The 71899-nt window shown below is 33.3% G+C and overlaps 6 protein-coding genes across 10 annotated transcripts in view; 3 read left to right on the top strand and 3 right to left on the bottom strand.

Annotated features, from left to right (window-relative positions):
- The window catches only part of LOC130980220 (eukaryotic translation initiation factor 5A-like), a 2126-nt gene extending 1790 nt beyond the window's left edge, over positions 1 to 336 (top strand). The window contains exon 5 of one of the 2 annotated variants that reach the window (XM_057903875.1): positions 76 to 336. In XM_057903875.1, the coding sequence (XP_057759858.1) occupies positions 76 to 177 (102 nt within the window). In that variant the 3' untranslated portion in view covers positions 178 to 336. Of the gene's footprint in view, positions 1 to 61 lie in introns of both variants that reach the window. The other variant, XM_057903876.1, reaches the window with a different exon arrangement.
- A 221-nt stretch (positions 337 to 557) lies between these two features.
- Positions 558 to 5574, bottom strand: LOC130980219 (isopentenyl phosphate kinase). Of its 2 annotated transcripts, XM_057903873.1 has the most exons (11): positions 5126 to 5573; positions 4662 to 4759; positions 3807 to 3849; positions 2825 to 2886; positions 2680 to 2736; positions 2144 to 2179; positions 1987 to 2064; positions 1561 to 1627; positions 1419 to 1472; positions 1028 to 1131; positions 558 to 932 (listed from the first exon to the last, which is right to left on the bottom strand). In XM_057903873.1, exons 1-11 carry the CDS (start codon positions 5421 to 5423, stop codon positions 837 to 839), a joined length of 993 nt encoding a protein of 330 aa, XP_057759856.1. In that variant the 5' UTR covers positions 5424 to 5573; the 3' UTR covers positions 558 to 836. The 2 variants fall into 2 exon arrangements, with proteins under 2 accessions (XP_057759856.1, XP_057759857.1); XM_057903874.1 differs by lacking the exons at positions 3807 to 3849; positions 4662 to 4759 and having other exon boundaries at positions 5126 to 5574.
- A 22627-nt stretch (positions 5575 to 28201) lies between these two features.
- On the top strand, positions 28202 to 36301 carry LOC130980282 (probable WRKY transcription factor 4). The gene is made up of 5 exons (XM_057903971.1): positions 28202 to 28892; positions 34254 to 34508; positions 34775 to 35139; positions 35419 to 35577; positions 35764 to 36301. The coding sequence occupies exons 1-5, from the start codon at positions 28569 to 28571 to the stop codon at positions 36050 to 36052; spliced, it is 1392 nt and encodes a 463-aa protein (XP_057759954.1). The 5' UTR covers positions 28202 to 28568; the 3' UTR covers positions 36053 to 36301.
- A 529-nt stretch (positions 36302 to 36830) lies between these two features.
- LOC130980281 (protein ENHANCED DISEASE RESISTANCE 2) lies at positions 36831 to 48123 on the bottom strand. 3 transcript variants are annotated; one of them, XM_057903968.1, is made up of 11 exons: positions 47794 to 48123; positions 47159 to 47270; positions 46551 to 46916; positions 45717 to 45806; positions 42233 to 42427; positions 39564 to 39699; positions 39295 to 39457; positions 39068 to 39196; positions 38469 to 38663; positions 37956 to 38078; positions 36831 to 37427 (listed from the first exon to the last, which is right to left on the bottom strand). In XM_057903968.1, exons 3-11 carry the CDS (start codon positions 46858 to 46860, stop codon positions 37317 to 37319), a joined length of 1452 nt encoding a protein of 483 aa, XP_057759951.1. In that variant the 5' UTR covers positions 46861 to 46916; positions 47159 to 47270; positions 47794 to 48123; the 3' UTR covers positions 36831 to 37316. The 3 variants fall into 3 exon arrangements, with proteins under 3 accessions (XP_057759951.1, XP_057759952.1, XP_057759953.1); XM_057903969.1 differs by having other exon boundaries at positions 47978 to 48112; XM_057903970.1 differs by lacking the exon at positions 42233 to 42427.
- Positions 48124 to 55826: 7703 nt separating this feature from the next.
- On the top strand, positions 55827 to 58835 carry LOC130982044 (peroxisomal adenine nucleotide carrier 1). The gene is made up of 5 exons (XM_057905887.1): positions 55827 to 56077; positions 57086 to 57317; positions 57660 to 57806; positions 57914 to 58059; positions 58146 to 58835. Exons 1-5 carry the CDS (start codon positions 55935 to 55937, stop codon positions 58423 to 58425), a joined length of 948 nt encoding a protein of 315 aa, XP_057761870.1. The 5' UTR covers positions 55827 to 55934; the 3' UTR covers positions 58426 to 58835.
- Positions 58836 to 65330: 6495 nt separating this feature from the next.
- LOC130980798 (uncharacterized) lies at positions 65331 to 66453 on the bottom strand. Its single transcript, XM_057904440.1, has 2 exons — positions 66261 to 66453; positions 65331 to 66160 (listed from the first exon to the last, which is right to left on the bottom strand). The coding sequence occupies exons 1-2, from the start codon at positions 66451 to 66453 to the stop codon at positions 65331 to 65333; spliced, it is 1023 nt and encodes a 340-aa protein (XP_057760423.1).
- Between the last annotated feature and the right edge of the window lie 5446 nt (positions 66454 to 71899).

Below are 71899 nucleotides of genomic sequence, written 5' to 3'. Positions count from 1 at the left end.
TCACCAGTTATTAGTCACATTATTGAAGATGAGAATATTAGATATTTGTCTTTATTAGAATTAACTTGTATGCAGATCAAGGATGGATTTGCTGAGGGTAAGGATTTGGTCGTGTCAGTTATGTCTTCCATGGGCGAGGAGCAGATTTGTGGCCTTAAGGACATTGGCCCCAAGTAGTAGGCCATGTTCCATACTTCCATGTCACTTTAATGCTGGAACTGGAAAGCATAAGTTGCAAAGAAGATTATAAATAGCAATCTTTCTTTTCCCTTTTAATTATACTTATATGGTTTTATGTGCTAATTTATGCCAAAATGTGCACCATTCTTGAAATGTCTAGTTGTCTACTTTGTGACTTTATATGTACAGGAGTTCTTAACACACACATTAGTGTTCTCAATATTAGTATTGTTCTAACAAAAAATAAAGATAGAAACCAGACAACTTTAAGCTACGTTCTAAATCAAGAACCAAAAATGAAAGTTGCTCGATCAAACAATTGCAAAACATCCATAAATTCTCCTGAAGTAATCTCAGAAGATCCAAAGGGTAAAAAATGTCAGAACAATACTTCTAGTTTAAACTGTTTGAGTGATGCGCAAGATGCACAATATAACGTCAATACATGGAAAATATAAAACATCATCGGTGACTCAGTTCACAGCTTGTATAATATACTGAACATCACTGAAATATAGGCAGTGAATTGAGTAGTTTCTGTAAGACATATGTTAGAATATAACTTATTCAGAATCATGAGGAGCCCTAGAAATCACTAAATCACGTTTGATGATTTGGAGTGAAGCAAAAGTTCGTGTTATGGCAGATTTATTGACTTATCTTGAAGATCGAACTACTGTCCCAAGCCAGTCATTGGGAATGCCGCTTCTCAGAACTCCACTTAAAGCCCTTAATGAGTGGCTGGTTGCTGCCTGAAAATATTGCAGTTTCAACATTACGAGCTCTAAGATATAAACGATGATAAGAATAACAAAGTTTTATTTATATATTTTGAAAAGGAGTTTACTTTTACAATGTAGACATCAATTCCAAGCTTTGCTATCATTGCAGCTTCGGATATCTTTGTTTCCATTCCACCAGTTGTATCATGAGCGGCAACAGTCAACTCAACTGCAGCGGGAAACAAGCCAATAAAATTTTCATATAATCAACGCCAAACATACATGTAAAATTAGTGGTCTAAAGAGAAGTAAACATAAGAACTTCGTAAATTCTTAGAATTGATCATTGGTCATAAGTGGTAACCAGGGACATATCCATTTTCCACAACTAGGGCATTTGCCTCTACCAACCTTTTTTTTTAATATAACATTATGAGTATATAATTGTAAATTGTGCATGCATTTTGTCACCATCGCTTAAGGTTTTTCAGTAATGATTTACAAAAATCTGCTTACCCGAGTTCTGCAACTTTGGATTTATGACTGACCAGCTTCCATCTTCAGCGACAGCTGTCATAGTTGAAAAAATCGGCAATGAGACAATCAACCACCAAGGTATCCGCCCATATGGAATATCAAGTTTGTAACAAGTGCTCACCGATTTCCTTTAACAGCATTGCATCAGGTTCTGTTGGTGGGCGATCATATACGCCATATACATCTGTCTTTTACTTGAATGAAAACATTTATGAATGTTTCATAAAATTTCAGATATATAATAATATTGTGATGGGCTGCTCCAAGACTCCAATGCAATATTGATTCATGCAATCTATCTTACATATGCATACATGCTAGTAGTTAAGTGCATTTTGCTTCGGATTTCACCCAACACAGTCATTATCAATTTATCATGCTTTTGAACTAACACACTTTTGTTAGACAAACAGTTTAGCCATTACCCTCATGATATTTGTCACTGCAAATACTCTAATCACAATTTTTTGCTTATTATGCTCGGAAGAATTTTGTATTTGCAGCTATTCAAGGATACATATGGTTATATATAACATATAATGGATACCATGAAAACAACATATTTAGGCTTTGAGTATGCTGCCAGATGACTAATGATAACATCTCCACTCAAAATACTGCATCCCTGAAAGCATGTTAGTATTAAAAATTTCGTATCCATAATTGATAAATGAACAATGAAGCAAAATGAATTGAGTCACTACTTGAATATCATCAAACACAGCATCTCCATGTAGAACCTACACAACCAACAATCCCCACGTTACTTAAAGCGAGAAGAAAAAAGAATAAAAGTACAATTACAGAAATCAGAACCTTCAAAGTAAAACCGAAAGTGAACATACATACTGATTCTGTGCAAAAAATGTAAGAGTTCAATTTAAGACTGTAAGGATGAAAATTAAGACGATGCCAATTTAAATTATGACTTTATTAAGAAAGAATGAACAAGTCTTTTTGTATTCCATTAAAAAAGAAAAATATAGTGTTCAAGAAAGAGTGTATAGTTCGGAACTACATTAGTTTGGAAGTCTCCTTATATTTCTATACATAAATCATTCATGATTGTCATTGATAAACCATGATTTCAGGATTTCTCACCTAGTTTATCATCTTCCATACCTACTAAAATGAATAGAAGTAACAATATTAAAAACATTCACACACAAAGAAAAGTTGAAGAATGGTAGAAACATTTTTGAAAGCTTCAAACGATATGGATTAAGGAATTCAATCTTACAGGAGTAAATCCTGACTCGATTGCCTTAGCTACTGAAGATAAATCACCTGAAGATATCTGCACATGTTGAATATGAACATAGACGAATAACTTCATATGAAAAGGAAGAGAAAAGAAATCTATAATCATTAATAAGTTCACTAACATGTTTCTCCTTGGTAAACCATCCACAAGAGAAAGGTGACATTCCAATTGAAGGAATGCCCTCTGCATAAAAGAAACAAATATAATTTTATAATGACATTTCTACTTTTGAAGCGAACATGTAGCGAAAAAATTGATGAAAAACCGCTGCAACATGTACTCACTTACAGTGCAGGCTGTGCAGCACATAGCTCATAAATTTGTTTACAAATAAAGTTGAGTTTCAAATATGTTTTACATGTTTCTTTCTTTTTCACTAACAAAAACAGAAGATAAGTAGAGAAAGATAATTACCAAGTGACCAAATCTCAATATTACTGACTAAGTTGTAGGTATATCATGCTTCTATCATGAACATAATAGGATAAAAGCCTAAAACAAAAGTTAGATACTGTTCATACCATGACCCAAATAAAGCCATGACCAAAAGGTAGCTGGACCCAATGGAAGCTACCAGATCCAAAGAGATCATTCCAAGAGCTACACTGGTTGACCTATCCAACCTACTTGGGGCACGGATACCATGACCCGTGCCCGGCCCTTCTTGCGTGGCAAGTAATAGCTTGTCATTCCACTACTTCTGATATATCCACATATCAGTAACCACCTTTACGTGAGGGTAACTTCCCAAATATTGAGTAAGAAACCATCCACTACTACAAAAGGGAAGATTCAAAAGTAACCTCTATAAATACCCCATCAAACTCAAATATTTCTCAATCCCAATTTATACAAACTTGCTTAAAACTTTTGCTAACTTAAGTATCGGAGTCCTTTGCATATATCCCCCACCACCATTTCAGAGCCAACGTGAAGGAGACCATTCAAGACCTTCACCACCACCTCCAACCTCTTACTCTTAAGCCCAAAATACCTTACAGCCCGTTTCCGATACGCCTCGGAACATTGGCGCCGTTGTCGGGGGAAAAAAAAAACTTGTACACGCACAAACAACAAGAAGCATAAGATAGTTATCACACTACCTCGGGCCAGTGCTCTAACTATTGCAAGATTGAGAGTAGTTACCTGAAATTGGAAATAAATGACATGATAAGAATGGAGGAGATCCACATTCTGTGAGCAATTTGTACTACAGCAATTGTCTTCAAACAACAAAATAGAAGGCAGTGCATATTTGTTTTTAGGATTTTTAAAATATCAGCAAAACTGACCTAAGTGGAAACAACAATAACTAATATATCAAAAAAACTCTAGAGCTATCACTTGGCCAACTTTTGCTATATAAATTTGGTGCAACAAAACACCCTAATCATCAGGTCTGTCACATTTTCAGTCAATTTTTTTATTAATCTCAAGTGGGAAAATATACTTGATATGTATAGGCTACACTTTGAGACTATGAAAATGATAGGCCATATTCCAAATTGCACCAGTCAATGTCATTTCTAAGGCAATCCAGTGATATTCTCCTCTACTTCAAAGTTAGTAACTATGACTTTTATGCATAAACTAGACTTAGAAGGCATCTTTTTGGGGACTAGAGGAGTGCTTTAATTTTGTATAAATATTAGTAGACTCAGATAAGAAAATGCAGTGCTAAACTTTTGATGTTTGATATTGATTAGGAAGCATTTAACAAATCCAAAACGGTTACAAATTTGATAAGAAAATTTCTCCAAAAAATGGATACAATATCAGCATATAAACTGGATTCAGAAATAAAGGTATGTGAGTTTCATATTGAAATTCGAGGACAAAGATTGATTAGCACTAATTTGAGTTTGGAGAAGTGGTTAACATCCTGCTGCACTAGTATACAAGTTTTTTAATTACAACAGCAGAGAGATCTTATAAAAAGTTTTCCAATGATTACTTACAGAAATTCTGGTAGCAACGAAACCACCCTTGACAATAGGTTTATTCAGCTGTCCTTTGTGGACACCAGATTTGCTAGCTTGGAAATGCCCAAAAGAACCTGACAGAACCATCGACCCTATTATGAACTAGCTCTATATCATGAAGAACTAAGATCTAGTTTTTAAACACCAAATATAATGTACCACAGGTTAAATACAAAAAGATTACTAACTCAATCCATTGAAGCAATGGAGAAGGAAGAATATTATACCTATAGAAGTTTCTGTTTAAATTTCTTATTCGTATAACAGTTAACTGAGTACAAAGTTTTGGACATGGCTAGAATAGGTGAGTTCCATTTGTTCAATGTGATAAAATTCCCATCAAATTGATTATTGAAAAGTTAAACTGACCTAATTTAATGTCAAGAGAGCAAAATGGATATTTAATAACCAGGAAAAGAATAAAGCCAGAATAGAGGAACCTGCTCCATGAACAACAATGAAAGGACTACAATCAATGACGGAATGATCTTTGAATTCATCGGGGTTGCAACAGATTTCTGAGGCACCATGTCTCTTGCTCCAATCCATCCCAGGAGGCTTCTGAGAAGATGAAATCATTGCCTGCCTCAGCTGTTCAGACACCTTGTGAAGAATCTCGTCATTTATCATCTCTAACTCATTTTTACAAGTAATTGCAGCACCTCCGAGTTTAACTATACAGCGAATTGGTTGAGCGAAGGGAGAATGGGGCAAGATCTGTTGCTCCTCCAAATCCATCAAGGTGACAGGTGACTGTGGCTAGGCCTACCCAAAGTTGACCAATGTTATCATGTAAATGTGAACTTCACACACTGCGCTATTATTACTTATGAGTGGAATCTCTTTTCCTGTGAGACATCCTTCAGACATGACATGGTTAGAGCTATTGAGCCATTTGCCCATTTCCTTTATTTTTTAAAAAATAAATAAATAAAAAAAAGGAAAAGAAGTTTGGAGAAATGTAAAAAAAAAAAAAAAAAAAAAAAAAAAAAAAAATCAATCTATGCTTCGCTCGGATTGATAGAGGAGGTGACTCGATTCATGAGCTTCCTGCGACAACTGTGGCAGCAACGGCAGCAGAACCGGTGACTGCAACGACAGCTACACCGACAGTAGAGAATTTAGGATTTTGTCGATTGCCATTCTCTTCTTTCTTCTCTCTCCCTCGGTGAGTTTTGAAAATTCAATAATGCTACGTAGGGTTTTTTTTTTTGGGAGTAAACTACCATTTGTACCCACAAAAATTGAAAAACCCATAGAAAAAAAAAATTACCATTTATACCCATAAAAAATTGTTTTTACAGGAAAAATTATCTAAACCCTAAAAAACTATCTAAAATCCCTAAATTATCCTTATCTTCACCACCACACCACCTCCTTCACTCAATCACCTTTCTAACCCTAACCCTCTTCACCCAGCCACCACCCCTCTTTCCCTTTCTAATCTCAAATCCCACCACCACCCTCTTCACCTAGTCACCACCCCTCTTTCCCTTTTTAACACACTCTCACCATTACTTCCCACTCAGTCTCCACCGCTACTCCAATGGCTCCTTGCCACACCCTCCTCTCTTTCATCCTCACAGTCACAGCAACACTTGTTGCCGCTTCCCCGAAGAAGAAGAGCACCTTCACGGTGCAAGTCCACCATGAAATGAAGCCAAGCCTTCCATCTTCCCAACCCACAAGCACTGTACAAATCCTCTTTCGCTTCTATTATCAACCATGCCACTGCAGCTGAAACCACCGCCGCCGCCGCCTCCGCCGCCGTCCTTCACACTTACGATACTGTCTTTCACGGCTTCTCAGCAAAACTCTCACCTTTAGAGGCCTAGAAGCTAGAATCCCTGTCCCATGTCGTTGCAGTGATCCCGGAGCAGGTCCGCCAACTCCACACTATCCGCTCGCCGCAGTTCTTGGGCCTCAAAACTGTCGACAGGGTCGGCCTCCTCAAGGAGATGGATTTCGGTTCAAATCGCATCATTGGAGTCATTGACACCTATCCTGACAGAAAGAGTTTCATCGACCGCGACCTCGGCGTTGTTCCTCCCAACTAGAAGGGCAGCGGCGGTGGTGGTTCTACGACGCAGAAAGAGGTGAATAGAGTTGGCTATGGCGGTGATAAGGTAGTGTGAAGAGGAGGGTCTCTGACGCGGTAGGCTTTAGTTTGAGGCCGATGGTGATGGTGGCGAGGAGAAGCTGGCGCGGTGTTCCTGGGCTGGCAGAGGTCCGCGACGTTGCTAGCGGAGAAGGGTAAACGATGATGAGGAGGGTGAGACGGTGGTTTGTGGTTGATGCTGGGATTGGGTGGCTGAGAACATTGAGAGAGAGAGAGAGAGAGAGAGAGAGAGAGAGAGAGAGAGAGAGAGAGAGAGAGAGAGGAGGGAGGAAGTAGATGATAGTGTGGAGAGAAGGGTAATTTAGGAATTTTATTTAATTTTTTAGGGTTTAGATAATTTTGCCTGTAAAAATATTTTTTTATGGGTACAAATGGTAATTTCTTTTTTCTATGGGTAGATATGTCAACGTTTTCAACTTTCGTGGATACAAATGGTAGTTTACTCTTCTTTTGGGGTTAAGTTTAAATTTTATAAATTAATTATTAACTATTAGGGGGAGTTTTATAAATTGCCATAAATAAAGTATATTTTGGAAGTTTTTAAAAACTTTCACTCAAAAATTTTCTTAATTAAATATAAATCTTGTAGTGTTCTTTTTCATCACTCTTTCGTTTTATTCTTCTTTTTTTTCTTTTTTGTTATTTTTCTCTTTCGTTATCGTCGTCACCAACAACATCTCCTCATCCTCCTCCTCCTCTTCCTCCTTCTTTTCTTATTGAACTTTTTTCTCCTCCTTCGTTTTCCTCTTTCTCCTCCATCATCTTCATCATCATAATTATTATCGTTATAGTCATCGTCGTCTTCTTCTTATACATATCATCATTATTGTTATCGTTATCGTAGAATTTTCGTCATATTGATGAGTTGCTTGATCCAAAATTTTTGCCATAGAATTTTCTCAAGTTTCTTCTTATTTTACTCTCTTAATAAGAATAAAAACAAAAAAAATCAAACGAAGAAGAAGAAACACATAATGCTATAAAATAACTTGGAAAAAGATGAACCTACATTCATTCAACTAAAAAAAAAAAGAAATAAGTAAAAAAAGAAGAAAAAATGCAGCATTAAAGAAAATATTTTTGTACATTTACAACAAATTTCGGCGTAAAACTAAGACATTTATATGTATTGTTTAGAAATTTCGGTGTATTTATACTGATAAGTTCTGCATATTTCAAAACTATTCCTCTTTCTTCTTCTCATCTTTTGTTGTTGCTTCTTCTTTTTTTTTTCATCATCATTAACATCATCATCTTCTTCTTCTTCTTCTTTTTATTCATCTTTTTTTTGTTTTACCTTCTCAAGTTTCTTCTTGTTTTACTCTATTAACAAGAATAAAAACAAAAAACAATCAAGCAAAGAAGAAGAAAAAACACATAATGCTATAAAATTATTTGAAAGAAGATGAACCTACATTCATTCAACTAAAAGAAAGAAAGAATTAAGGGAAAAAAGAAGAAAAAGAATACAGCATTAAAGAAAATATTTTTGTGTATTTGTAACAAATTTCGGTGTAAAACTAAAATATTTATGTGTATTATTAAGAATTTTCGGTGTATTTATACCGATAAGTTTTGCATAATTCAAAACTCTCCATCTTCTCCTTCCTCATCTTCTGCTACTTCTTTTTTTTCATCATCTTCTTTTTTTCTTATTCATCTTTTTCTTCTTGTTTTACCTTCTCAAAGTTCTTCTTGTGTTACTCTCTTAACAAGAATAAAAATAAAAAAATCAAACAAATAAGAAAAAGAAATGCATAATACTGCAAAATTATTTAGAAGATGATGAATCTACATTCACTCAACTAAAAGAAAGAAAGAATTAAAGAATAAAAGAAGAAGAAAATAATGCAGTATTAAAGAAAATATTTTTGTGTATTTGTAACAAATTTCGGTGTAAAACTACACATTTATGTGTATTGTTAAGAATTCTTGGTGTATTTGTACTAATAAATTCTGCATAATTCAAAACTCTTCCTCTTCCTTCTCCTCATCTTTTGCTGCTGCTTCTTCTTTTTCAAGAGGTTAGGGGAGAGAAATACATAATATGCTCTAATGCAAGGTGGTATTCTGAGGAATATTAATTGGGACAATGCAAAACACTTTATGAAATTCTTGAAAATTTTTCATGATGTTACAAAGAGTGTGTCTAGTAGTTTGTTTGTGACTTCTTCTCAATATTTTTATGAGTTTTGTAAGATCTTACGAGTGTTCAAGGCTTCTTGTGGTAGTCGAGATCCATTACTTGGGAGTATGGCTGAGAGGATGAAGTTTAAGTATGACAAGTACAAGGATAACATAAAAAATATCAATATGATAATTTTTGTTGCTGTGGTTCTTGATCCTAGGTACAAGTTGAAGTTTGTGAACTTTAGCTTTGAAAAGTTATATGATAAGGATGATGTTGATTTTTTGGGTACAAAAGTGAAGAGACCTTCTCCAAGATGTTTGAATGTTATGTGAATGCAAATAATGTAGGTAGATCTTTTACTTCAGCAACAATGGATGGTGCATCATATGTGGGAGTACTTGATGGCGACATGGCTGGTGATTTTTTCAAGGAGGTGCATGAGATCATCAACAAGAATGAGATGGATTTGTATTTGATGGATGGTTTAGAGAAGTCTCGTGATCAAAATACTTTTGACATATTGAATTGGTGGAAGGTAAATTCTAGCAAGTATCCTATCTTATCCCAAATAGTTAGAGATGTCTTAGCAATGCCGGTCTCGACTATTGCTTCAGAATCAGCTTTTAACACTGGTAGAAGACTGCTTAACAACTATAGGAGTTCTTTAACTCCAAAGACAGTTGAGGCATTGATATGCACACAAAATTGGCTTCGTGCTTCTCCAATGACAACTGATTTTGAGGAGATTATTGAAGAGTTTGAGAAACTTGAATTAGGTATGCAAAAAAGAAATTTGTAGTTCCTTTCATGGTTTATGTTTATAATTTATAATCTATATTATGTTTATAATCTATATTGATTTTTTTGTTTTATTTTTGTAGAAATTGCACCAACTGGAGAAGATGATGATGAGTCTAGTGTGGGTTCAGATTAAGCATGGTGGCTGTTTGGTTTTTATTTGTTATAAAGTGATTGTTTTGGTTTAAAGTGTATTTATTTTTGTTATTTTGCTAGACATTTTTAATTGTCTTTGTTTTATGTTTAATTAACTTGAATTTGTATTGAATTTGGATGTGATATACTCTTGTTATTCTAGTTTATTGAAGGTTTAAACTACATTTTATGTTAATTTAGATTCTGATTATTAGGTGTAAAAAAATCGAAAAACTGACCGAACCAAATCGCTGTTGGTTCGGTTCGGTTCGGTTGTTCAAACAGCAGCCAACCGAATAGTTGGTATCATTGTAGAACGGATCAGGTCGGTTCGATTAGTTTTCGGTCCAAAATCGAACCAAACTGAGCCGATTACACCTTTAATTCATTCAACTAAAAAAAAGAAAAAAATAAGAAGAACAAGACAAAAATGCAGCATTAAAGAAAATATTTTTGTATATCTATAGCGAAATTTCGGTATAAAACTAAAACATTTATATGTATTGTTAAGAATTTTTGGTATATTTGTACTGATAAGTTCTGCATAATTTAAAATTCTTCCTCTTCTTCCTTCTCATCTTCCATTGCTTCTTCTTCATCTTCTTATTTCATTTTTTCATAATGATTTTTGAAAGAAAAAAATTAAACAAAAAATACATAATATTGCAAAATTAATAGAAAGAAAATGAGAAAAAAAAAAGCAGTAACAATAGCAGCAATAAAAACAACGACGAAGAAAATAAAACACGCGAGAATAAAAGGAAGGAACGCGAAGAAAAATAAAAAAAAAACCAACAAAGAAGAAAAAAAAAGAAGAAGAAGGAAGGAGGATACAAACATTAAAAAAAGAATGTCGTGATTTTATGTGCAGGTTATGTAAATAGATTTTGTTTAAATTTATTTGCAAAAAAGACTTGTATAAATGAGCCCAATACCTTAAGACTAATCTTAAACCTTTTAAAATTATTTCAACTTACAACTCTATAAAGGAAAAGTCTAGGGGTCAGCAATTTTATTGCATTTTGGCCAGCATGTAACTAGCAGAAAAAGGTGAGTCATTGGATGAAATCTCACACAAATCTCACACCATCAAATTATCATTGATGGCTAGTTGATGACTACCAATCACAAATGTTGCTGTCCCTAGCATTGCTCCTCCATAAATTATAAAAATATATTTTATAAACTGTGATCCTAATTAAACCCTACAAAAGAAATTTAAAATAGGCGGACTCTGCAAACCCTAAAAGCCTTAGAATTGGTCTCTTCCTACCTGAGACCTGCGCTGAAACCTAACGCGGTGAACACGAATTCGTGCGCTGTACGCGAATGTAGTGCTCCTCCTCCTCCCTGATGCCGTGCTCCTCTTCCTCCCTGGCCCCCGTGACGCGATGTTCCTCCTCCTTCCTGCAATGAAGTTCTAAAATAGTGCTTTGGATCAATGATGAGGAGGGTCACCAAGTTGTGAGGTGCTCGAGCAATGAGGCACTTCATTGTGCGATTCGCTCGTCAACATTGAGTTCAGTTGGTTCATCATCTTGGTCACTGTGTTTGCGGTCTCTATGTACTTGGGTTTGGTGAAGCTTTATGGTGAAAAGGTGCAGTATTTTTCTCTGGGGTTTGATTTGGAGGATCAAGAGTCAAACGACGTTGAGTCTAAGAAAAAAAGCTTTAATTTGTTCATGCGGCAAAAGCGTTTTCTTCAGGTGCTCAGGACAGGGGAAGATAAAGTCATGAAATTTAATTAAATTAATTAAACAAAAGTGAGTTGATTATATTTAATTCACAAGGTTGATTTCATATTTTCATTCGATTGCAGAATTGTGTGTATTTGGCTTATATTACCAGTTGTAAATTATTTTATTTAATATGAACAATGTATATTATTGATATTTATTTTTTAATTTGTTTATTTTTTTCACATAAAAAATACAAAGAAATAGAATAAATTAACGACTTTTAATAAGTTTTATATGTGTTGTTGAGATAGAGAATAATATAAAAAAAGAAAAGAAAAATAGGTGGTCCGTGAATTAACGACTTTCAATAAGGTTTTAATAATTTCTTTTTAATTTTATTTAATTGTAGTTTTGGTTTATAATTTCTTGTTTTATTAGAATTTTTTGTTACTTCCTCTAGTTTATCATTTTTGTTTATGAAATCTTATTGGATTCTTAATTTTTTTTAACAAATTTGATGTTTTATAATTTATTTTTGCTTTCTTAAGATGCTATAAAAGGGGATATATAAAGTTGCGGAAACTATAGAGGGATTAAGCTTATGAGTCATACTATGAAGTTATGGGAAAGGATGATAGAACGGAGGTTGAGAAAAGAGACACAAGTAACAGAGAACCAATTTGGATTTATGCCAAGAAGATCTACCACTGAAGCGATATACCTATTAAGAAGGATGATGGAGAGGTATCGTAGTAATAAAAGGGATCTACATATGGTATTTATTGATTTGGAAAAAGCGTATGATAGGGTACCAAGGGAGGTCTTATGGAAGGTTTTAGAAAAGAGGAGAGTAAGGATCGCATATATTCGGGCAATTAAAGACATGTATGATAGGGCCACAACTAGTGTGAAGACTCAAGGTGGTGTGACGGAGAAATTTTCTATTGGTATAGGATTATACTAGGGATCATCCTTAAGTCCATACCTTTTCACATTCGTCTTGGAAGTACTCACAGAGCACATCCAAGAGCCTGTGCCATGGTGCATGCTTTTTGCCGATGATATCGTCCTTATGGGAGAGTCAAGGGAAGACCTAAATAAGAAATTGGAGTTATGGAGAGAAGCTTTAGAAGTGTATGGTCTGCGCATAAGCCGTAGCAAGACGGAATATATGGAATGTAAGTTCAGTCTAAGAAGGGAAAATCCCAATATAGAGGTGAAGATTAGAGAAAACATCCTAGGAAAAGTTAAAAGTTTTAAGTATCTTGGGTGCATCATACAGGATAATGGAGAGATTGAACAGGATGTAAATCATAGGATCCAAGCAGGTTGGTCAAAATGGCGGAGTGCATCTGGTTTTATATGCGACAAAAAAGTGCCTTTAAAACTTAAAGGTAAATTCTATCGCACCGCTATAAGACCGGCTATGCTGTATGGTACGGAGTGTTGGGTGGCTAAAGGGGAACATGAACATAAGTTGAGTGTGACAAAGAAGAAGATGTTGAGATAGATGAGTGGTCATACGCGATTGGATAAAATAAGGAATGAAGATATAAGGGAGAGAGTTGGAGTAGCACCCATTGTGGAAAAGATGGTTGAATCGCGTCTCAGGTGGTTTGGACATGTGAGAAGAAGACCGATAGAACATCCAGTCAGGAGGGTGGATGAGATAGAAGATGGACAAAGGGCGAAAGGCAGAGGAAGACCTAAGAAGACCATCCATGATGTGGTCAAACGAGATCTACATGTAAACGGTCTCTCTGTAGACATGGTACATGACAGAGCACAATGGCGTCGTTTGATTCATGTAGCCGACCCCACTTAGTGGGACAAGGCTTTGTTGTTGTTGTTGTTGTTGTTTTCTTAAGATGCTATTGTTGCTTTCTTGAATTGAGTAGTTGTAGTTTTTATTATTCTTGCAAGTTATGATGTCTTATTTTTGTGCACATTAAGTGTTTGATAAAATATTTCACTTAGTTATAGAGTAGTTTTACATTCTTGGCTTGGGTTAACAAATTGGATTACCTTAAGTTATTAATGTCCAAATTGATTAATAATTTAGAGATATTAATTAATCTTCTTTCAACTAATGCTAATTTTTTACTTGAATTTTATGAGATAGCCATCGATTGTCTTTTCTATGTCTCTCTTGATCATAAATAATAAATATATAGTTACTTTTAACTCTCCTCTGAGAATCAATCATGAAAACTTCTTTCTAGTTGTACTCAATTATGTATCGAGTTTGATTATAAATTTGAAAATAATGTAAAAATATTTTTTTTAGAAAAGAAAAAAAAATATCTCATTTTTAAATACTCATTGCTAGCTAACTCTCATATTTCAACGGTAGATTCACCATTTTTTCCTGAAAATTTTGTGAGTGATTTTGGGGTCTTGCAATGTTATCGACAGAATTATATGACCAATTAATTGCCCTTGCAATGTACATCAAGCAATTTGTCTAATTCTTGCATTATTATTCTCAATCATGGGATTCAAGATAGTAGCCATCTATTGTGTAAGTATATTAACTAAGTCATGGTAACTATCTTCAATTTGTTGTCTAAACACAGTCAAAGACTTGACTGTATTAAGAGTCACTGTTTCAACAGGAATTCACCTCGGTATTTTTGAAAAAATAGATCCTCTACCCCCTATTATTGACACACTTTGCTGTGTTGACCCTAGGTCTTGTGTTGGAAAGACATCTGGCATAGTTAATTGCAAAGATAACTGGTACAAATTCTAAATATGGAAGGTTATTCATTAAGTATTGATAGGCATTATATTTAAACCCATTAAAATTATAACATCCTTGTGCAGCCATTGAAGGTATCTCAGAAGTGGTAAAAAGTTATAAAAAAGATTATTTCTTATTAGGATTGTCTTCATCAGGTGAAGAGTAATTTGGTGACAATCCATAAAGAGGTCAAGTAGTAAGTATAATAAATGGAATCCTTCTTGAAGCAACAACTGGGGTTGCTTTTCGACTTTCACTAACGGCTGGAGAGGTCGTTTCGACCTCTGTATAAGAGAGCTTGTTTTTTCAGCATGTTCAATGTCTCTATTCGATCCCTCCATCGAAGTAGATGCTTTATTAGACATATTTATTACTTTTTCACTACATAATTACATGCAAAGTTGGGCACTAAACTCAGCCTCAAGGTCCCACTGAGTGCGCTAGTTTGTTTTGCTTGATTTTTTTCAATTTCGACACAGTTGTCGATCAATCTTGTATCAATGATCTCAATTTGGGGAGTAGATATGAGTCCACTTAAAAAAAGTGAGCACAATGCGGGACTTATCGATTTTAATGTCGAAATAAACTTTGCAAGTAGTGGTAAAAGTATTAGAATTTCTTACATGAATAAAGTGTAAATGTCTAACATAAACTAAGATAAAAGTAGAATCAAACACACATAAAATAAACTGACATCAAAAAGAAGAAAAAAAAAATTTGCTTAAACAAGTAAAGTGAAAAGACAAGTTAGAAAGTGAATCAAAGAACTGAACTATAAAAGAAATGCTTAAACAAAAGAAATAAACAAAATAAATTAACTCCTAACACTTACACGCACTTGTTGATTCTCCTATATATAGGGAAGAAATTATTGTTTTATTGAGTTTTTCTTGACGGATATCAACCTTACTCCCATTTAGTTCTTACTTGTTCCTTAAAGACAACTACCTACGTTCTTACCACAACTTGAGAGTCAAGTAATATTCTTCATGTTCAAGTCAGATTTATCCATTAAGATCAAATTTATTTTCACTCATGTTAATTGTGTCCCATTTTTTTGTATGACCGTCAAAATGGGCTAAACCCATCAGACTAGTCCATTTACCCGTTTAAACAAAAAGGTTTTACATTAATTAAGTCTGGTTGAAATTCGAGCTAAATGAGCTGAGCCTAATTAACCAGAAAAAAAGATGGGTTATACGGGCTAGTTTGCGGGATAAACGAGCGGTTCTTTTTATTTTTTTAATTTTTTATAAAAAAAAGTAATTTATTTGCCATCATTTCTTTTGATCTGACTCAAAAACTTGACCCATTAACTAAAAAATACTGTTTATTTAAAATTTTTGAACTAAAAGTGATGATTTTTTGTCAAAATATTTTTTAAAAAATAAAAAAGTAAACGAATCAATCCATTTAATCTATCGGGCTGGCCATAAACAATTCGAGCTAAAAAATTATGCCTTGTAAATAAAGTGGGGTTAAACGGATCAACCTTTAACCCACAAACTTAAATGGGCCGAACCTAAATGGACTAGGCTAACCCGTTTAACAGCCTTATATTATTGTCTTTTTGTTCGTCTATCCTGTTTTACCATTTATACTAAGTTCCTATCCGCTTCCTTTTGACTGTTTGGGTCGATAATTTATACTAAGTGATAATTTATACTAACTTTTCAAAAGTAGCTTATGAAAGCTAATTTTTAAAAGTTAGCTTTTTAAAATTTGTAGCGTATGTATTTAGTAAATTAAATTAATAATGACTTTAATAAGCACAAGCAACAACAAGTATGTTTTGTAAAATAGTTTTTAAATTTTAAAAATACTATAATAGACATTAGGTGCTTTTAAATTTAAAATTTAAAAATACTATAATAATTTTTTAAAATTTAGATATTAATTAATGTATGAGACTATATTAGACTTTTTAATTTTGATAATCACAATCTAATTTTGAAAAGCTTCCCTCATATGCTTTTAAAAGCACCCCTAATTTTTAAAAACTGCAAGCATAAACACATGAGCTTTTAAATTTACCAAACGTAAAATGAAATGCTTGTACTTTTTTCGAAAAACCTTACCAAACCAAGCCTTAGTATAGTTGAACTTTTAGTTTGTACTAACACAACGAAATAAAAAATTTAATATAACTTTTGTTTTTTTTAAACTGAGACAAAAAATCCACAATTTTTTATCTCTATATTTATAGACTTATATCTAAAAATTCAAAACGCAGCCGTAAATTTGTGTCGAAATTCGAAAACACAAAATTGAATTAATATTATCGCAGTATCACTAATTCACTATCTTATATTGAACCTGCAATGCAGAGGAATCAATTGCACTTCTCTTATGTCTAAGATGTTAGAGGAAGGAAGAATAAAAATCTCACTTATTCAGAAACTATGAATTTACAAGAGCCATCTGGTTCAATTGCCTGCTTGCAATTTGATCCTTAGCTAATCCAGGTAGCTCAATAACAAGATGGATTGAAGAAATCATAAAGGAATTAGATCAGCGCATGCAAAGATTTTTCTACACCAATCTCTTAGCAATATGGACAGCAAAAAACGAACTTCTCTTTAATGAGAAGCAGAGGTCTCCAATAGAAGTGGTCGAATTAGCATCAAAGAGACTTGAGAAGTTTTTGAAAGCTCAAAGAATGAAAATTAATGACTTGAACATATATTTTCCAGGAGCAAGTAGTTTAGCGCATTGGTTGAGTCCACAAACTCATTTAATAAAAATCAATGTAGATACTGCTTGTATTAATGAAGGAAGGCGGGAATTAGTATTATTACTCGGGACTCAATGGGAGAGATTCTAATGGCCAGCACGTGGGAGGCAGAACCTTATCTTTTTTTTTTTGGACAAGGCCATGGGCCAGAGATCTGACCCGGCCAAACAACTAGAACCCGATTCGCCCCAAAGCCCGACCCCGCTGATGCCCGACCCTAAAAACTAAACTCATCTTCTTCGCTTTGCTCTTTGTTAGAGCCTGACATTGCCGCCGGAAGTTCCATGGCAAGACGACCGCCTTGTTGCATGGATCTGAAACCTGAAGAATTTTTCCCCATTGGTGTCCTCAGGCCGAATCTGCCTTGTGACGTTATGAGATCTCATGCAACGGCCTTTCGCCGCAAGTGCCCGGTGATGAAGCCCTTGATGATGGGTTCGCCTTGGAGCTCCTAGTCGATCGTTCTCGGCCGCACTGTTCCTTTGCCTCGAAGCTATCCTCCCAAAACCAAGCCCCTCGGCGCTCTCTCCTCGATCCAATCTCCAAGCTTCGACAATGCTGTTGCTTCTCTCTTTAGTTGGATGATGCATCGATATGGATCGATGCTGCTCTCCCTCTTCAGCTTCTTGCCTGTCCCGGTTTTCCATGTCCACCCTCTCAGGTAACTCCTCTTCTGTTTGGATTCCTTGGTGGTTTGTTGAAGATGGAACCCCATTGGCTTGATTTTGCACCCATTGATTATGCTGAAGTATTGCAAATCTAGCTTCTGTTCTGATTGTATTCCTGACAGGATTATGAGGATTGAAAGTCCACTGGCTCCTAAGATCATTCCCCACTGCCATCGTTGCCAGTTGGTGAGCTACTATGTTGCCTTCCCTTGGAGTCCAGATAGCTCCCACATCTAGCGCCTCTTCCAGCAGTTGCAGAATGTCTCTGAGAATTGCGTCCGCTTCCACTATGGGCATTCTAGCCTTAATGGCTTGGACCAAAGGTAAGCAATCTATTTCAGTTATACACTTTTCTATTTATAAATTCTTGATGAGAATGAGAGCTTCTCTGTATGCCTGAGCTTCTGCTGCTAGTGCTGATGTTGTGGTGAATTTTGATGTTGTCCCGGTGATGATCTTTCCCTACCAGTTTCTAACAATGACTGCTGAGGTTGCCATGCCTGTGTCCTTGTGGAAAGCCGCGTCAGTATTAACCTTCAACCTATTTTGTGGCGGGGGCCTCCAAGTAATTCTCTTCCTGTCACCAATCCTGCCTGTTCTTAGATTATAGTCTGTGTTGCATCTCCTTGTTGCATTGTGGTATTCTGCTGCTAGATGCTCTGCATTAATTATTACCTATTTCGAATTGCTTTTTGTTTGCTGGAAGATGTATTGATTCCTTGCCTTCCATATACACCAACATATACACCCCATATTACATAAAATTTTGTCCTGATCCTTTCCTATCTCGCTTTTTATTTTCTAAACTATATCCATCATCCATTTTTCGAATGATGCCACATTATAGGCTGTAGGTGCTATTTGAATGCTAGATCCGAACCAAACTGCTCTCATCCACGGACATAAAAGTAATGCATGTTCAACAGTTTTGTTCTCATCCTGGCATATGCTGCATGAAGGTTTAACTGCACATTTACGCTGATACAAATTCATATTCACTGGCAGAATTCTTTCCACTGCTTTTCATAAGAACATTCTGACCTTTTGTGGCACTGGTAATCTCCATATAGTCTCCCAAACCTACCTTAAGTTCTGACATGACGAAGTTTTGTTGAATTTTGTCTCTTCCATTGCATTTTTCTCCTCCTTCATAGAACGGTAGCCTGATCTCACTAAGTACTGTCCATCGGCTCTGTATGGCCAAATAAGGTTGTCCTTCTTATTAATTAGGCTGATGGGTGTTCTAGTGATGAATTACATCATCTACCCTTTTTCTTGTATAAAAATGACCATAAAAGAGGCATAATCTCATTTGATCATTGCAATTCATGTCTTAATTGATAAATATCATGGTACATTGCTTTGAAATGAGTTTGTGTTGAATTTCAGGCAAAAAAGACATCAAAAATGGGAAGGAAACAACTAAACAAGTGGGCGTGTGAAGCAGGCGTGCCACTTGGAACAAACGCCACAAAAATGTATTGGCGTGGTATGCCAGAAGCTGGCGTGGCACGCTGGTACAACATTCCAGAGAGCAACAATGAAGACCATCTCTGGGCGTGGCACGCCAATTAATTACCTAGAAAAGTCATCACTAGGGCATGCCACTTTGTATCGAAGGCGTGGCACGCCAGTTCCAGAATTCACTTGGGCGTACCACTTGAGGATCAAAGTGTGGCACACCAAGCCTAAAAGACCCACAATTGAATTGGCGTGCCACTTGAGCAATATGGCGTGGCATGCTGGTACAAGAATCCAGAGAAGGGGTTGAAGGCTAATGAGGTCTGGGCGTGCCACGTGAGCAACCAGGCGTGGCACACCATTGAACAAGAAGGCAAAGCAAAAAGCTGGGCATGCCACTTGGTGTCGAAGGCGTGGCACGCCAGCTCAAGAAGCCCCACTAAGGCGTGCCACTTGAATGATCAAATGTGGCACGCCAGCACTGAAGGAGGCCAAACAAAGCTGGGCGTGCCACTTGGTATCGAAGGCGTGGCACGCCAGCTCAATTGTCCTACTTTGGCGTGCCACTTGAAGGACCAGGCGTGGCACGCCAGCCTTTGGAACCAAGGCAAATGAAGGGCGTGGCACGCTAGTCTCATGGCGTGGCACACTGGTAGTGTTTTCCAGAGGAGGAGATAAAGGGCCAAATGAACTGGGCGTGCCACTTGGATGATGAGGCGTGGCACACCCGCAAGAGGATGAAGCATTTAAAGGGGCATGGCACGCCAAACCCTGGGCGTGCGACGCTAGTACAAGTTTCCAGAAGTATGAAGATGTGGAAAATGGCCTGGGCCTGCCACTTGGTGTCGAAGGCGTGGCATGCCAAGCTACTTGAGGACTTTAAAATGGCCTGGGCGTGCCACTTTGGCTCGAAGGCATGGCATGCCAGGGTACTTGGGTCAATTAAAATGCCCTGGGTGTGCCACTTTGGCTCGAAGGCGTGGCACGCCAGGGAAAAGAAAACATGAAACCATGCTAGAAATCTCTTCTCACACTTGAGTAGAATCTAGATTTTGGTGTTTGGACATGGTGCATATAATCCTCCCTCTACCTGGATCTACAAGGATGTGTGGTATAATCAGGGACCAAGCATATCTCTCTTCATGAGCAATTAGACCAAGGAATTGGCTATTGATAAAGATATGAGAGATTGAGTCACCAAGGGATTGGGGCTCAATCAATCATGATTTCCAAGAGGTCAATGAGTTGCATGATTGAAGAGGATATAAGTTGGATTTAATCCAAAGAGACAATATCTCTTGATCTCAATGAATTCCCTCATTCTTATCTCTCCCATTCTTTTATAGCTTTCATTTACATTAAGCAAAATCCGACTCCCTTTTACATTCTTGCTATTTCTATTTCTGCACTTTATTGCTTTCCTTTATTCTTTTGCCATTTATGTTTCCGCCATTTATGATCCTGCACTTACAACTTATTCTGTCTAAGCTTGACTAATTCACCAATTAATTAAAATTGTTCAAATCTACCAATCTCTGTGGATACGATCCCACTCTACTGTGGGTTATTACTTGACGATAATTTTGGTGCGCTTGCCAAAGAGCGGATTCATCAATTTTATTGAGAGGGGAGTGAATCCGAACCTATCACCTGGTAATCAATTTAGCTAAGTTCCCCGGGAATAATTCCTTAATTCTGTTCTCATCCCATCCCTTCCCCTGTTTTATTAATTCGCTCAATTTTCCGGTTTGATCTTCTCTACATCTCCCCAACTTACCTATTCCTGTCACCCAATTGTCTTCCCAAATATCTATCTCTGCTCCACTCCATACGCTCCATCCGCCCTTCCTTCTAAGGAAACCCCTTCCCTCCAACAAGCTTTTCCATATCCATGACGCGTTCCATCCTTTCTCCCGCTTCCCAAAGGTTGCAGTTGGGATAATAAATAGCCTTTAAAGTCCTCGCCCAGATAGCTTCCTCCTCTTTTAGTAGTTTCCAAACTTGTTTTGCTAGGTGCACAATGTTTTGGAACTCTAAATCCTTGAACCCCAAGCCTCCATTTGTTTTGCACTTAGTCAATTTTGTCCAGCTTTTCCAATGAATGCTTCTTTCCCTCCTATTGTTTGTCTACCAAAACCTCGCAATTGCTACTTCAATTCCTTTGCAAAAGGATTTAGGGAATCTGATGACATTCATAGCAAAGGCCAGGATCGCTTGTATTACTGCTTTTGTCAAAATCTCCTTTCCGGCTTGATTTAACAGCTTCTCTTTCCATCCTTGCATCTTGTCGAGTATTTTCTCCTTTATCCACTCCAGCGCCCTATTTTTGGATCTTTCCCATCTCGCAAGTAACCTTAGGTATCTTCCAGGATCCTCCCACGATGCCATTCCGGTGATCGCTTCTATGTTCACCCTCTGTATAGATACTTGGCTTCCAAAAATCAACCCGGATTTCTCAATATTGATTCTTTGACCTGATGTCTCCGTGTATTTGTTTAAAATATGAATGATTTGATAAATCTCTTCCTCCTCCGTACCTATAAAAAGTATGCAATCGTCAGCGAATAACAAATGAGTAATAACCGGTGCTGATGGAGCTAATCTTATTCCAGAAATCAGGTTATTCCTCATCGCCTTTTCCATGAGAATAGTGAAGCTTTCAGCTGCCAAGATAAAGAGGTAGGGTGATAAGGGGTCTTCCTGTCTAAGACCTCTTTGAAGGGTGATCTTAGTAGATAGTTTCCCATTCATTACTGAAACCGAATTCTTCCATGACACTTTGCAAAAACTTCCATTCCAATCTATTGTAGCCTTTATTCATGTCTAATTTCATGGCTAGGTCTTTGCTTCCCGAGTTTCCTTTTTTGTTTAACATATGGAAAGCTTCCTGCACAATAACTATATTATCTTGTATGAGTCTTCCTTTGACAAAGGCACTCTGAACTGGTGATATGATTTGATCTAGCACTTTTCTTAACTTCCCCTCCAAGACCCTTGTTACAATCTTATATGTAAAATTGCAGCAACTTATTAGTCTGAGCTTATCAAAGCTTTCCGATTGACTGACTTTGGGTATCAAAACAACAGTAGTTTCCCCTAAGTCCCCAGGTATGAAACCTTCTTCGAAAATTTGCTTCACTACCCCACAAACTTCTTTGCTCAGAATCTCCCAGTGTTGTTGAAAAAATAACCCATTTAAACCATCTGGTCCTAGAGCCTTCAACCCTCCCATACTAAATACTGCCTCCCTTATTTTCTCATCATTGATTTTTGCCATCAGTTCCTCATTCATCTCTCTAGTGACTCTCCTTGGTATGTCTCTTACGCACTCTTCCAGGTTTCTATCCCCTTCGGAAGTAAACAACTTAGTATAATACCTTTCCACTAACCTCATTATGTCTTCCTCTCCTTATATCCACTGACCTGTTTCATCTTTCACTTTGTTGATTATGTTCCTAATTCTTCTCTGAATGGTTGTTGCATGAAATAAGGCTGTGTTTTTGTTCCCCCTTCCCATTTTAGCCATTTCAGTCTTGATCTTTGCCCCCAATATTTTTCCTCTTGTTTCTAAAGTTCTGATATTTGAGTCTTCAATTTCCTCTCTCTTTTCTTATCTCTTTCCATCAATTCGGCCACTTGGATATGATGCAACTCTAATTTCTTTCTTTCTAATTCTTTATCTGCTCTCTTAAACTTTCGTCTGCTCCATTCCATCAGCTCCTTTTTGCATCTGTTTCTCTTCCTTATGAATTGGCCCCAACAATTTTTGTTTCCCTCGTCCTGTTGCCAGCTCTTCTTGATCACCTCTTTGCACTCCTCATGCTCTGCCCAAAATGCCTCAAACCTGAATTCTTTTTTTATCTGTCCTCATGGTTGAGTTTCCAATATAAGCGCACAATGGTCCAAACTTATAGCCGGAGCAGCTTTTAGACTAACGTTTTAGTATATCTGCAACCATTTCCAGTTCACTAACACCCTATCTAGTCTTTTCCTGGTTATGAAATTATTTCTAGGATTACTGAACTAGGTGTATTTACTTCCTTTAAAATCAACATATATTAAACCATTATCATCTACAAACCTTCTAAACGTTTCTAAGAAGATTTTTGGTTGTGGAAGAATACCTACCTTTTCTTCTTGACTTAGTCTATCGTTGAAGTCCCCCAAACAAGCTTGAGGTTCCTCCTTGCTCATGTTACTTACCGTAAGCTCCTGCCATAGTTTCCTCCGCTTTTGAAAAACTGGATTCCCTTACACAAAAATACCCTGCCATTTCAGATCATTATTGATGTTAATAATAGCTTTAATATAGTTATCACACCATTCGTAAACATTAATATTAACATTAGATTTTTATAGTAGACATAGTCCATCGGACAAGCCCTAGAGTTCTACGCAAAATATATTGTCAAAATTCAGCTTCCTTCTTATCCTATTCATTCTTTCCTTATTAGCCCTAGTTTCCATTAAAAATACTATGAGCGGCTTTACTTTTTTACATAGATTGTATAACTCAGAGATTGTCGGGGCAGCCACTATTCTCCGACAATTCCAGCTAATTATACTCAGGGCTGAGGTTGGGACATGTTAAAGCCCGCTTCCTCAGCCATTTGTCCTCCCTTGAAAAGTTTAGAGTCATGTATTGCTAGCTGATACTCCCCTGAGTCCAGAAAAGTATTGTTGTTCTTCAATTCTTGAGCTTCTTATCATCACGCTCCTCCCTCCATTCCGTGTGTGTTAGTAAAGGCACCTGTATAAGTTCTCTTTTCCTTTTTAAATTTAGTTTCATTTCCAGCTTCTTAGCTAGATGTGTTTCCCAATCTGCCTATGCTTCCGTTCTTTCCTCTTGATTTTCATCACTTCCTAACTCGACATAGTAGACATTCTCCCCCGAGAGAGCATGCTGACCCCTAAAATCATGATTTCTATTCTGCGTCTCCTTTAAAGATTTCTTTTGTTTGTCCTCCTCCCTTCCACTCTTCACCAAGACTTGATCTGAAGGTTTCTTTTGTTTATCCTCCTCCCTTCCACTCTTCAACAAGGCTTGATTTTCGTTCCCTTCCATTCTGCCATCACACACTTGTTTACCCTTGTGTCTTGCTAACATAAGTCTTTTTAATTCCTGGCCTATGGTCTCTTTTTCTACTTTATTCTCCAGGCCCAACCTCTCCTTCGTAATGCTGTAACTATTCACCTTCCCATCCTCTATTGTATAATGCTTCAGCCTATTTTCTTCCACGTTCCTTGCATGTAAAATATTTGCCCTTGTATTGGCCCCATTTTCCTTTGTTGGGCCCTTCCCCGCTGACCTCTGTACTCCAATAATTTTTTCTCCCTTCTGGGTCTTATTGATATTGGCCCATTCATTGTTTCTCTCCTTTATCTCCTCAATGAGGCTTTTCAATTTATAGGTTGCTCCTAGGGCAGGCTGCGTATTCCTAACTCCCTAAAAATCAGGGATCTTTGGTACTTTCTCTACCTGCTCTTTTGCCTCTGCCATCTCTTCCTCTCTCCCAGTTTGGTTTTTCCATACACTCTCCTCCCTGATTTTCTGCTGCAGAGCCTGTTCATCCGTTATCCTACTCTCCTCCAAGCTTTGCTTCTTACCACTCTCCCTCTCCCGGTTCTGTTGCTCACGCACCAGCTCCTTTCCTTCCTCACTCCATCGTTGTTGTTTTGAGCTTTCTCCCCCCGCAGTTGACCCTAGTCGGCCATGACCTGATCCCAGACTTGGTGCATACTTCTTCTTAGTGGGATCCCAGCATGCCATGGCTATTGGGTTCTTACATGTCTTCTTCTCATGCCCTAAAATCCCACATTTGAAATAGTAGCTATTCGGCAACCTTTCGTACCTGAAAAAGATCCACAAAGGAGGCAGCTCCTCCCTGTCTAACCAAAAGCCTGTAGGTAAAGACTTGGTGATGTTGATGCTGACCCTGATTCTCAGATATGATCTCCTCCGAATGTCATCCGTTTTTGGATCTTCTGCCTCAGCTAACACTCCCAACATTTCTCCTATGCGCACGCCTGTCTCTTTATCCATGAAGTCATGTGGGATGCCGTGTATTTGAATTCAAAACTCCATGAAGTCATGATCCACCTCGAACATTGATTCACCCTTCCACCATAGTCTAAGATTGACCATATTTCCTCTAACATTCCATGGCCCGTTCTGCATGATCTGCAGTCCTTTTTTTCTGTCTTTAAAACTGAACAACATCTTCTTCGAACCAATATCAGTAACTTCAACGCCCTGTGGATTTTCTCACATTCCTAGTAAGGCATTCTTACATGTTTTAAAACTTATCTCCTTGTCACTTATTATCTTGCCCACTACATTTAAGCAATCTTTCTACCCCAGCTCTCCAGGCTTATTTAGCTTGATTATGTTTCCTTCAATGTTGCTCATGCTGTGGGTTGCTCAATATATATTGTTGTGTTCTACAGGTCTTTTAGATGTTTAAACACTCATGCTGATGAAATATAGGGGATAGTAGGAGGTTTGTTGTGGGTATTGAAACTGGATGAAACTCCCTTCTGGAGAAGAACCCGAAGTTCTTGGATGACTCTCCTACTGAGAGAGAAAAGCTCCCAAGTAGAGCTAGAACCTTATCTTTAAAGTTATGAGGGAGAGGTATTATATTAGCATGTTTGATGGGCGTGAGAAAAGGACAACAAGATTACTTTTTTTTATATCATCATTAAAAATGATAATGTATAAGTGATATAAAATCTGAAGGCCCACAAAGCCATAGCAATTACTTATAAACTTTTATTTATAATTGCTTGTATTTAACTTCTAATTTTAGATCAATTTTATTTTCTCATATTAAAAAAATGATAATAAAGTTCCTGATAAATTGACTCAAATGACACTTACCAACCAAAACACAGTGTGGTTGAAAAGATGTCTCTGATCATATTTTGAAGAATATTTACCCATTTTTCTTTTCAAAGATGTTTGGACCAGATATTTTAGTCCTCAATTAAAATTAATTACTCGATTGGTCTCTAATAATTAACTACGTCAGTCATTTAGATTCTTTGTTCCATCAACTCTAACAGAGAACAAAATGGTCCCTAACAACTCTAACAGGGAACAAAATGATTCCTGACCCCCTCTGTTCAAAATCAACACCGTTCTCCTCTAATTTCTATCATATCTCGCATAACGCTAACATTCATACCCTCCTTCTTCACCTTTATAGTCTTCTTCTCCATATTTTTCTTCCTCTTCTTCAGCTCCAAAATCAAGCCATAGTGTAACTGTCACGTGTGTCGCACCTACTTCAACATGTCATAGATCACACATTTTCCAAATCTCTGTGACTGGTACACCCACCTCCTCCGCACTTCATCCACCAGAAGCATCCACCTCCACGTCCTCGATAACAACATCACCTCTAACCCTGACAACGTCCACCACATCCTCATGACCAAGTTTCACAACTACCCCAAGGGTACGCCTTTCTCCACTCTCCGGCAAGTAATATAGATTGTTGGACATTAGGACATCATGAGAAGATTCTTTTTCGATATCATATGCAAATTCTCATTTGAAATGGACTCCAAGTGTTTGATTCCTTCTCTCCCAGAATCCAAACTGGCAGACAGTTTCGAACTCGCATCCAAGCTATCAGTACAAGGAGCAATGTCGTCGTCGCCACTCATATGAAAACTGAAGCGATTACTAAACATTGGTTCGGAGAAGAAGTTGAAGGAAGCGATTAGAGTGGTAGACAATATGGCCATGGAGATGATAGGGCAGAGGAGGAGGGAGATGGTTGTGACGACAGGTCTTAACAAATCGAACTTGCTGTCTAGATTCATGGGATCCATTGAAGACAACAAGTACTTGAGAGATATAGTCATTAGTTTATTGAGTATGAATTAGTTGAGAACAAGTTGATGATTTTTTTTCTTGTAAATATTGAAATTGCAGAGTGTGCATTGTGTAGTTTGAAGTTGCAGTGTTAGACGGTTAGAATTATGAGAAATATAATGAAAATTGAGAGAGAACAGTGTTGTCTCCAAACGGAGGGGGCCAAGAACCATTTTATCTCCTGTTAGAATTGTTAAGGACTATTTTATCTTTTATTAAAGTTGACAAAACAAAAAATTTAAGTGACTAATGAAATTAATTGCTAAAGACTAATTAAATAATTAATTTTAATTAAAAACTAAAGTATTTAGTCCAATTTTTTGTAAAACTAAAATAGATAAATACTCGATTTTTAATTTGACTCTTTTAAATTTTATAAATTTTATTCATGAGTAAAAATTACCTCTTTTTACCGTTTGAAAAAAAAAAAGGGTGTTTTATGCCCTTATCACGCCAGAAGGCAGACGCCACCCTTAACAATTAACATCATTGACGAATAACATAAAATCTCAAAAGTCTTCGGCACCACTTTGGACATTTCCACCTTCTCTAAACCAGGAGGACACTTACCCCAATTACATTATGTTACAGGTGTCCCCACCCTATCTCAACCTCATTTTCAGGTTTCATTTCTTTTCCTTCTGGAAAATAAAGAAAATTATATATTATATATATAGTCATTAGCCATGAATGTAATACAGAACTTTTTATTACAATGAGCTATAATTTAAATGGTGTAGCTTCTATTCTTCATTTAAAAATTTTAAATTTAAATTTTACTCTTAATTTAAAAAAATATATAAAATTTTATACTAAAATTTGATTATCTTTTACTATTGTTTGAATTTTAAGTATTAAATATAAATTTAAATATTTTAATGTAATAAAATAATATAATGACATATAATTAAATGATTGAGTAGGAAATATTACATTAATATTATTAACACAAAATTTTGTAAAATATAACACAAAAAGACTTAATAATTAATTCAGACAATTTGATATATCATTTATTCTACATAAAAAAATTATTTAAATATTATAAATAAATTTATGAGAAAGGTTATGGAGCAGAATTTCTCTAGATTTAATTATAGAAAAACTTTATCATCATCGTGATAATACTAAACGAACTCAATTTTAATTAAGATAAAATAAAATAGAATAATCTCCTCCTTGTGAAAAAAAGGAAGTGCTGAGAACAATTGGTTTTCTATGGGGGACCGTGGACTTTCATCAGTTGAATTTTCAGATCCACCAAACCCAAAAAAATAATCGAATTAAACTCACCGAAACACGTAGAGTCGTAGACACAGATAGCAGAAAGATAGGGAAAAAAAAAAGGTTGAAACATTTTGAGTTTTTGGGAACACACGGAGACAGAAAGGAAAAGACAGAGAAGAAAAGTCAGAACTGTCGCAAGATTAGAGAAATACTGAAGATTGAAGATTGAAGCTTAGATCAATTTTCTTTTTCTTGTTTGCTGTTTTGTCTCTTTTGTACTTTTAGACCGTAGTAGTTACTTATTGGATGGTTGGTGGTGGTGGAAATGGAGAGAGACCGCCGTGGAAGGCGGCAAATAGCGGCGGCGGCGTGGAGGAGCAGCCACCACAGAGACCGAGCATCACTCTGCCCACACGTGGCGGTGGTGGTGGTGGTGGTGGTTCCATGGAGAGTCTTTTCGGCGGCGGTTTCAGCCCTGGTCCGATGACACTAATCTCAAGCTTCTTCGGCGGCGACGATGGCAATAAGTCGTTCTCTCAGCTTCTCGCCGGAGCCATGGCATCTCCAACGGCGGCGGCGGGGCCCAGTGGCCTGATTGATTCTCCTTCTGCCTTGTTTTCATCTTCTCAGGTAAATAATTAAGCACTCATCACACCACCTTCTCAGAATGTGTTCGTATTATTATTATTTGGACCTTTGGGAATTCTCTGTTACCTTTTTAGCATCAAATAATTTTTTTACTTTCAAATTTTACTTTTTCTTAAAAATAATTATTTAGTTAAATTTTCAGTAATATTAAATTAGCTTTTAACTAAATTAAAAAACTAATTTGTCCTTACTTAACCTATGTCGTTTTTCAATCTTGTGTAATGTTTATTCTAATACTATTATTGCGGTTGATATTAACATATTTATTAAGCTTTTTGGAACTTCAATTTTTAATTTATCTCGCATATCATGCTAGTTAGGTAGATACCATAGAGAGTAATATATTATCCTTCTAAGTATTCTCATAATTAATAAAATGGAAAATTAAAGAAGTAGTTGTTTTAAATATTTTGATATTTTTTAAATATCTTTTTGTACATCATTGTGAAATTTAATATATTTTTAGATGATTATTAATGTATTTCTAGACAAATACATTTACATATATGAATTCAAGTGTTTCCCATATTGAATTTGAAAATAACAAATATATATATATATATCGAATGACATTTTTAAAATAATAAGAGTTGCAATATCTAGTTTTAAAATTTCTTTTTGATGACTATCTAGTTTTAAAATTGAGAGTACAAGAATATGTTTAATAAATTATTTTGCTAATATATAAGGGTAGCGGATTGACGAAATATATTAGAAAGTACTTGTTAACAAAATTTTATCGTAATTGGGTAATAATGTGTGAAACATGATCATTTATCAATGTGTGTTTTTTTTTTTTTTTGTCATTTATTCATCTTATGGGATGATATCTTAAAATTTTATCAAAAATGTTTAATGACAAAAAAATTAACTAAAAACAGTTAAAATTTATTTTATTTAATATTTATTTATTATGGCTTAAATCTTGTCAATGTATCGAAAAAAATTTATTAATTATTATAATAATTAACATTAAATAAGACCAGTTTTGGATGTTATTTTATACATAAAAGAAAGCTTTTATTACAAAATTGTTAGGAAATTAAAGCTTTTATATAAAAAATTGCTAGATAACCAATTAGTTTTTGACAATTATAAGTGATTATTATATAGAGATGTATATTATGGCTTCTACAAGGATAAACATCTCTCTTGTTTTTAGTGTAATTTTATGTTTTCAACAAAAATCAATTATTTACTTGAGTCTTATTTTAATATACTATACTTAAAAAACCGCTAATTATTTTTGATATGCTCATTATAGTTGTGTAATACGTATAAATGAAGTTTTGGGTGTGTAATGCCTAATTATGGAACTCATAATTGGTTTTAAAGAAATTGTTAGTGTCGATTTGTTTAAAATCGTTACCAACGATTTGAACGAAGAGGAACAATAATTAAAAAGCTTTGGATCAACAATTAATGGCTAGAATCAACTTAGAAAATGAGAGTAACGATTTTATGATTGTAGAAATTCTAAAAAAAAAAATTTGTCTTACTTGAAATTGTTAATCTCATTTTCACAATTTTGTTGTCTCTTTCTGAAATCGTAAGTCGCGATTTCTTATGACATTGAAAACTCTTATATTAATGCATTACATCAAATTAGTGTAATATTAATGTATTACACTTTTTTATTGTAATATCCAAAAAAAATTAGCCTTAAAAAATACAGAAAAATTTGTCTGTTATCTAATCAAATTAATGCGTATAAATTATTTTTAAATGGTGTATTTAAAATTAATTATTTTTATGATACTACATGATTAAATGTAGATGCGAATGGTTTTCTTTAAAAGTAAATATGTGAAAATACCCAAAAAAATATAAATTATTAAATCTATTTTAAAAAATTAAAATGTTTAACCAACTTATTGTGTTTTAGTAAATATTATGGTATTCCTTTTTCTTATAAAACAAAAGTACATGTTATTAAATATATACTTTTATTAGAGCAAAATTGATCATTATTTATTGATTTAGCTGTTTTTTTAATTATTTTCCTCATAAAATGAAACTCTTAAATACTAGTTACTTATACGAAAGGATGGTAATCCATTTGGATAAGCTCTTTGTTAACTTACGTTATTTGATTGAAATGATGGGTGTTATACTTTACATTCAAAAATTGAAAACATCATATACTCGGGACATTGATCTACGTGGGTGAATAGCATTTGCATCTGAATTTGTTTGTATCTTTGTATCATGTTATGTGCAATTGGCCGACCTAGAGTTTTGGGTTTATTTTCTAAATTAAATTATGAATCATTAAATAATGTTACATGCACACATTTAGTTATGTCCTATAACTGTGGGATAGTAACAGTATGTTTAGTTAATACTTAAAAAAATAGGGCGAGGAACTGAGGAAGTGAGGATCCTCCAATGCATATATAAGTTCCGTCACATTTATATTAACTAAACAATAAAACAAATGTTTTAATTAATGCAAACTTTACAAGTTGTTACCTTTGTGATGTGTAATATAAGGATTAGGATCCTCTAAATTTTGAATTTGTACTTTAGATGGTAAAGTGTGATCTTTTACCCTTGATTGGTTTTTCTCTTATATTTATTGTTAGTTCTATCTATGAAATAAATAGTGAGAGATCACACTTTACTCTCTAAAGTGAAATTCAAAATTTAGAGAATCCAAATTCGTAAAGATAACGGCGCTTAAGTCTTGTTGTGACTTGGGACTTGGGAGTGATATCATTGTAATATGTAAATATCAAATTAAAGTCCACTGATTAATTATGAGTAAGGAACCATGCTTTTTAAAAATTTTCATAATAGTAGTACTAATAATCATTACAACGAGTATAAAGTATAAAGTATAAAGTCAAGGCCAATTTTCTTAAAAAAACAATGGATTAATGATTACACACAATTTTCCATAATCATTTCATAAGGTCTGATGAAACTTTTCTTTAACAATTTTTCTTAACACAATTTTTAAGTATAAACAATTTGTATTAGCTAGAAAGTTAGAAGTTTGATTATTTTTTTTTATGTATTTGATGAGTTATTTTAAAAAAATCTAATAAAAATAAGGTTCATACGTGCCTTATAAAACTCTAATTTCTTGATTGTGCTCTTAATGGTGAAAACAAATCATATGTGCCTTTACCTGTGCACAACCCCTTATCTATCAATGCCCACTTTTTCCCTCATTCATGGAACAATTAGAAAAGAACTTGGCTGTCTTGCTAAGTCCGTTCATGCTGAATCAATACGTTCAACCATAATCCATTTTCATTTCATGATCATACACCCTTTTCATTTCTCATTTAAATATTTGGATTGAAATTCGAAAAGGATCATAATCATAAATTGAATTGCCAGATTTAACGCATCTAATATACCAAAGTTTTTCAAAAACCATCAATTGAACATATATAATATACGAGAAAAATTATTTTTGTGTATGTGTTTTTTCTTTCAAATTCCATCCAAGTCCTTCTTTCTAATCTCTATTTTAAACCCCAGTAGATTTTGTGTTATTATGATACTTAATATAGTTAGAGACTTAAAATCGGTTTAGATTGACTTTTGAAAAAATTATTTATTTTTTATCATTTTTAAAAATATTTTTAAATAAAAAATTATTTCATATTTAGATATATTTTTTAAACAATTTTCAAATATTAAAAACTTCTTGTGTGTTTTTTTAAAGAAATGTATTGTTGGTTTTTGGAAAAAATAAATAATTTATTTTTTTAATAAAAGTGTGTTTTTAAGAGATATATCTAAATATACTTAAAATTTTAAAAAATGTTATTTAAAAAAAAATCAGTCAAAGAAGTCAATTCAAACAAATACTTAATTAAAACATTATTTGTACATCGAACATTACTCTTTTTACATGACCATGTTTCTGAATTTTTAGCTAGTTATTGTAAGCAACTAAGGATATCATGCATGGTTAAATTGGTGGTGTACATTGCAATATGTCAAAATTAAATCTATGTCAAAATTAAATCTAAATCATCTAAGAATAGAATATATATATCAATAGGTGTTGAGATGCAAAGTAACAACTAAAAATATCCATTTGGACAATTCTACATGATACTACAAAAAAAAATCAACAATAATAAATGTACATCAAAAACAGCTACTAAATTAATTATTCGGATAAAATATATGTTAAAATATAAAATATATATCGAAAATGATTTAAACAATACATGTATTCATATACAAATGGATAAATTTGATAACTAGTTTTTTGTATTTTGCACAATATTTGAAAAGAATATATATATATATTATGCATAACGAAAGTCAACTACAATGTATTTACGTATAAATATATATGTTTAATTTATTTTTAATATATATTTTATATTTTAACGTGTATTTTATACATATGGCTCGTTTATTAATAAATATTTGATATATACATAACATGATTCATTCATGCATGGTATTAATGATGCAACAAATGCGGCTAGACTTCACAGCAAAATCCAAATCCATAGGTACCCAACTCGGTCGAAGCGGGATAATAACCCGACCCGAGGTGGGCGGATTTTTTTTTTTCGGAGCGAGTGTTTGAGCGGGGCGGGATGGGGTCGAGTTTGGGTGAATCCGTTCTAGAATATATATATTATATACTAATAATATAAATATATAAAAATTAATAAATTTTAAAAATATATAAAATGAATCATATATTTTTATTTTAATTTAGGTATGAATATTAAATTTTTATTTTATTTTATGTATGAACATATAAATTTTAAAATGTTATTTAATTATTATAGAGACGAATAGGTGCAGAAATATCTGCAGAACAGGTTAGGATACAATAGTTTAAAATTTGTAGGTAGAAGTAGGTAGTATCTAAATTGAAGAAGGACGGGTCGAATAAGGTGAAAATCCGCCTCTACCCTCCTCATTGCCACCTATAAATACTGCAATGATTTGTTAGGATGCAGTGTTCGAACTTCCTATACACTAGTTAAGAAAATAATAAAAAAGAATTTTGTTACTCAACTAAATAATGACCTGAAAGTTTTCCATACATTTCATGCATTAAAAAATTATTTTGCTTCTATAATATCTTTTTTATTTGTGATTTTTATTTTATTTTAGAATATATATAACGAGTAAATAAACAAAAAATACACAAGAAAGAGTTTGACATGGATAAAAAGGAAAAATATATGTAACTAATAACCCGTGATTTTGTTGTCTCCGTCTCAGTTGTTTCATTGTTTGTATATTTGTATACTAAGAATAGCTTATAAAAATTGTACCTTAGTTTACTAGTAGAAAAAATGAATACCTAAAATATTTCTTGTATTAATTGGCTGTTATCTGCGGCACATGCAGGTTCCTCTAGGACATCAGCAGGCATTATTAGCACAGGTCACTAGTCAAGGAACACAACTACACTCAAGTATGCAAGTCCAACCTCAAGATTCACTGCAAACAATGTCTGCTACTACGTCATTCGCACAAGTTCATGCTGCAAACACTTCCAACAACAATACTAATCCACACATGGTAGAGCCTTCTTCTTCCTCATTGAATGTCGATAAGCCTGCTGATGATGGCTACAATTGGAGGAAATATGGCCAGAAACAGGTAAAGGGCTAAGCATGGTGCCCGTCTGCATTAGATTCTGCTATCTTAAACTTCTTAAATCTTTAAATAAACTTTTAACGACTTTTTGTTTAAATTTTGTACTCAAGTATTTTAAGTTGTAAGCACAGTTACATCGAAGGCAATATTTTATTTGAAAAATATACATGACATTTTGGTACGTAAAGGAATTGATAATTGATAAATTCATGTAACTATGGTTGTAACTTATGGTAATCAATATTGATATTTGCATTTGTGAAACATAGGTGAAGGGTAGTGAGTTTCCTAGGAGTTACTACAAGTGCACTCATGCAAGTTGTCCTGTGAAGAAGAAAGTTGAGAGGTCATTAAATGGACACATTACTGCAATTATATATAAAGGAGAGCACAATCACCAGCGTCCGAATAGGCGCTCAAAAGATGCTGCCATGGCATCGAGTGAAGGCTCAAACATGCAGGGGAATGCTGATTATCATCATGATCATGGTACAAGTGCTAATCACCCTAGAATGGATGCAGAATCTAGTCAGGCTACAGGTGAACACCTTTCTGGAACAAGTGATAGTGAGGAAGTAGGTGATCATGAAAATGAGGTGGATGACAAAATTGTTGAGCCTGATCCCAAGAGGAGGTAACATATTCTGTGATCATGACTTTACAACTTTATCAATTCATATAATTGAAAAGCTTAAAACACTTTGTTTTATAAGTTGAATTAATTTTGGGGGAGGGGCTGTTGGGTGGTTTAAATAATGTGAAGTTTCTTGTGTTTTTGTATACATTTATTTATACAACAACTGAAACAAGTGCACTCAATTTATATAAAAATATGTAATCATCGTGCAGAAGTCTTTAGTAAATCTGCATAACTTATCTTTATGATATGTTAAAAATGTTACAAATTCTGCAGAAATACAGAGGTGACACACTCAGATCCAGATTCTTCACATAGGACAGTCACAGAGCCAAGAATCATTGTGCAAACAACAAGCGAAGTTGATCTCTTAGACGATGGCTATAGATGGCGAAAGTATGGACAAAAAGTTGTCAAAGGCAATCCATATCCTAGGTGATCATGTTTTTCATAAGAACTTTTGATACCATCTATTGAACTATTTGTCAACTATTATGGTTGATTGTAGTAAGCAGGGCGAATTACATCGATCTCCTCTAACGTTTGGTGAAATTATTATGACCCTTGATTTTCTTGTGCCTGAAAAATGAATAATAATGCTTGTTTTGTATAATGTTGTAGGAGCTATTACAAATGTACAACACCAGGTTGTAATGTTAGGAAGCATGTTGAGAGAGCTTCAACAGACCCTAAAGCTGTCATAACAACATATGAAGGAAAGCATAACCATGATGTACCAGCAGCTAAGATTAATAGCCACACTATTGCCAACAATAGTTCATCACAGTTTAAATCACAAAATAGTAATATACCTCAGATGCATGGTTTTGGAAGCAAAGGTATTGGGGTCAATGAGCAACAGCAACAGCCTGTGGCGCGTCTAAGGCTGAAGGAAGAGCAGATAACATAGGTCCTTATTTGATAACCATTTCAAGACAGAAATACAGAAACCACCACACAATACATAAACAGGCGAAATGTCACTGTCTTTGGAGAAAAGTTATCTAATTTTTTATTTACTTAGAAACCAATAATAGTAAGGGTAGAAATAGAGACAATTTTATTTTGTTTTGTCTATGTTGTTGTAATTTTTGTTTTGAGACGCTTACCAAACAGTTTTTAAGATTGGATGGAAAATAGTATCTTCGCATTCATATTACATCTCTGTGTTAATGTTTAATTCTTTTTCTTCTTTAGGCGAAAAGATTTTGATTAATGGCTTATCAATCCAATTTCTAGTATATAAAGTAGTTTAACTATTATTCTCTTCCAGCACAACCACACTCTAATGAAAGAGGCTTTGGATGATGATATACCAATTTGTTCCTTTTTTTGTACATTGAAAATATGTTACTATGTTAGTTATGTTCTTTTAAGGTAATTGTTTATCACCTCATCATGTAATACGTTGCTTTATGATATTTATCTTTTTTTTTGTATTTATTCCGTTTGTATACCAAATTGACATAATTTTTTAATTGAAAGTGAGTACAACTGGGTTGCTTAATTTCAGATTATATGTTATTACAGAGGAACATTACTATTTATATAACTACTAAAGTTGTTTAAATAACTTTACTCGGGAACCTTGTGCAAACTGTCCATGACTTTTGGAAAGATTTATAAATTTTTAAAGGCAATAAGGAAAACAAAAATTGAGAAAGAGAATCTATGAGATTCACACCTTTATTACTAAAGATCAAAATTATCGAACAACTTTGAGTTGTACAAATAAACACAACCGATTCTACAAACTAAAAAGTCAAAATCACAGCACCACTTCCTTGGGGTGAAGCTCTCAAAGTGATCTTTCAAAGTCCACATCTAACCATCCCCAACATAATGTTATTATTTCTGTGTATTTATTTGGGGTATGTACAATGTCACAAGGGGTGCACGCTTAATAATAACAAACACAGGACTTTAGTACCATACCATCACCAAATAGTAAATGATTAGAAAGAAGGGAAAAAAAAAGGGAAAAACTAAAGGAAAAAAACAAAAGAACTGCACATAACAAAATGATCAAAGTTCTCTTCATCTTTCTTTCTTTTTTCCTTCTTCTTTTTGCCGTTAATTAAATAGATGCCACCCTCCAAATTATATTAAATTATGAGTCAAACAATCAATTTCTCTTAATTCCCCGACAGATTCTCAACTGATGCCTGCCTGAATCAACCATCAAGAGTAACTAAGGTCGGAATTTGACCATGGTTAACAAAATCAATTTTGTTCAATCTTAAGCAGCACAAAACTTGCTCTGGAAGTTCTTCTTCCTTTTGTGCCTGTTAAAAAGAAGAACAAAATAGAGTTATCAAACAAAATAGTGCTCACTAAAGAATTTTACTAGGAAACTTATGGCAGTAATAAGAACACAGAACACTACACAATTTTTCTTATTTTTAGGGAAATATTCAGAGTGAGTGATGCAAATATAGTCTCTCTCACAAGAAACATATGAGTAAATACATTTTGGTTCTCAAGGAATATTTTGGTTCCCAAAATTTTGGTTCTCAACAAATTTTTATTATTTATAAGTCCTTGAAAATTACTTTCATCGGACAAATTGGTTGTTCTGTTATTTTGAAGAGGGACTAATTTGTCTGATAGTAATATATTTTTAGACCTAATTATCTTATAATAAATTTATTTAGAAATTTATTTGTCTAATATGCATATTAAAAATTTGATTAAATGGAACCGAAGGACCAATTTGTTTGACGAAAGTAATTTTTGAGAATTTTTTGAGAATACAAATTTGTTAGGGACAAAAGTGTCCAATCAAAAGTTCCCTTGGGATATTGTAAGTGTACCTGAATAGTTAAGCCAACATCAAGTACTGCATTCTTTACACGGTCTCGGAGTGAGTCAAGTCCTTTCCTAGAGATATAGCTAAACCGATGTATATCCAGGTCTATCTCAAAGTAGTTAGGTCCCTGCAAATGAATTTGTATACTTAGTTACAATAATATATGGACTATGTAGTAGAAAAGTGAGGTTCAAGCTATATGCTCTGCAAATGTAATCATTACATATAAGAAATGTGCAATGTAGCATTAAGGTAGATGAAGGGGCGGCTGAGCACACAATGTGGCATTCACAAATTAGTTTTGATGCAATGATAGTGTATAAAGTTTAATACTGTGAAAACTAGTTAACTTTGTCAATGTATGTGTAAAACCTCTTTATAATGACAATGTACGGAAATCAAATCATATAACAATGTCGGTGACATGATGAACATCATATGTAATTCAATGACTATATTTCAAATGATTAATATTTTAGAAATTCCTTGAGGCAGAAGAAAGAAAAGATATTTTTACCCTAAAGAATTCGTGTTGAGGGCGTGAAAGCACTGGCTTGCCATTGTAGGCACTAACAAGCTTCCTTTCAGCAGAATTGAGACTCATGTCTTCTGGATTTACTACACCAGCCAGAATTTTTAGCCTTTCCCTGAAAGGAACCGTGTTCTGCTTTCTATATCCTTTCACTGTCTCCATCTCATCATCCATCAATCTCTGCCAAACATAACAACATTATTAGGAAACTGCAGCATGGAGAAATTTCTAATTTGTTGTAAGACTACTGTTATCTATGTTTTATGACAATTGTTGTTTTCATTATAAATCGTTGTACTCAGACTCAATTTGTATGTAGATATATTGATTAATTGATGTACCAAAAATGTTGAAATGATCTTTATTGCGAATCTTAAATTTTTACTTAGATGGCATCACTACAAAGTTAATAACTTTATGATGTTCATTCATTTCTTTTAGACAAATAATTTAGTGCAAGTATATGCTTAAATAAAATGAAGAAATATGGCAGCAATTGAACAATTCTTTACTGAAACTTACAAACATCAACCACAAAAGGAAGAAGAAATTGTTGCTGTAATGATTTGTACACAATTCTTTACCTTGATGCTATTGCAAAACTGTTGCGAGATCTCTGTTTCAAAATTTTCCGACAATTTAAAGTATAGTACAAGGCTCAAGCCTTCCCCATTAGCATTACCAAGAAACATGCTAGCAGGATAAGTTGGCAGCTAAAAAAAAAGGAAGATAGTTAAATTATGCACTCACTCTTGTGTGCTATTCAGTGAGTATTTATATTTGACAATATAATAAGAAAAAGGAGCAAAACCTGAATATTAACAATGAGAAGAGAAGGAATGGTCCCATTTTCTTGGAAAGACGGAAGTTCAAGATGCCTAGCAATGTGATTTATCTTCTCCGGACTTGCAAATAGATCAACACCTATTGGTATATAAGGACTATAGGCTGGAGCAGAACACTTTGCCTTGTCCCTGCACAAATATTTCATCATCATATTATTGATTAGATGCAAATCAATGGACTAGCTAACTAACATGGCCAAGAGGTTAATAAACAGATGCAAATCTTCTAGCATACTTGAAAAAGCTTTCGCCACGGAGCTTAAATACGGATGGCGAAATTTCACACCAGGAAGCAGGAGATGCATTCTCTTGCTTTGATTGTTGAATCAGAAGCCCTGCTTGGGGACGGTAAAGGTATTTCTCAGATGGACCTATTCAACAAATGACATAGTAATTAGTTAGTATCATAACTCTGACAAGTTTTCCATACATTTTACTAAACCACCATCCTAATAAATTAATGCTATAACAAATTCTTTACCGTCTTTGAATATTTTTTATTGTTATAGGTGCAAGCCCCAACTCTCTTTCATGCAATCATTTCTAATCACATCTAGTCTAGTGTAGCCACTCATCCATCTAATTTTCTACCCAACACTCCATTCGATGAAATATGAGTGAACACTGGATCCGGTCTCTGCACAAGAAGGATAATATGACCCTTAACCAAAAAAAGGGGCAACATGATCCTTCTTTATTATTTCAAGACAACACAACCCCTTCAATTAAAAATTCATCAACAGAAATTGATTGTGTTGGTTTAATGTGTAATCTATGAGATCTTAAACCCCCACAAACTATTATTGAAAATTTCCTTCGTTAGTGATCGTATGGTGGAAAAGAATCATTGCCAGAAATGATTCCGCAATAAGAAAAAAAATAAGCGCAATACAAAGATTTTTCAAAAAGGAGAAAAGTGTTAGACGAAAAAATGAGAGGGAAATTGTGACGTAGATGGTGTTGGTGTTGGTAGAAGAGATGATGATCGTAATAAAATATGGTGACACAATAAAAATAGAAGTTATAGTGACGAAGATGAAAGAAGTGGTAGCAGTAGCGTTAGTAATTGGTCTTGTTGTAGCTAGGGGTGTTCAAAACCGATCCAAACCAAACAAAACCGATCAACCGAGCTAAAAAAATCGAAAACCGAATAAACCGAAAACCGAAAAAACCGAAAAAATAATTTTTTGTTGTTTTTTTGCGGTTCGGTTCGGTTTTCGGTTTTGTTAGTGAAAACCCTAACCAAACCGAACCGAACCGGTTTATTTAAAAACCCTAATATAAATAACGAAATCCCCTTCCCCTTAGATGACCTAGCCGCCATTCACCGTAAACCCCTATTCCCTAACTCTCTCCACTCCCCATTCTCCACACTCTCTTCCCACCGTCCACAAAGTCGCCGTCCTCTTCGCGGCGGCCCTTCCTCGTCGCGGTTCCATCTTCTCGGCGCGATCCTCCCTCAGTCTCTCCCTAGTCCCTCCTTAGTCCCTTCCTCGGCGCGGCTCTTTTTCTCCCTCCGTTCATCGTCCTCAATGCACTGCAGCCGCCGTCTCCTCTACGCCGTGTATCTCTAGCCTCCTCGCACCAGGAGCTTTTGTCTTCCTCCACGCACTGGAGCCACCATCTCCTCCACGCACAAGCAGGCGCCGTCGTCGTCCATGACATTGCCTCCAAGTTAGGTATTCATTATTCAATTTCTGTTTTTATTATTCTGTTGGTGATTTTATTTTGTTGTGCTTCTGCCTTTGCTTTTCTATGATTCTGTGTTTACATTTTTTATTTTTAATTCTGTTTTATGATTCTGTTAGTGATTTTACTTTTTGTGCTTCTGCATCTATTTTTCTATGATTTTATTTTGATTGCTCCTTCTTTTGTTTTTCTATGATTTTGTTTTTACAAGTGATCTTTAATTCTGTTTTTTTTTATTTTGTGAATTGCGTAATTATGCAGTTTGTTGCTCACTGCGTCCTGCTCAGTGCTTAGTGCTCACAGCTTCACCACCGCCTCTGCCTCTGGTCTACCTCTGTTCTGCCGTTGTCAATGATTTTAATACATGTTTTGATTTTTGATTGGTGAAATTGCTATGGGTTGAATTCTGTTAATGTAAAATTAGGATTAGGTTTAGAGTTTGAATTCTGTAATTGATAAATTTGGATTGAGTTAGATTCTAGGGTTTGTGAAATTGAGGCTAGGGTTTGTGAAATTGGGACATTTGTATCATAATAATGAATTTAGGGTTTGGTTTCTGTTAAATGAATTTTTTTTATTTTTTTGTTTATTTAAAAAATTTTTGAATAATTAAAAAAACCGAATAAACCGAACCAAACCAAACCGATTTTAATTGGTTTGGTTTGGTTCGGATGGTCTCAGCAAAAAAACCGAACCAAACCGAACCGCAAATTTAATAAACGATCGGATCGGATGGCTTTTTCCTAAATAACCGAACCAAACCGCACCGCAAACACCCCTAGTTGCAGCATAAAACTCTCTGGGATTTAAAATCTTATAAATTAAAAAATAAAATTGCCATAAAATTATTTTTTTCTTAATATTTAACAGACTTTCTAATGTAGTTTTACGTTGTCTCAATAAAACATTGCTAGCCTAATTGTTCTGGAGTAAAATTTATCCACAAGCTTTAATTTTTTACTTTTTAATAAGAATCATACTTAAAGTACATTTCCGATACACGTCATCTTGCTTCGACTGATACAAGGAGTATTACCAGTTACCACTAGAGCTACCTCAAGAGGTTAGATAGATAAATGTAAGAATGGAGAAAAAGCTCAAAAAAGTCCAAAGTTGTGATGTTTTCTCTTAAAAGGTGATAAATCTATATAAAAAGAAATATGAGTGAAAAACATTGAACTAGAAAACATAATCTTAAAAATTATATGAACTTACATAAGTCAGTCTTGTTAGTTGCATCAACTGATTTTCTTTTAACAGAAGAAAACAAAACTTGAGCTTTCTCTCCGTTCTTATCTATCTTGAGGTAGCTTTGATAATACTCCTCAATTTTGGACCCTGAATCTACAATGCAGGATGTACTACCATATTGTACACTTCCCACAGCATTATCCGTGAAGGGAAAACAATCTGTTACCCATATAGACACAGGAATGAACAATTATATTTAAGAGAAGAATTTGTCTACCTAACTATTTTTTAAAAGTGTGGGTTAAAAATATGGTATTGAATTTTTAGACAAAAAAATTAGATTTATAACTAAAAATATTGGCAAAAATAATAAATTATGCTCGCCTTGAGTTTTTTTCATCCTTTAATTAGTCATCAACATTAACAACTTTATTTTATTGTAAATTATTTAATTTATCTTTATTTGTTACAAAATTTAAGATTTAGGATTAGGATTTAAAATATAAAACTTAGGATGATCTGCAACAAATGGTAGGTGGCTCACGAAAAATGAAATTATAGTGTATAAAAAAGAGAAAAAGAGAAAGAAATAAAAAATATTTTAAAAAAAATTAATTAATATTAATTAAAAATATTAATTTTTCTAGTTTGTTGTTATTAAAATACACTCTATTTTGTTCCCAATGAAAAAAAAAAAGGCTTTTTATTTTGACGACTAAAATGGTCTTTTCAGGTATAATCATTGTTAGCGTCGTTCATATGGGTGAGCCAATACATTAGTCCCATTCTTTTTTATTCGAATTTTTTTTTATTCAAAATTTTTCTTTTTATAACTCTCTAGAACTAGAGGCCTGAAGAAAGTTTCTTAATCCAAAACTATATCCGAAACGAAAAAAGAAAAAGAAAAACTGATTTCCCTAGTATAATTCCAATTCGATAATAATAAACTACGAAATCCCAAAAAAGGCGTTATGCCTTGGTATTTATTGTTAGGACTTCAAATATTATTACTATCAGTAATTTTTATTTCTCAAGTACTATCACCTTATCCCGTATGATGAGGGTATTTTATTACTGTTATGCACATAGTTAAAATGAGTAGAATGATCTGGTGTCTAAGAATAATTAAGGGCAGTTGGATTGGATTTTTTTAACCGAGAGAAGAGAAAATCTTTAAGTTTAGAAGGAAAAGGGAAGGGAAGAGATACTGAGGATATCTCAAATTTCTAATTTGAAACTTGAGAGAGCAGTTGGGTCTCTTTAATACCTAACCATATTTATTCTTTAATTTTCGATTAATATATATTATTGTCCATAGTATTTTCTAATCCAACAAGTAAATGACTAATTCGTCGCGGATCTAAACTCTATTTAAAAGTCTGCTACTGGCCAATGAGTTACTACATGTACAAGATAGAGTTCAAACTCCTGACACTTATTTAAACTTTAAAGTGATGAGTGAGCTAATTACTCGACAAGTTCAAGTTAGAATGTTTCAATTTTGTTCTTCGTCTGATAATAGGTTTCCAACATTTATACCCCAAACAAAAAGACTAAAATATAGTGTACCAATTTGCTTACTCAAACTAAATTCATTAAGCTTGTGGGTTATTTAAACCAGATCAAAATGAATAATATATTTTGATAAAGTAGAAGAGAAGGTTAGCTTGTAGAAGGCGAAAGTACTCAATAAAACAGGTTAGTTAGTTCTTATTAAAACTATTCTGAACAGCTTGCCGGTCTACTATTTGAGCCTGTATAAAATGTCGAAGGCAGTGGCAGACAAGCTAATTTCGTTACAGAAAAAATTTCTATGGAGCAAGGAGGAAGGTATGCATAGTATGGCGTTGGTTAAGTGGGAAGTAGTCCAAACTCCTAAAAAATTGGGTGGACTGGGAGTGGGTGATGTTGTGGTTAGGAACACAGCCCTTCTTTTCAAGTGGTGGTGGCGGTTCTCAAAAGAGGAGTGTCATTTATGGAAGAAGGTTGTATGCTCCTGCCACAACTTGAACCCCAATGTGATGTTGCAATCTCAGACACTGCCTAGTCAAGGAGGTCCTTGGAAAGATATCCATCAGTTGCGGATCAAAGACGCTGTCTATGGAGGTGGGTGATGAAATGCGGACCCGGTTCTGGAAAGACACTTGGCTAGAAAGTGGGATGTTAAAGTCGAGTTTTTCGAGGCTTTTCTCTGTTTCAAACTAAAGAGGATCTGTCATAGGGGACTGTGAATTTTGGGACGGGTTAGAGTGGATTTGGAATTTCTAGTGGAGGAGAGAATTATTCCATTGGAAATTGGAACTAATGGATCATTTGCATGAGATCTTACGGCCCGTAAAGTTAGCATGTGATACTCAGGATAGAATTTTTTGGAAGTTTGACAAGGAAGGGATATTTTCAACTAACTCTTTTGTGCAGGTAATACAGGCAGAAACACTTCCAGAGGACATCTCCAGTTACAGTTTCACCAAAACAGTATGGAAAGGCTTGGTTCCGCCACGAGTGGAGTTATTTGCTTGGTTTGTTCTGATAGGCAAAGTGAATACTAAAGAACAGTTGCTTAGGCTAGGAAGTATTAGCTAGGGTGATCACGTGTGTGTATTGTGTAATAAAGATGTTGAACATATCTATCACTTGTTTCTTGGTTGCGAATTTACTTGGCAGGTGTGGGGTGCTTGGCTATCTGACCTTAGGAGGCAGTGGGCTATTCCGAGTTCATTGAAAGAACATTTTGAGAGTTGGACAGTAGTTGTCAACAGAAAAGAAGAGCAGAACAAGTGGTTCATATGTTTTTTTGCAGTTATTTGGAATGTGTGGCTAGAGAGGAACGAACAGATTTTTAATAACAATGAGTCTGGAGTAGAAGCGGTGTTCCACAGATCTTTGATCAGTTAGAGAGATTGGTGTAGCTTGGATCCCTTTTGTTGTTGATGGCAATACCATAATTACACATGGGATTGTTTCTAGGCATTATGTTTTTGGTTCTTGTATTTTGTTGTGAGATTCTCTTGGTGACCTTGCCGCTCCACTTTATTATATTGAGCTCTTTTGTTAAAAAAAGGAAAAATCTAGGAGACCAGCAACTTTATTAAATTTTGGCCAGCATGTAACCAGTAAGAAAAAGTGAGTCATTAGATAAAATCTCACACCAATCTCACACCATTAAAATCATCATTGATGGCTATTTGATAGTTACAAGTCACAAAAATTGCTATTCCTAACACTCCTAAAAAAAATATATTTTTTTATTTGTTAACTTACTGTTTTATACAAATTACTGTTCGTTCATTCTCTAATTATGGAATTTTCATTTCATTAGCACATTTGACTTTATTTTTCTTCACAATAAAAAGATTAAACAACACTTTTTTTATAGGTTACAAGCAATACACTTGAGTATTGGTTATTTGCTTAGAGAACGAAAATAGTTGTGCAAAAATGATATTCCAAGAAAGAAGGTATGATAGAATGCAAGGCAGAAGTTACAAAAAAAATTATAAAGCCTCACCTCCAAGCACGCTATTGAAGTCATCATCTGAATCCGAATCATGATCAAGAATACTAACTGAGTCAAACCAAGCCTCTTCTTGGATTTTTCCTGTAAAATACCATGTAATAACTTCGCTCAACATGTTTATCAAATTATGCCTATAAATTACCATGTTTCTCCGTTTACATTTTCCATTTTTATTTCAGAACACGACTTTTTCGTTTACATAAAAAGTAAAATTCACTAAAAATGAAAATAGAAATGAAATCAACATTTGCATTCCGTTTCTATTTTTATTATTATCTATTTTATTTTTAGTATTTTTTTTATTTTATTTTTTTTCGATACTTTTTAATTCGATAGATTAAAGACTAATTTAACATAAATTTAAATTTTATTTAACAATTTGTTATTTGTCAATGATTTGACGCATATATACAACAGAATTCTAACACTTCTTAAATGAATTAATAAGATAACTATTATACTAACTAAAGTTAATTAGTATTTTTTATTTTTAAAATTTTATTAAAAAATAAAAAAACTAAAAATAATAATTTTTTTAAAATATTATTTATCTATCAAAATTAATTATTAAAATTAATCACTAATATATTTATATAAATATATATGTTATTTAATTTATTTTTAATATATATTTATATTTTAATATATATTTTATACTAATAAAATAATTTTGATTTCGATGGTTGCCAATGATGGACACCTAAGATAGTTGTTTCTTTTCCCTTCACAATGAAAATTCAAAATTCCTGAAAATCAAAACAGAAATAAAAACGCAAAGAAACGCATCCTTATCACATAAACGAGGGAGACGAAGAGGATAGATACCGTTGGCATCGATTTGAGTATGATATTGGAGCTGAGTAACATGAATCTTCTTATCAGATCTCTTGGCACCACCCTTATCAATCTCCATTTGAATGTAATCACTAAGAGTGAAATCAGCTCCCACTCCTGCATTGCTAAGCCTCTTCAATGGCGGCATGTCGACGGGGATGGCGGTGGCCATGTTCCCTCTTCTCTTTCCATTTTTGTGATTCTTCCTCTTGTGATTCTTCCCACCCTTCTTCCCAGTTGGGTTTGAAGCACAGCTTCCCATTGTAGAGTTAGCTAGCTTTCTTACTAATCCAGCCAACATTTTTGCTTCTTGCTTTTACTTTCTTCTGTCCCTCCAAAAATTGATCAATTGCGCTGCTGCAAAACAGAAAGAACCCGCCAACAACAATTATCAATCAATGTTTACATCAGAATAGGAAATAAAAAGTGCACACTAAAAAACAAAACATAGAATTAATTAAACATGCCTAAATTAAATTATAGATTTTAGATACATATAGCCATAAAAAATATACTAGGATTGGAAAAACGAACATTTAAGGGATGAACTAAATTTAATTAAAATTGAGATATAACAGCAAATATAGTCATAGGTATACCTTACAACAATATCAAGTTAAATTAAACTAATGTTCCAGAGTTTTTCGTCACCAGGAGGCCATGTAGGCTATTTCACAAAGCAATGACTTCACACTATCCGTTGAAGATAGCCTGAACAAAACAATAATTATTCAGATTTAATTTAAAATACAAGAAAAGAAATAATTAAATAATTTAAATTCATTAATCAATGCTCAAGTTGGGCAAAAAAAATAAATAAATAAACGAAGGTTCTCGGTAACTATATAGCATTATTATATTTTTCATTATTCAGCAATAATTAGACTTAACTTCAATTCAAAAACAAGAATATAATGTGTTAAACATCGTCCTTATTCATGTCGTGAGGGGAAAACAGAATACAAGGTTATATTATGATTATGATAATGCTGCAAATGTTTAAGGAAGTAACACTTTTGAGCAAAGACACGTGAAAAATTATGAGAGGAAAACATCAAATTGGGTGAAGGCCTATAATAAACGCATGCATGAAGGAGCTAATAACATAATATAAAAATGGTATGTGACTTTCAATATTTCTCAATATGTTCTTCATCCATGAACATAATGATAATAATAATAATAATACTAATAAAAGAAAAAAGAAGCCAAGAAGAAGAATAAGAAGAGGAACCTGAGGAAGGTAGAAGCATGAAGAAAGAAAAAGGAGAAAATGAAAAGAGGATCCTTCGTTCCCAGAAAAGGAACTAGGATTCCTCTCTTTTTTTTGTTTTTATTTTTGTTTGTCTTTTTTTTTCTCTCTTTGGAATGGAATGGATTATGGAGGAAGAAGAAGACGAAGGGAAGAAAAAGGTTACAGTTTTCGTAAAAATGGGGAGAGAGAGAAAGAACTGCAGCAAAGAGAGAGAGAAAGAGAGAGCGGTGAATTCGGATCCATATTGCATTGTTGTCGCACGCACTCTCCTTTCCTTTCAAATCTGTTTCTATCTTTCTTTGTCTCAGTTCCCTCTTCTTCCTCATCTCTTGTTATATCTATCTGTTTTTAACTTTTAATTTGTTTCAGCAAAGCCTTTTATTTTAGAAAACATTTTTTTTCCTTCGATAATTAAGTAATGATAAATATTAGCATAAATAAATTTGAGTATGAAAATTTAAAGAATCATCTATCTTTTAAATATTAATTAATACGTAATAAATTAAATTGTTGATACAATAATAAAAAAATATTTAATAATAAAAAGAATTAATAAAAAATAATCAAAATTTATTTTATTTAATATTTATTAATTATTATAACAATTAATAAATACTAAATAAGATCATTTTAGTTTTTTTTTTGTTTCGCTGGCATTATCAATAATAATATATATAATGTATATAATTATTAACAGATATTTTATCAAGACTAAAACCTAATTTAAGTTATAAAATTTTTTAAATGATATGTTTTCAATATATTTGACATGTGAATTCGTAAGTTCTATTTTGAACTAAATTTAAAGAAATATATTAAATAAAAAATTTGATAAATTATTTAAGGTGTTTAAATTTTAAATTTAATTTTTACTCAACATTTTATTTTTTGTCTCTTCCAAATTTCTAAAACATTGGTGAAATTATTCTCGTCACGCTTCTATCAAATAAAAGGTTTCTTAGTTGTAAAGACATACAAGACAGACAAAAAAATACAGATAAAATATAATTACAACAAGTACGATAAATAGCAGATAAGCATGGTAAATCAATTAGGCAAAATAAAATAATGCACACTTAAAGAGAACATACAAATGTATATGATGAATGCCTACTCTATGGCTGATGAGTCTCATCTGTCGGTTATATAGTCAAACCTAATATGTTCGGTAGCTAACCCTGGGCAGGCCCTCCATGCGCACATTCTCAAGAGTCTATGCATATAATCTCAATCATTCATTTATCATCTCATTGGGAGAATTTTTGGGGAGTTAATTAGTGCCCAACCATATCTTGCAAAGTAGGGTCAATAGAGTATTGTGTCTCAACCTAGAGCAAGTGGTGGCAAGCCACTGCATCTACCTAGGAAAACTCGTTTCTCAGATAAATAAAAATGCATATGTCATAATCATTCAATATCAATCAATCATTATCAATACAACTTTCGTTTATAATAATTTTGACATTCCGCACTTTCTCAATCAATCAACATTAATTTCATCATCATTCATACCATATTCAACTTCATTTAAAAGTCTCAATTCAAGTTCTTCCCTTTGTAACCCCCTTCATTGTATACTCTTTCTCCTATACTTAAAAACTAGGAATTGAGACTTAGAAGGTAGTTATAGAGGTTTGGAGAGTTAGAGAATCAATTAAAAACTAAAAAAAAAAAAAACACACTTTTTAAAAAAGTTGGGGTCATGCGTATGCATGTCCATGCCTACATATGCATCATGCATGGGTGTAAAGAAGCCAAAGTCGCGTACGTAAGCACTATCGGCGTACATGAGCTCATGAAACAGAAGGGATTTCCGCATACGTAGTCCCTTAGTTGCATGCGTGTGAGTATGAAAATAGCATTTTCGCGTACGCATGTTCGACCCCGTGTACGCATGAGTGAAAATCCAACATTTTCGCGTATGCAGACTATGTCCACCTACGCAGGACGTCTAGGCAAATCCCAGAGTCCACGTCGCGTGTATATTCGCGTACGCAAGTTAAACCAAGGTTTTAAAAAGAGTATGCAAACAATGGATTTTGACACCAAACTTCAAAAGCGCATATTTTCATTAAAAATGATTTTAGTTTGTTTTTTGAATGTCATAAACTGTATAGACTCAATTTTCATTTGAAATAAGTTTGACAAAATTTGAGATTTCGAAAATCAAGTTATGACCCATTGAAATTGGTCAAAAATTAAATCAAGTTTTTACCAAAAACACTAAACCTCTATTTTTACCAAAACCTCAATCCAAAACCAATAAAACACCCTCCAAAACAATACCAATTACATTTCAAGCAATGTCATATCCATTTCATCTCTTTCACAACATACCAATACTCAAGTTTTATCATTTTCATCCCAAATGATCCATAACCAAAACAACACAATTCCTTATTCATCAAAATATCATCATCACAATTCATTGTCATCACCAATCATCACAATCATTAATAATCAACATATTCTCATAATAAACTCAACACTATCACCCAAAATCACTAAACCTTAACAAATTCACATAGTTCAACTTATCCTACGGTTAACTAACCTAAGTTTTCACATAACATTACACATTATCTATGAAAAACTAAAACCATATTTTAGCCAATTCCTCCCTAAACTCTGAACACCTCAAAATTCTCAGTTCAAAAGTTTCAAGTCTTTACCAATCAGATTTTCAGCTCCCAATACTCAACTCAAGCCTCCAACTTTATCAATTTGGTTCTAATTCACATAATTTAATCTAATTGCATATAATATCACCATAATTAACAATAGAGTTTGTTATTTTAATAATTTTATAAGGGTTAAAAGTTTCTATTTTACCGACAGATATTTGAAACAAGACCTAACAAATTTTTAAAATTAATTCACACCTACCATTACCAAAATACAAATTTTCAATACCAAATCTCAAAAATCTTTAAAATTTAAAAAAAAAGGCTGGATAAAAAAAATACAATTATATAATAATTAATTTTTAATGTACATGCAATATTTTGATTTAAATATGCACATAGTATATGTAGTTAAATTCAAAAGCAAACATACTACTAGCACACTTGAAAATGTGTTAAAAAATACACGCACACATACACACATATATATATATATATATATAACGAGTAATTTAACGACTAATGTTTTTGTATAATTAGTATTTTTATACTACTGGCACACTTGAAAATGTGTTAAAAAATACACACACATATATATATATATATATATATATATATAACGAGTAATTTAACGACTAATGTTTTTGTATAATTAGTATTTTTATTTTAAAAAAATCCTAACCCTAAATAATCTTTATCATAAATAATAGTATTATGTGAATATTAAAAATTAATTATTTTTAAGGATGACAACACCCTCCAAAACTTGCAGCTACCTATTCCATTCCAATGAGAATAGGTTGTCTACATGACAGATTTTATTAGGTGACTAAATAAATCAAAATTAATGTGTATCCCACTGTTATATATCCAGTTCAATAAATATATAATATAAATAATATATGTGCATAAAATTTTTATTGAGTATCTTATAAAAATTTTATTATATTATTATAAATATATTTAATTATTAATTTATTATATTTTTTATTATTAGAATAATTTTAACTACTTTTTTTCCAAAGATAGATTGATTAGAAAAAGAAGCTACAGTGTTCAAAGAGGGATAAATACAAGAAATTGGGATTCTCCCATACTAATTGGCAAATTTTACTATTTTAATAGTTAATTGTTTAATTAAAAAATATAAATTTACATATATATATATATATATATATATATATATACTAATTTTTAGTAGTTAAATTTTTGTATATATATAATATTATTCTTATTTTTAAACATATCATTTTAAGATAATATTTTATATTATATATTTATATAAATTTATAAAAAATGATATTATTAAAATAGGAGTTATAATATCAATTTTTTTAAAACTAATCTTAAATTTAGATAAATAATTGAAGTGTCAATAACAATTTTATTCGCGAATATTCAATTCGATCCAATTTAATTGGATAATGTTATCAGTTTAAATTGTTACAGGTAAGATTAGGTGACTGAGTATCGAACTAAAAATTTTTTATTTATATAAAAAACCTTTAATCATTAAATAAAAATTTTTAATTAAAAATTTAACACTTTTATTTATATAAAAATTAAATTTTTTTGTTGATATATAAATATCAAATTATAAATATAAAATCTCATTAAATTATTGAATATTATATTTTTTAATAATTCACAAATAAAATTAAATATCTACAAATTAAAAACGAATAAAATTAAAATTGACATATAATAAATTGATAAATAAAATTAAAATTAGTTATTTGAATCTAAATTCTCTCTTATTCTACCTATTGTCACTATAAACGACAAATAATACCAAACTAATAAAAGAAAATTGTCTAGAATATGCTGCTTGTATACACACAGCACACGGAATGGGAATGAACACGGCACCCACGTTTTCTTTGCTCGCTTGTTGCTGTTCCATTTCGGCAACAAAATTATTATTATTATTATTATTATTATTATTATTATTATTATTATTATTATTATTAAAAATGTTTTTTAATAATATTGAGTAAGTATTTAACAAAATTCTTTTTCATATAAAATATTGACACAATACTTTAAATTTCAATTTTATATGTGGTATTATTTATTATAATTAACCGTCGTATAAAATAGATAATTAAAATATTAATCTTTATATCTTGACAGCCAAAATATTGAGTTGAAAGTATATTCTTATTCTTCTTTTCCTATTTCCGAGAAACAACGATATAGGTGCTGCCGTCCCATGCTTTATCAACCATCTTTGTAAGACGCATAGCGGCATAGGTCCAAAATCCCTAACATTTAATCCATATTTTCCTTTTCGTTTTCCTTTCCTTTTCATTGTTGTATTCCTTTGGAGCCATTGACCACCCTCCTTTTTATTTTATTTTCATTCTCCTCATATATATGTAATTGGAATGTGTCGTCTACTTATTATATCAAGTGTCTAATTTTAATAAAATATATTACTTTATAGAATAATTAAAATATATTAATACTAAATAAATTAAAATAATTGATTGATAATTTACATAGAAAATATCTTCTCAACTGAAATAATATTGTTATAAACGAATTAATTTTGATATACTATTTTTAAAAATTGTAAATCTTTTAAGTAATGAAAAAAATAACAAAGTCAATATAGTTAGATACCAGGATTATTTTTATCTAAAAATAATAAATATATAATTTATCAAAATAGATAGAAATAAAGAAAATTACACATTATGTTTGAATATCTTATGTAAAAAGGTATTTTTATCTATCAATTATGTTTGGGTATTTTTTTGGTGACTAATTATGTTTGGGTATAACAATATAAAACTACTTTTTTGTTTTATTACATGAAAAACATCTTTTTTAAAAGGAAAAAAATCTTTTAAAAAAATGTAAATAACAGCTTCTCAAAAAAGATATATTTTTTTATTTTACTAGTGCTTTTACTTTTACTATTAGAAATTTGCCAAATACATTAAAAAATAAAAGAAGATTTTTTTTAATAAAATAATGGCGCCCAAACATGCACTATGAAGTATGAAATGAGACATGTGTAATTTTGGAGAACGAAATATTAATTAATATGAAAAAGAAAAAAAATTGGTATTTATAATATGATTTGGAATTTCGTATTGATTATAAAATTAAGATAAACTCAATTCAAAAGATATAATTTGTTATCATTTATATTAAATGAGTTTACTTTAATTTTTTTATTTAATTAAATTTGAAGATTGTGATAGGCTTAGAGAAGGGGTTGAATTTATGCCTTCCTTTTAAGTTGCTATTATGACCTTTTTAAATCAAACTTTTAATTCTGATTCTGTTTGTACTCAACAGTGAAAATTTATGAGACAATTTATTTTTGTCTCATGAATATCAGAAAACAGAACATAGTAGAGAAGAGAAAAGCTAACACCAGCATATATCTTGGTTCGATTGCCTTGTGCTATGCAACCTACGTCCAGTCTCTTCCACAACAATGGAGGAATTTCTACTATAGTTAAAAGTATTACATACACCAATTTCACACTCAAGTTCTAACCTAACTTGACATTGGCTATGCTAACACCCAACTATTCACTCTTAGTGCTAACCCAACTAAGAAAGGGATACCCTACAGGTACAAGATACAAGACACTTAACTAACCTAAAGAAATCAGAAAATAACTCTAGGCTTTTCTCTCAAGTGTATCACTCAACCTTTTTCCACTCATGGCTTTTACTTGAGCTTTCTCACTTATGCCTTTTCTCACAAGAAATTACAAAAAGATAAACATAGAAAAGTACATCACAATCTGTAAAACATGAAGGAGATTGACTTCATCAACAGCCTCTTAGCTATGTGCAAAATCAGATTTGCAAACCTCAGATACAGTTCTTCAGTATTGGCCGAATGCTTCTTTGAAAGAAAGCATTATCCAAGTAGAGAAACTTCTTTGCAGAACACTATTCTCAAACTCTGATTTTTCTCTCTTTAGTTCTAAATAAGTAGAAAGTCTTCTTTTATCTCCTTGCATGTTGCTTGGTTCTTCTTCCTAGGTCAACTCCTTGAGCCTTGAGCTTCACCAACACACCACATCACCTTTTTTCCAGTTAATCCCCAAATTGAAAGTTTGAGTCTGACCTTCTTTCTTGACCGAAAGCCTCATGACATCATAAACAGATGTTTCCAATGGTAAAATCCTATCTCAGCCATTGAAAACCAACTTGATCCCCAAGATACACTTGTGATCGTGGATGCACAACAGTGTAGAACAGAGAACACTTTTTTCATTTATCCAAAAATGGTAAAGCAGAAGATTTGAGATGAAGTGAAGAAAGTAAGTTGCATGCAAATGGAAATAAATCACCTTTTAATTTCTGACTTAGTTTAATATGGATTGATGTGGGTGATTAGATCTTTACTTTATGATTAAGCTTTCTCTTTCTTTCTTCTTTGATAAAATGAGCAGCAAAGGAAGCTTTCTCTCTCTTTTTCTTTTTGTGTATTATCCGAAAGACCAAGCTTGCGACCAAGAACTCTCCTTTTCTTCTAGGATGTGAACCCTAGCATAGCCATCTTGTCATGCGTGGGTGAGAAAAGAAAAGAACGAGAATAGAGAGTTGGTTCCGTGAAGAAGGGATTAGTTCAGATGCAAATGAGTTTTAGTTACTTGGTTAGCCACTAAGTTAGATAAGGAATAGACTTGGATCACCTAATGGGCTTGTTTATGAATATGGGCTCACTTCATCAAATACGAGGCCTTTGAGATTAGACTTTCTCTTTCTTTCTTCTTTGATGAAATGAGTAGGAAGGATGAAGCTCTCTTTTTTGTGTTTTGTTGCTGAAGCAATAAGAGAGAGTGAAGACTTCAATCTTGTATGAGAAGTTTGGTAGGATCAACTTGGGTTGATGAACACGGACTTGGATCGGGTTTGATTTGCTTGGCCCGTTGGTTCCTTTCTTTGTTTTCTTTTGGGCTTATGCTTCTGTTATCAGCCCACCAGCCTTGATGCCTTGATCTAATTTTATCCAATTGGGCTGCTGAATTGATTTGTGGCCTGCATCACTTCAACCAAAATAATCAAAACTAATTATTTAATTTACCCAATAAATTAATATTTATCATTATTAATTAATCTAGTTAATTTCTTAACTCAACAAAATTCAATTTGAATTACAAAAAATTTATACGTAAAGAAAAAAATATTAAGATCAATATATTTTATCGATTTAAGTTAATATTTTGGACTAACATATAACTTTTATATTATTAGAATTTAAAATTTTGAATTTAAATTTTAAAATTTAATTTATAATATTTTAAATTGATTAAATATTAATTAAAAATAATAAATTCTATATTTATTTTATTTAAATAAAAGAAAAGAAATCCTTAGACAACTACTGTTCTATATAGTATTTAATATTGTATTGATGTGAATATTAATATGATATCAACCTACCAAGTTGTCATTTTTCTCTCTCCTTGTTTTCTTTTCATCTCTCTGTGATCCGGGAAGAAGAAGAGGAAGAAGAAGAAGATGAACGTGGATCTGGAGTCGCTGGCGGAGGCCACTTCCGGTGCCATTGGATCACTCTTAAGCACCACCATCCTCTACCCTCTCGACACCTGCAAGACCAAGTATCAAGCTGAGGCTCGTTCCCATGGCCGCCAAAGATACAAGTAAACATCCAACTACCCCATCTCTCTCTCTCTCTCTCTCTCTCTCTCTCTCTCTCTCTCTCTCTCTCTTATTATTATTATTATTATTATTATTATCTTTGCGATAATTCCCCCACTTTTGATCCCTTTCATTCATAATTCAATCTTTGTTCTCGATTCTCAATTCTCTTGTTAATATCGGTTGAATTTTATCCAGTGCTTCAACGCTCTGAACTGATCATGCGGAGAAGAACGTCGAATCAATTCATTTTTTTTTTATTATGATTCATATTGAGTATTTGTGTTATAGTTTTTTATCTATTGTGAGACCAGCTACCTGCATAATTGCCCTTCTTTTTTAGTTTCATGTATTTCTGGCTATGTATTAGTATCCCATTTTTCTCATGTACCTATTCAAGAATATATGGTACTTTCTTTGGGAACATGAAAGGTGCAACTTTATATATGATCAAGTTTTATCGTTCAAACTGTTGGAATGATTCTAGTTTCGTTTATGTTGGCCCCTTTTTGCATTACAGAAGGTCCGAATTAGAGGTAGAGCTTTTGAGCTTTGATATAAATGTCCCATAATTCATATTACCTCCTTTAAAAAGGGGTCAATTTGTACAAAGTTGTGTGTTAAAAATAATGTATCTAAACATGTTACTTTGTCCAAATTGACAGTTTAGTAGTTGTTGTTTTCCCTAATGGGATGGAGTACAAAAAGAATGGCCCTGGGTGTGCTTTTTGAAAAACATTAATTGGTCGTCTGCATAGTCTTGATTTTAAATTTAAGCTTCTAGAATGTATATAAGCACCAATCTGGATCAACATTAATCATTAAGAAATGAAGTGACAAAATTAGTAGAGAGATTGAATTGAGGAAAACTGTGTTATAAATATCAAATTTTTGTATTCTTGCTGAATATGCAGGGTTAATTAATAAATAATGTACGTATCTGGTGGAATGTTTGTTTTTTTTTTTTTAATATACTCGTAATTTCATTTAATTTGCTCTTAATTCTTCAGGAATCTCTCTGATGTGTTATTGGAGGCAATAGCAAATCGCCAGGTGCTTTCGCTTTACCAGGGCCTCGGAACAAAGAATCTCCAGTCCTTCATTTCACAGTTTGTCTACTTCTATGGTTATAGCTACTTTAAAAGACTGTATCTGGAAAAGAGTGGATACAAGTCTATCGGAACAAGAGCAAACTTGCTAATTGCTGCTGCTGCTGGGGCTTGCACAGCTGTTGTGACTCAGGTGAGGCAGCATTAACTCTTCCAAGTATCTATACCAATTATTAGTATGTGTGTATTGCTGTCTGAGCTATGATGAAGTTGTGATTCAAATCTTTTATGGTTAGGGTGTCATGGTATATAGAACCCAAAGGAGAGGATCTAATGCAACTTTAGAATAAAATAGTTTCCATCATTTTGTTACAGGGGAATAAAAAACATGTTATTCTATTAAGCTTGTGATACTTATATGGGTGTTTACTCTATTATATGTTACAATCTATAACACATTATTTTCTGTTTTTGCATGATTTATATGGTAACTTATTAAGTTTAATACAAGAGAATCTCATTGATGACTATGTAGCCCCTGGATACAGCTTCTTCAAGGATGCAGACAAGTGACTTTGGAAAGTCTAAAGGGCTATTGCACACCCTTACCGAAGGCACCTGGAGTGATGCTTTCGATGGCCTCAGCATTTCCTTGTTACTGACCTCTAATCCTGCAATTCAGGTAAAGTAATCTGTAGCCTGTGCATGTTCTTTCTGTTAAGTTACATTTCAGTTGGAAATCTCTCTTGAGACAGAAATAGCTTAATGTGTAATTATCATATCCTTCAGTATACAGTGTTTGACCAGCTGAAACAACGAGCACTGAAGAATAAACAAAACAAAGATGATAAAGCATCCCTTTCTGCATTTATGGCGTTTGTTTTGGGTGCAATTTCCAAGAGTGTGGCTACCTGTTTAACTTATCCAGCCATCAGGTGTATAAAATTGTTCACTGCTACTTTTGTTTGGCTTGTGAACTTTGTTTCCTAGGACCGTTCTGAGCTCTTGTTTTTGCATATAGGTGCAAAGTCATCATTCAATCTGCAAACTCAGAGGAAGCAAACACCAAAAAAGAGATTAAGAAACAACAGAAAACAATCTCTGCAGTACTCTATGGAATTTGGAAAGCAGAGGGCATATTGGGATATTTCAAAGGATTGAAGGCTCAGATTTTAAAAACCGTTTTGAGCTCAGCACTCCTCCTAATGATCAAGGAAAAGATTTCTGCCACCACTTGGGTTCTTATACTTGCAATTAGAAGGTTTCTATTACTCCCTAGCCCTAGGGTAAAAAGCTTGTAAGTTATAATAGTGGTTATTGGAGGAAGGAGCTTCAATCCATTGTGGATAGTGGATTACGGTTGGTGCAATGTCTACCGAAAGAGTCATTTTTCTGAAGCTAAGGCATCGAAAATGAATTATGACTTCTCGTTGGTCCTCTTTCCATAGGTTTTGATATAGAATGACTACTCCAAGAAATTAAGGAAATACTGATAGAGTTAAGCAATGAAGAAACTCTTCAAGATAAATGCGTTGTTAGTATTGATTTGTTTCATTTCTTGTTTTGGGTTTGGCTGATGTATATGCTGTGAAACCTTGAATTAGAAGGGTGTTAGTTAAGAGTAGCTTAGGAGTTTTACAAATAAGCACCCTTTTTTTGTGTATGTACTCACATTTATTCCCTATTTATAAATTTTGAGTAAGTTTTCCTAGTTTTCAAGTGTGATAGATTTCATTTTAGTATGTTACTAAGTACCCATAGTTCTATGCCCCTTTTTTTCGAGTGAGTCTTTCACTCTCAAATGGAGCTACATATTGCATTAGTAAGTTTCTTTTGTTTTCATGCTTTCTTTCTGTTTCTTATTTTAGATGGATAACTTTTCCTACTCTCCAGTTTGTCACTCATTCTCCTGAAATTCATCGAGCTATGTTAATAAAATTAGGTTGCTTAGGATGATTTCTTAAACTGCATCCTCTTTTGCGTCCCTCTGGTGTGTCTGGTTGCATGTTCTGTTTCTTCTTGTCATTGAATTTTAGCATTTATTTTTCACATGTAAGATGTTGGTTTAGATTTCATTTTGAATTACTTGATTGTTTCTGTGCGTCTTGTATCTAGTCTTGTTTGGATGTTTCATAAAATTGTGCTAAACAAGCTGGTTTGGAAGGGTGTTCATCACGTTGTCCAAAACCAATGGCTGACATGAGTGACTAGTGATGCAAATTTGATCTTTATTTTAGCTTTTGTAATATGATTGGACTATAGTGAACAATTGTAATATGGTGAATACTTGATGTTGTCTTATCTAGCCTCTGAATCCATGTTTTGTTAAACCATGAAGGGACATGGCATCTAAATACAGAAGAAAATGGTACGCAATCATCCGCAGTCTCCTTTCTATTTCTTCTTGCATGTACTTTCACCTTTGGCAAAATATTAGTGCTAGATACGTAATATATGCATCACTAGCAGAATTAATGACATGCAGCATTAGTATCAATAGTTCAATACTATGAAAGCCCCAATAATTTATTGCAAGTCTGTAACACACTTTCTTTACCATTTGTAAAAAGAGAAAAGCTCCACGACCAAGTAAAATATCTAATTAAGTTGTTATCGGGTTTTAAATTTATGTGTGCGCATTCTTTTTTACTCATGTTGCTGCTGCATTTTCTTCTTCTTCACACCTGTTGTCGCCACCACTACCACCTCCCCCTTCTCTTTTTTTATTTGAATTTCTTCTCCTCCTTTTTTTTCCTCCTCCTTCTCCTCTATCTTCATCGTCATCGTCTTTATTATCATTATTATCAATATCATTATTGTCATCATCATCGTCTTTTTCTTATACGTATTACAGTTCAAATCAAAATGCATTGAAATTCTTAATGATGACGACATACAAATTCATTTCAAAACAAGCTCATACCAAGTACACCTTATTTAAATATAGAATGCACTGAAATTGAATCCAGAATGCACTAAGATTACTTAATGATAACTCAAAACTCCTCCTCTTCCTTCTTCTTCTTCTTCATTATCATCATTTTCTTCTTTTCTTGTTCATCTTCTCCTTTTTATTTTTTCTTCTCATAATTCTTGTTTTACTCTCTTAACAAGAATAAAAAAAATCAAATAAAGAAAAAGAAGAAGAAACACATAATGTTGCAAAATCAATCGAAAAAGAAAGAACTTACATTTATTCAACTAAATAAAATTGCAATACAGTACAAACAAGTTCATTCAAATATAATATAAGTAGATCTACTAAAAGAAAAAATAAGAAAGAAAAGAAGAATAAAAAAAGAAAAAAAATACAGCATTAAAAAAATGACAATTTTGTACTTTTATAGCAAAATTTTGGTGTCAAAACGAAAAAATTTATGTGTTATTATTAAGAAATTTTGGTATTATTGTTCTGATAAATTTTGCTTAACTCTTTCTTTTTCTCTTCATCTTCCTGTTTCTTCTCTTTCTTTTTCATCTTTTTCTTATTCTTATTTTATTTTTTCATAAATTTTTTGTTTTGTTCTTTTAAAAAAAATAAAACAAAAAAAAAATAAAAAAATAACTGCAATATCACATGAGAAAAAAGAAAAGAAGAAGAAGAAACAAAAATAAAACGCAACATCAATACCAATAAAAAAAGGAAGAGGCACATGAAAAAATACAAAAAAAACATGAATAAGAAGAATAGCATAATTTTATGCACATGTTATGTGAGTGAGTTTTATTGGATTTGGACTAACATAATTAAACTTAATTGTCAAAAAAATTTGAATGGCTAACGAGACTCTTATGAAATAGTTAATGGGCCTATGAAAGGCTCATGTGCTAGCTTGTAGCTTGTAGACGGTAGCTAATTAGCACCTAAGTAAAACATATCCTAAGATTATTTCTGCGAGAACTACTCAAAGCACAGCTAAGTTCGACCAAAAAAAAAAAAGCACAGCTAAGTTTCCTTACCATTAGGGACTCTCTTTATTAGGTAAAGATAGATGAGATTATCATGAAAAATAAGTGCACACAAGCAACGTCTTCATCTTACATGGATCATTACAAGTTTGCAACTAGACATCTTGATGAGTCAATTAAATTTGTTACCAAAAGTGTGCTATGTGGTTGACTTGACTTTAAATTTGTGCTTCTTTGGTGTGTTTTTTTTTCTTTAGTAAGAGAAGGGGCAATAAAAGCCCAAGAGATTACAATTAGAAACATAAGAAGGCAATATAGCCACAATTGAGGCTTGGATAAATGACAGACTTACCTGTTTCATTGAGAGTTGAACTAGGGTTTGAGTCTTAAGTGAAAAATATAGAACTCATGTACTAATAGTGATAGTGATAGTGTGTGTTGTGTAAGGCCAAAAAAAAAAAGTAACATAATTTTTCTAAAATTAATTTGGATTGGTCGAATAATTAACTCACTCGTTCACTTAATTAAATATTGAGATTTGAATTTAATATTGTATATGCAATAACCCATTATTGATCCACAATAAATTAGTCATTATATTGTCGAACTAAAAATATCGTGGAGAAAAATAGCTCCTTTAACATTGTTAGCAAGAATTATTCTTAAATAGTTGGGTGGTTGATTTATAAACACAAATCCAAGTTAAATCTTTCATACCTTTCTTTACATTTTTGGTTTATTTGTCAATGAAATTTATCAAATCCTTCAATTTCTTTAAACATATTTGACTCTAATTTAATGTGATTATATCTTTTTGAAAATTTTTTAAATATATCGATATACTAATATTTTAACAAATTTTAATCGTTGACCTTAATTATATATTATATATATTTTTTATAATTAAGATCAATAATTATACTAAAATATCAGTATATCTAAATTTTTTTTTATCCTTTTTCTAGAAACAAAGAAATAGATAATACCCGGTTAATTTTACGTTACTAATATACATTAATAGAAAAGAAAAAAAACACACGCACTCCCACCAATACCAAAACTGACTATAAAGGACATAGATAAAATTTTCTCTATTTAATAAACCCATCGTCAATTGAGCATTGGCATTTGACACGGTGAGTAAATAATCCTACCCTACATATTATGTAAGTGTTTAGAATGGCATATGATGGCATAATAATATGAAAAATCTAATTAAAAATATTAAAAAATATTAAATATATTGTGATAAAAATAGGATATGGATGTTTATTTACTATGAACGACTCATATTCTCAAGGAAGAAGTACATTAAAGAAGTATTAAAAAAAATTAAAAATATAAATATGTTAGAACTTTTTTTTTTAAAATATTGGACTAAAGGTGGTGTTACCCACTAGAATGATCGAAATGGAGAGTTTAACGGCGCTATGGGAGCTGTCAGATGCTCCGAGAAAGATGTCAAAGCCGTTTTGTGGAAAATGTCACTGACGTGTTGATGAAAACGTCACCGACATTTTGTTGTGTATGATCAACACGTGGCAGATTCCTCTCTCTTCCCACACGTTGATTAAAACGCCAACTCCATTCGTCTTTCATTCTTTCTTCTTCAGTCCATAGTCTCCATTATTCATTCTGTTTGAAGAAGTTGGAAGTTACCAATTTCTTACCCTACATTCCCACAATAAAAAAAGGCAACCCCACATTCCCGCAACAAGCAGTCAAAGATAGAAAAAAATTAGTATTTTAAACGTTTTATTAGTAGTTAGTTAGGGTTAATCCTATTGTTTTGAACTAAAAGTAAAAAAAAAAAACAGTATATAATATTTTTAAAATAATTTTTTGATTACATAGATAAATAAATTAATTATTAGTTGATTAGGAGTAGTTAAAAAATATATTTTTTTGTTATAGTTATAGTAATAGTATTGATTGTTAGCGTTGATAAATTATCGTTAGTGTGTATTATTCGTTGAATGTTAGTATACATTTTTTTAATTTTAATTTTGTTTAATTATTTTTTTTAAAAAACAGGATTTTTATTAATTTTAGTTTGATTTTATATAATTTATGTGACAAACAGGCCGCTTTAGAATTTTAGTTTTGTTTTAATTTTTACTTTTTTTTTGAAAAATAGACATTTTTAGTAATTTTAGTTATATTTTAAATAATTTATTAGAAAAAATTTAACAATTTTATTTTTATTTAAAATAATTGATTTCAAAACAAAATTCTTTATTTAATTCGAATATAATTTTTTAGTGATTTAGGTTTTTAGGTTAAAATTTAACTAAAATATATAGCCTTGATTATTATTTAATGACTATAGGTTATTTTAAAATTTTTTTATATAAAATATTAAATGTTTCAGTTTTTATTAGTTTAAATTTTTAGTTAATTTATGTGTAGTGCGTGAAGTTTTTAATAATAAAATTGAATTATATATATATATATATATATATATATATATATATATATCGTTACGTTATTTTATTTTAATTAATTATTGGGAAACAAAATCATTGTTATTAAATTTTAGTATATTTAGTAATTTTAGGCATTTTTGCAATATACATTGAAAAATAATGGAAACAAATTTAGATCGGATAATTAGTAATTCTTAGGATTTGTGTTTAGTAAATAGATTAGGAGTTATTATTATTATTATTGTTTTCAGTAAAAAAAAATATAAGTAACTTCTTTTTATACTATTTTAGCGTAGCGTTAAAGACAAAAATGGAAAAGCGTAACATCACATGTATTGATGAACATATATCAGAATATCTTTAACATCCTAAATATGTAAGTAATTTTTGTGTTTACTGTTATGCTTAAAAATTAATAATTCAATTAGTAATAATAAATTATTTGGATTTTTAGTAATTATTAGTTATATTTGTTACTAAACCGAGTATTAATTTAGTAATATTGACTAGTTCTGGTTATTGACGGTTAGTTATTATTTTTGTTTTCAGGGTTCAAGAAATTTGCACACTAGACACTTACACCAAATAGACTTATATGATGCTAGGGTGAAAGAACAACTCAGAGAGAGCGGATTCTATCATGTATCTCAAATTGAAAGGATCATGTCTCACGGTCCAACTATAGACACACTAGTTGAAAGGTGGCGGCCTGAGACGCACACGTTTCATCTTCCACACGACGAGTGCATGATTACGTTGGAGGACGTCGCCATGATTTTTGGACTCCGAACTCACGGCTTGCCAGTTACTGGATCAACTGACCACAACACAAGTGAGTTAGAGAACGAGTGCATGACCCAATTTGGTATTGCTCCTGTCCCAAACGACCATAGACGAAGCGGAGTCAAGCTAGCATGGTTCTGCACCCTAAAGCGGCGCCAACATTTGACTGACGCAGTAAGTAGGAAAATTTATGTAAAATGTCACATAACGTGTCTATTTGGAACAACGTTATTTAGTGACAACTCTGAAATTAGTGTGCACTGGAAGTATTTGACAAGACTTGTGCATGGGAGCATGAAGTAGATCAGTATGGTTTAGTTCCTGATGCTGTTGATGAGGTTGGTACAAGTGATGAAATGGTTGACGAAGCTGGTGCATGTAATTTGATTGTTATGCATTGAATGAGATTGATATTTATGTTTATGACACATTATTTAGTGATATAGTAATAATATTGTGTTAAATTGTTTTTGTTTGTTGATTTAGGTTTGCTATTCACCCTATTGTTTCTTAATTAGGGTTGGTATTCATATTATTGATACATGAGTATTGACCAAGGCTAATTTTTGTTATCATTCAGGTGCCCAGGATAAGGGATATAACCTTAGGATTGACCCATCTCGTAAAAGTGCCTTTAGATGGTCTCCGTCAACCATCAAAAAGAGGGTAAAGAAAAGATGTTCCAAAATGGTACGAAGCATGAAGAAAATTTTCTCTAAATGAACCATTGTACTAATATTTATTATACATATATAAAGATTCCATTGTTTAATGATAGTGCACACTAGGATTTAGATTGTTGTGAACATGGTTGATTTATTGTTGAGATTGAAAGAACCCTAAAGGGTGGTTAAGTCCATTTTTAAAAATGTAAGAGTTTAACTATAGTATTGTGTGAAATGTGACTTGAAAGAACCAAACTTCAACTGAATATCACCTAAACAAGTTAAATGGACAACACTAAAAAGGAGATTAAATCAATTACATGGATACAACTAAAAATAAGAGCAAGTGAGTTAAATGGATACAACTAAATACAAGATTAAATAACATAAATGGGGACAATAAAAAATCAGCCAAGATGACAACTATTCATTCGGAGCCGAACCACTAGCACTAGCTCCTCCACGATGCGGGCATCTACTTCGGTTGTGACCCTCACCACCACAAAGTCTACAATGTCTAGGACCACGTAAATCACGCACATCCATTTCATTCCAGAAGCGTATTTTTTTAGGACGGCCTTTGGCCACTCGCCTGAGGTGAGGATTGGGTACTAGTCGTGATCCTAGATACACTGGCCATGTTGTTGGATTTTCTAGTGGCCTGAATCGGGTTCTGTACACCTTTCGGATCTCTGCCATTGTATATACCTCATGCACATACTGCTTCCAATCTAGGCGCTGTTTTGCACAACAAGCAAATACATGGTGACAAGAATTTCGATCGACCTTAAACTCTGCACAATCACAATGTCTTAGACGCAGATTTACTGCAAACTCTAAACCGCTAGGCATCTCCCGTACTTCAAAAACTTTGTTCTGCCTGTCAAATAAATTAACTTGCATATTTTCTGATGCCGTTTGATTAGACTGAATTTTCTCAGTTGCATACTCAGAGAATAGATGACCTGCACTTATACGAGCCTCAGCCTCGACCCACTTCCTTGTGAACAAGGCATTAAGTCTGTAAAAAGTTGTCTTGAAAAGGGCTGTCACAGGAAGATTACGTGCTCCTTTAAAAATCCCGTTAATGCACTCCACTAAGTTAGTGGTCATGTGTCCCCAGTGATATCCTTCATCATATGCCAAGGCATATTGCGACCGAGGAATATTGTCGAGCCACTGCTTGTAAGCCACAACCCGTTCATAATATATATCGTAACGCATGTTGAATTCACGGACTATTCTAGAATAGCCTGCCATAAGAGAACAACGGAATCCAAATAATACCATCAGTTTATTGTTAACTTTTCATCATCGGCCACAAACTGCATAAAATGTAAATAATTTATTTACCTATGTTGACAATCAGCATTTGCATTTGTGGCGCTTTGAACCTTCTCAAGAAGTTCGAAGCTATGTGCCTAATGCAAAATATGTGAATAGCCCTCGGGTATTGCCATGCTCCATCACTACGACCTACAGCTGAGATAATGGACTCGTGTCGATCAGAGATAAGACCAACACCATCTCGATTAAGTACATGCATGCTTAGATGGCTAAGAAAAAAGTGCCAAGCATCGGCAGTCTCACCTTCGACGATGGCAAATGCAAGAGGCACGATATTCCCATTTCCATATTGTGATACTACAACCAAGGATCCAAGGCTTTGAGCATCAATGGATAGGAGGGCCCAAGGAAATAAAATCCAGGCCTAAGCGGCTAAATCAAGCTGTCCCTAACCATGTGCTTGTGGCATGAAGGTCCAAGTGAAAAGCTTGAGACTGAATGGTTAAAGTCGTGATCTAAAGCAAAAAGAGTGTGCTTAAGAGCTCTGGACACCTCTAACAGGGGACTTTAGTAAAGCTGAGTCACAATCTGAAAAGGTTCACCCAGTCATGTGTCTGTGGCATTTATATATCCGGTGGTAATACTGGAAAACAAAGTGCTTAGGGCCACGGCCAAGACTCATAAAAGTAGCTGTGTTCAAGAATCAACATACTTAACTAGGAGAATTAATAACACTATCTGAACTCTGAGTTCTTATGGATGCCAATCATTCTAAACTTCTAAGGATAAAGTGAGATGCCAAAACTGTTCAGAAGCAAAAAGCTACAAGTCCCGCTCATCTAATTAGAACTAATATTCATTGATATTTTGAGATTTATAGTATATTCTCTTCTTTTTATCCTATTTGATTTTCAGTTGCTTGGGGACAAGCAACAATTTAAGTTTGGTGTTGTGATGAGCGGATAATTTATACGCTTTTTGGCATTATTTTTAGGTAGTTTTTAGTAGGATCTAGCTACTTTTAGGGATGTTTTTATTAGTTTTTATGAAAAATTCATATTTCTGGACTTTACTATGAGTTTGTGTATTTTTCTGTGATTTCAGGTATTTTCTGGTTGAGATTTAGGGACCTGAGCAAAAATCTGATAGGAGACTAAAAAAGGACTACAGATGCTGTTGGATTCTGACCTCCCTGCACTCGAAATGAATTTTTTGGAGCTACAAAACTCCAAATGGTACGCCCTCAACTGCGTTAAAATGTAGACATCCAGGGCTTTCCAGTAATATATAATAGTTCATACTTTATTCGAGTTTAGATGATGCAAACTGGCGTTTAACGCCAATTCCACGCTGCATTCTGGAGTAAAACGCCAGAAACACGTCACAAACCAGAGTTAAACGCAAAAAATACGTTACAACTTGGCGTTTAACTCTAAGAGAAGCCTCTGCACGTGTAAAGCTCAAGCTCAGCCCAAGCACACACCAAGTGGGCCCCGGAAGTGGATTTCTACATCAATTACTTATCTCTGTAACCCTAGTAGCTAGTTTAGTATAAATAAAACTTTTTACTATTGTACTAGGGGTCTCTTTTTTCCCTATTTTTGAAGTCATATGCCATTTAGGGAGGCTGGCCATTCGGCCATGCCTGGACCTTGTTCTTATGTATTTTCAACGGTGGAGTTTCTACACACCATAGATTAAGGTGTGGAGCTCTGCTGTACCTCGAGTATTAATGCAAAGTACTATTGTTCTTCTATTCAATTAACGGTTATTCTTATTCTAAGATATCCATTCTCATCCAAGAACCTGATGAATGTGATGATTATGTGACGCTCATCACCATTCTCACTTATGAATGTGTGCCTGACAACCACTTTCGTTCTACATGCAAATAAGCTTGAATGAATATCTCTTGGATTCCTTAATTAGAATCTTCGTGGTATAAGCTAGAATCCATTGGCAGCATTCTTGAGAATCCAAAAAGTCTAAACCTTGTCTGTGGTATTCCGAGTAGGATTCAAGGATTGAATGGCTGTGACGAGTTTCAAACTCGCGACTGTAGGGCGTGGTGACAGACGCAAAAGGATAGTAAATCCTATTCCTGCATGATCGAGAACTGACAGATGATTAGCCGTGCAGTGACAGCGCACCTGAACCATTTTCACTGAGAGGACGGACGGTAGCCATTGACAACGGTGATCCCCCAACATGTAGCTTGCCATGGAAAGGAGTAAGAATGATTGGATGAAAGCAGTAGGAAAGCAGAGATTCAGAAGGAACACAGTATCTTCATGCGCTTATTTGAAATTCCCACCAATGAATTACATAAGTATCTCTATCTTTATTTTTATGCTTTATTTATCTTTATATTCAAAAACCATTATAACCATTAGAATCCGCCTGACTGAGATTTACAAGATGACCATAGCTTGCTTCATACCAACAATCTCCGTGGGATCGACCCTTACTCACGTAAGGTTTATTACTTGGACGACCCAGTGCACTTGCTGGTTAGTTGTGCGAAGTTGTGAAGAATATTTGTGAACCGTAGTATTGTGCACCAAGTTTTTGGAGCCATTGCTAGGAGTTGTTCGAATTGTGAAAAGTATGATTCACAATTTTGCCTATCAGTAAGCATATGCAGTTTCGTATTCAATAGCTGCTGATGGTTCTTTTGCAACCATTGCTTCAAACCATGTCAGCAAAGCTTCATAAGAAGCTTCCCACCCACCAAATATTTTCTCAACTGCTTTTTGCTTGACCAACCATGCTTTGCGATAACTTATTGTATAGTTGAACTTCGATTGCACTTCAGCAATTACAGATTTCACCTTTAGAGATGGGTCGGCTTCAACCAATGATTTTATCGCTTCTGCAATTATACCAGAGTCCTGTTTGGCATGATCTTGAGAGATGGTAGATCTGATGCACGTGTGACTACTGTTATACCTCCTTATCACCCAACAATACTGTCTTTTTATAAGACTAACTCTGATAAGCCAATCACAACTTGTTTCGTAATGTACGCATTTAGCATAAAATGTCGTCGGTTCAGATTCATACACCTTATAATCGACGCCCCTCTGAATGGTATACTCTTTAACTGCTGCAATCACAGTTTTTCTAGAGTTAAACTCCATTCCAACGACGAATTCACCGTCTACGACAATAACATGAACTGCACGAATAATAATAATAATAACAATAACCTCCGTTACATAATAATACTAATAATAATATTTATAATAATTAGTGTTAATTATAATAACAGTAACGTACCAATACTAATAATAATTCAAATAATTCTTGTAACACATAATAATAATAATAATAATAATAATAATAATAATAATAATAATAATAATAATAATAATAATAATAATAATAATAATAATCACCGTTGCATAATAATAATAATAATAATTTTTATAACCTCCGTTTCATAAAAAGACTAATAATAATTAGTAATAATAATAATAACAATAATAATAATAATAATAATTCAAATATTCCTAACAACAACAACAACAACAACAATAATAATAATAATAAAATTACCTCTGTTGACATATTCAGGAAATTCTAGAACATGCATGGCATCAAGATTCAAAGTATGCTTAAACGATGGCTCTCCCGATGAATGTTGATCCACTAGTGCATTAGCAACATTTGCTACATTCTCCTCAACTGATATATCATCTTCTTTCACATCTTCAATTGGACCAACAACTTTATAATTACCTTCAAACTCTTCATCACTTTCAGTATTATAACCCATCCAGTCTATATTGGGTTCTGGAAAATCAATATCTTCAATTTCTTCGAACTCAACATATAACTCGATAAGTGAGGCTCGTACTCTAGTTTGATGGTAGGTCGAAAATATTCCTTCTATACTAGCTTCATCAGCCACGTGCATTATTTGAAATTGAACGAAACCACCAAATACTAACACAGGCTGCCTATATAAAATATTGGTCACTCTCTTCAGGCCTTGTTGACCTACACTCTGACAGAGTACACTCTTAAGTCCTTCATATGTTATTGAAAGTGGAACAACAATAACACATGGATTCTCATACAAAAAATTCACACCCTCATGTGTATCACACAAAATCTAACCATTGAAATATATTCTTAGACTAACATAACTCTCTATTTTATACACTTGTTACATTTACCCACAACTTATTTCACTCAACAAATGCAGAACAACTTCAACTGCTAAAGAATGAAGAACAACTTCAGCAACTAAAGAAGTAAGAACAACTTCAACTGCTAAAGAAGAAAGAGCTCTAAACTCTCTGGAAATTTGAAGGCAAATAACTTTGTGTTGTTCACTTTCTACTCTACTCAATGTATTTCTCGCATAACACTAGCATACCTTATATAGCTATTTTTATATTTTTTATTCATACTTGTACTAAACGTCACCACCGTTTTGACCATTTTCAATGGTAAAATTTGTTTCAGCATAAAACGGCACCGCTATTTTCTATTTTTAAATTAAAAAAAATTACCCCCTGGACAAAACGCAGCGCTGTTTTCAGCTTTGCTCATTTTTTTAATTATTTATTTCTAACAAAACGGTAGTGCCGTTTTGATTTTATTCATTTAAAAAATTTAAATCACGTACAAAACGTCTCCACCGTTTTTGTATCTTCTGACAAAAAATTCTTTTTCTCCCATAGCAGTGTTAAACTCACCTAAAGAAAAATATTAAAGAAAAACGCACACCTTTTCACAATATTTAAAAAATTCAGCCAAATATGTTATACATATATATAAATAGGAGGCTAAAGCCTTAGAAGACACACACAATCAATAACAAAAATCTTCTCTCGCTTTTACGCTGTTAATACACCCTTCTCTCTTTTATATACGCTACTATATATTGATAATACATATAAAAATAATTTCTATTATATTGAGATATTAATTGTGGTGAATATTAATACAAGAATCTTTTACGTACTTTTACTTCTTTATTTTAGATTTACCATATCTTAGTTATTTATTTTACAACACGTTATCAGCACGAGACTCTGATCAAATGTTAGGAAGACTCAAGTAAGAAATTTTCATTATGTCGAAGCTCTTTCATCTTGAATTTAATGCTCTTGATATATCTGAAAATAACTATTTATCATGGATACTAGATGCTGAAATCCATCTTGATTCAATGGATCTTGGAGATACCATTAAGGTTGAAAATAATACATCGCAAAAGGATGATTTCTTAAACTGCATCTTCTTTTGTGTTGCTCTGGTGTGTCTGGTTGCAAGTTCTGTTTCTTCTTGTCATTGAATTTTAGCATTTATTTTTCACATGTAAGATGTTGGTTTAGATTTCATTTTGAATTACTTGATTATTTCTGTGCGTTTTGTATCTAGTCTTGTTTGGAACATTCATAAAGTTGTGCTAAACAAGCTGGTTTGGAAGGGTGTTCATCACGTTGTCCAAAACCAATGACTGACATGAGTCACTAGTGATGCAAATTTGATCTTTATTTTAGCTTTTGTAATATGATTGGACTATAGTGAACAATTGTAATATGGTGAATACTTGATGTTGTCTTATCTAACCTCTGAATTCATGTTTTGTTAAACCTTGAAAGGACATGGCATCCAAATACAAAAGAAAATGGTACGCAATCATCCGCAGCCTCCTTTCTATTTCTTCTTGCATGTACTTTCACCTTTGG

This window comes from Arachis stenosperma, chromosome 5 (genome assembly GCF_014773155.1).
Source record: "Arachis stenosperma cultivar V10309 chromosome 5, arast.V10309.gnm1.PFL2, whole genome shotgun sequence".
Classification (NCBI taxonomy): Eukaryota; Viridiplantae; Streptophyta; class Magnoliopsida; order Fabales; family Fabaceae; genus Arachis; species Arachis stenosperma.
This window is presented reverse-complemented; position numbering and strand designations above follow the sequence as displayed.

Bases quoted from the DNA above. Each gene is read 5' to 3' on its own strand.
- LOC130980219 (XM_057903873.1), bottom strand. From the start codon at position 5,423: ATGGATTTGGAGGAGCAACAGATCTTGCCCCATTCTCCCTTCGCTCAA. The intron at 1,628-1,986 runs GTATCCATTATA...TTCAAGTAAAAG, and splicing joins CTAAATATGTTGTTTTCATG to ACAGATGTATATGGCGTATA. The intron at 933-1,027 runs GTAAACTCCTTT...CAATATTTTCAG, and splicing joins TTGATGTCTACATTGTAAAA to GCAGCAACCAGCCACTCATT.
- LOC130980282 (XM_057903971.1), top strand. From the start codon at position 28,569: ATGGTTGGTGGTGGTGGAAATGGAGAGAGACCGCCGTGGAAGGCGGCA. The intron at 28,893-34,253 runs GTAAATAATTAA...CGGCACATGCAG, and splicing joins CCTTGTTTTCATCTTCTCAG to GTTCCTCTAGGACATCAGCA. The intron at 35,578-35,763 runs GTGATCATGTTT...ATAATGTTGTAG, and splicing joins AAAGGCAATCCATATCCTAG to GAGCTATTACAAATGTACAA.
- LOC130982044 (XM_057905887.1), top strand. From the start codon at position 55,935: ATGAACGTGGATCTGGAGTCGCTGGCGGAGGCCACTTCCGGTGCCATT. The intron at 56,078-57,085 runs GTAAACATCCAA...TTAATTCTTCAG, and splicing joins CATGGCCGCCAAAGATACAA to GAATCTCTCTGATGTGTTAT. The intron at 57,807-57,913 runs GTAAAGTAATCT...CATATCCTTCAG, and splicing joins CCTCTAATCCTGCAATTCAG to TATACAGTGTTTGACCAGCT.
- LOC130980281 (XM_057903968.1), bottom strand. From the start codon at position 46,860: ATGTTGGCTGGATTAGTAAGAAAGCTAGCTAACTCTACAATGGGAAGC. The intron at 39,700-42,232 runs GTAAGTTCATAT...TTTGTTGAATAG, and splicing joins AACTAACAAGACTGACTTAT to GTCCATCTGAGAAATACCTT. The intron at 39,458-39,563 runs GTATGCTAGAAG...ATATTTGTGCAG, and splicing joins CGTGGCGAAAGCTTTTTCAA to GGACAAGGCAAAGTGTTCTG.
- LOC130980798 (XM_057904440.1), bottom strand. From the start codon at position 66,453: ATGCATGTACTTAATCGAGATGGTGTTGGTCTTATCTCTGATCGACAC. The intron at 66,161-66,260 runs GTAAATAAATTA...CTCTTATGGCAG, and splicing joins AATGCTGATTGTCAACATAG to GCTATTCTAGAATAGTCCGT.